The 72089-nt window shown below is 44.2% G+C and overlaps 1 protein-coding gene across 3 annotated transcripts; it reads right to left on the bottom strand.

Annotated features, from left to right (window-relative positions):
* Window positions 1-12971: 12971 nt before the first annotated feature.
* LOC123078464 (myosin-17) lies at window positions 12972-27409 on the bottom strand. 3 transcript variants are annotated; one of them, XM_044500988.1, is made up of 39 exons: window positions 27012-27409; window positions 25429-25557; window positions 25006-25149; window positions 24770-24915; window positions 24513-24669; window positions 24353-24411; window positions 24073-24232; window positions 23812-23961; window positions 23594-23730; window positions 23346-23492; window positions 23150-23251; window positions 23012-23069; window positions 22825-22926; window positions 21028-21062; window positions 20751-20877; window positions 20488-20658; window positions 19126-19257; window positions 18949-19058; window positions 18772-18832; window positions 18089-18266; window positions 17735-17940; window positions 17459-17578; window positions 17275-17373; window positions 16961-17182; window positions 16499-16638; window positions 16232-16346; window positions 16101-16139; window positions 15912-15992; window positions 15573-15743; window positions 15165-15317; window positions 14882-15088; window positions 14653-14793; window positions 14508-14578; window positions 14330-14429; window positions 14207-14263; window positions 14060-14116; window positions 13886-13966; window positions 13640-13722; window positions 12972-13554 (listed from the first exon to the last, which is right to left on the bottom strand). In XM_044500988.1, the coding sequence occupies exons 1-39, from the start codon at window positions 27012-27014 to the stop codon at window positions 13431-13433; spliced, it is 4575 nt and encodes a 1524-aa protein (XP_044356923.1). In that variant the 5' UTR covers window positions 27015-27409; the 3' UTR covers window positions 12972-13430. The 3 variants fall into 3 exon arrangements, with proteins under 3 accessions (XP_044356923.1, XP_044356922.1, XP_044356924.1); XM_044500987.1 differs by having other exon boundaries at window positions 16086-16139; XM_044500989.1 differs by lacking the exons at window positions 12972-13554; window positions 13640-13722; window positions 13886-13966; window positions 14060-14116; window positions 14207-14263 and having other exon boundaries at window positions 14400-14578; window positions 16086-16139.
* Window positions 27410-72089: the final 44680 nt, after the last annotated feature.

The following is a 72089-nucleotide window of genomic DNA, read 5'->3' on the forward strand; positions in this document are numbered from 1 at the left end:
CTCGCGTTCCCACGAGATCTATTTATCCAATCTACTACAATTTTACCTGTTTTTTACCCGTGAGGGATTTACAACCCCTCTCTTACGTCGGGTTGCAAGTATTTGTTCTTTGTGTGTAGGAGTTGTTTACGTGGCGTTGTGTGGTTCTACTGGTTCGACAACCTTGGTCTCATCACTGAGGGAAATACCTACCATAGTTGTGCTGCATCATCCCTTCCTCTTTGGGGAAATACCGACGTAGTTCAAGCCACATCAAAAGGAATTTCTGGCGCCGTTGCCGGGGGGACATCATCAACATCTACCAGGTTCCTAATCACAAATCTCATCTCGTTGCAATTTACATTATTTGCCACTTGCCTCTCGTTTTCCTCTCTCCCACTTCATAAAAATTTGTCGTTTTATTCGCCCTCCTTTCCGTTCGTTGTTTCTCTTGTCAGATCTATCTTTGTTTTCGTAATTTTGTTGCCATGGCCAGCATGACTACTCCTCCTTTCTCACCAGATTTTGAAGTTTTATACTTCAAACAGAGACAAGGGGAAAATTTGAAAGATGCTTGGTATAGGCTGATGGAATCCTATCGGATTTGCAATCTAAAAGGGGATGCAAAACTTTTGCTTCGAAATTTTTATATAGGATTAGCCTTGCATCATAGACAACTTTTGGACTTTGCTGCTAAAGGAAATTTTATTGAGCTTGACGCAAATACCGCCTATGAGATCCTAGAAGGGATTTGGGGAATTCCTCCTACCAAAAAAGGGGATTTCTTTTGCTCAAGAACGTGCTCAAATTTTGGATAAGTTGAGCGATTTGCATAAACATTTGGTTGAGTTACAAAAATACCATGAACCTCTGAAACATATCAGTGGGAACCTGTATCGAATGAATACCCTGATTACTCTTTGCAATAAGCGTTTGGATATTTTGGATCTCAAGATGGTCTATTTTCCTGAAAATCTGGGGAAGCTTAGAGAGCCTCCCGGGTTTGAAAAGGCCCTTACAAAAGTTGCAAAAACTAAAGATGACAATACTTGAATCTTTGCATTATACCTAGCTAGGGGCGTAAAACGATAGCGCTTGTTGGGAGGCAACCCAATGAATAAATTTTATTTTTGTCTTTTCCTTTCTATTCTTGAGTGTTTGCACAATTATGCTACTGTTATGATTGTGTTTTTTGTGTTTTAATTAGTGTTTGTAACAAGTAAATCCTTTAGGATCATGTTGGGTGATAGTTAATTTGATCTTGCTGAAAAACAGAAACTTTTGCGCTCATGAAAATAATTTTCATTTTTAAAAGAAGCTGATAAAATGTTGATTCTTTTTGCAGAAGATTAATATACAAATTGCTCATGTTGTCCTAATTTTTCAGAATTTTTTGAGTTACAGAAGTATTCGAAATATCCAGATTGCTACACATTGTTCTATTTTTGACAGATTCTGTTTTCTTTGTGTTGTGTGCTTGTTTTGATGATTCTGTGGTTTCCTTTGAAGAGTTTTTGCCATAGAAAAGTTGGAAGACAGTAGATATAATGCAAAAATAAAATATGAATGGGTTTACAACAGTACCTATAGTCGTGATTTGTTTTCTTATACTAATGGATCTCACGAAGGTTTTGTTGAGTTTTGTGTGATTGAAGTTTTCAAGTTTTGGGTGATATTACGATGGATGAAGGAATAAGGATTAGAAAAAGGCTAAGCTTGGGAATGCCCGAGACACCCCAAAATAATATTCAAGAAGTATCAAGCAACTAAGCTTGGGGATGCCCCCGAGTGGCATCCCCTCTTTCTTCTAACAACCATCGGTATTTTACTTGGAACTATATTTTTGTTCGCCACATATTATGAGTTTTGCTTGGAGCGTCTTGTATGATATGAGTCTTTGCTTGTTTTCCTTTTTATTTTGTGTCATGAATCCTTGCTGGACACACCTATTTGAGAAAGCCAAAATTATGCTATGACTTGTTAGAATTGCTCTCTATGCTTCACTTAAATCTTTATGAGCTATGGAATTGCTCTAGTGCTTCACTTATATCTTTTTAGCATGGTGTGCTTTAGTATTTTTGAAGAAATGCTCTCATGCTTCACTTAGATTTATTTGAGAGTTAGTAAATTGTTAGAAATTCTCTCTTGCTTCACTTAAATTATTTCGAGAGAAAGAAATATGATGCTCATGTTCTTCACTTATATTTGTGTGAGTTTATCAAAAGCAACATATGAAACTAGTTACAAAGTGATAGATATCCAAGGAGGATATAATAAAAACTTTCATGAAGATCATTGGACAAAATAAACTTGATTCTTTGTAATAGTTTTGAGATATGATGATAGTGATATGTGAGTCATGTTGATGAGTAATTATGCTTCAGTAAGAATATTGGTGTTAAGGTTTGTGATTCCCTATGCAAGCACGAAAGTAAATAGTTATGCAATGAAATTACATACTACTTGTGGTTCATTATTCGGTGTTAGTTATGCTTAATGCTCGCTTATGAGCTTTTTCGTTTCTTGGTTGGATGCTTCTCAATCTTTTGCTAGCCTTCATTTGCACTAAGTATGATCACTACTTGTGCATCCAGAATCCTTTAAACCAGTTTTGCCACATGAGTCCACTATACCTACCTATATGTGGTATTCTTTTGCCGTTCTAAGCAAATTTGTATGTGCCATCTCTAATTTTCAAAATAAATTTCTCTTTTGTGTGCTCGTACCGCTCATGAAACTGTAGGGGGTGGCTGATATATTTCCATGCTAGATATGTTATTCTCAAGATGAGTGTTTATTCACTTGTCATTGCATGAGAGTACGACAAAGGTATTAGGGATGCCCAGTCCTGAAATGAAAAATGAATTTACTTTATGTTGTCAAATATTAAATTCCTTGGAAAGTGCTGGTATGGAAGGCACCCGTGGATACGGTTAGCCATGGAAAGTGAAAGTATGATGGAAAAAGGAATAAACTTTATTTTCTGTTTGGGAACCGCCTATGATATATCTAGCATGGAAAGTATTGGGAACTACTCGATCGTTTTCGTTGACAGGAAAAGCATGCCACCCAAAATGTTTTTATCTCTATCTTTTTCTCTTTGAGCTCTGGCACCTCTACAAATCCTTACTTCCCTCCGCGAAGGGCCTTTCTTTTACTTTATGCAATTTTTATTTTATTTTGATTCTCTGTCTTCTCTTATAAAGCACCAACTAAGGGGCACTATGATCATACTTGAGCATTGGGTGTAGCTAATATGCGAGTGTGTTTCATGAATGGATCAATGAATGAGCATAATGGGCTAGGGATAACTTGCTTTAGCGTTGATATTTTGAAAGACGTGGTTGCTTGTTGATATGCTTGAGTATTAAATTCATGTCAAAACTGGACTATTGCTTTGAACCATATAAAAGTCCAAATGTCCATGCTACAAAGAAAAGAATATGTGATGAACATGTTAGGCAGCATTCCACATCAAAAATTCTATTTTTATCTTTACCTGTACTCGAGGACGAGCAGGAATTAAGCTTGGGGATGCTGATACGTCTCCAATGTATCTATAATTTTTTATTGTTCCATGCCATTATATTATCATTCTTGGATGTTTTACAATCATTTTACAGCAACTTTATATCATTTTTTGGAACTAACCTATTGACATGGTGCCTAGTGTCGGTTGCTGTTTTCTGCTTGTTTTTTACATCGCAGGAAATCAATATCAAATGGAGTCCAAATGCAGCAAAATGTTTTGTGGATTTTTTCTGGACCAGAAGACACCAGATGGGCCAAGAAAGTACCTGAGAGGTGCTCCGAGGGGAGCACAACCCACCAGGGCGCGCCTGGGGGCCCAGGCGCGCCCAGGTGGGTTGTGCCCACCTCGGTGGCCTCCCGGACCGCCTCTTGATACGTCTCCAACGTATCTATAATTTATGAAGTATTCATGCTATTATATTATCTATTTTGGATGTTTATGGGCTTTACTAAACACTTTTATATTATTTTTGGGACTAACCTATTAACCGGAGGCCCAACCCAAATTGTTGTTTTCTTGCCTATTTCAGTGTTTCGAAGAAAAGGAATATCAAACGGAGTCCAAACGGAATGAAACCTTCGGGAGAGCTATTTTTTGGAACGGAAGCAATCCAGGAGACTTGCTGTAGACGTCAGGGAAGCTTCGAGGAAGGCACGAGGCAGGGAGGCACGCCCTACCCCCTGGGCGCGCCCCCCACCCTCGTGGGCCCCTCGTGGCTCCCCTAACCGACTTCTTTCGCCTATATATATATATATATCCATATACCCTAAAAACATCAGAGAACAGAATAGATCGGGAGTTTCGCCGCCGCAAGCCTCTGTAGCCACCAAAAACCAATCGGGACCCTGTTCCGGCACCCTGCCGGGGGGGAACCCTCACCGGTGGCCATCTTCATCATCCCGGCGCTCTCCATGACGAGGAGGGAGTAGTTCACCCTTGGGGCTGAGGGTATGTACCAGTAGCTATGTGTTTGATCTCACTCTCCCGTGTTCTTGAGATGGTACGATCTTGATGTATAGCGAGCTTTGCTATTATAGTTGGATCTTATGATGTTTCTCCCCCTCTACTCTCTTGTAATGGATTGAGTTTTCCCTTTGAAGTTATCTTATCGGATTGAGTCTTTAAGGATTTGAGAACACTTGATGTATGTCTTGCATGTGCTAATCTGTGGTGACAATGGGATATTCACGTGATCCACTTGATGTATGTTTTGGTGATCAACTTGCGGGTTCCGCTCGTGAACTTATGCATAGGGGTTGGCACACTTTTTCGTCTTGACTCTCCGGTAGAAACTTTGGGGCACTCTTTGAAGTACTTTGTGTTGGTTTGAATAGATGAATCTGAGATTGTGTGATGCATATCGTATAATCATACCCACAGATACTTGAGGTGACATTAGGGTTTTGGTTGATTTGTGTCTTAAGGTGTTATTCTAGTATGAACTCTATGATAGATCGAACGGAGAGAATAGCTTCGTGTTATTTTACTATGGACTCTTGAATAGATCGATCAGAAAGGATAACTTTGAGGTGGTTTCGTACCCTACCATAATCTGTTCGTTTGTTCTCCGCTATTAGTGACTTTGGAGTGACTCTTTGTTGCATGTTGAGGGATAGTTATATGATCCAATTATGTTATTATTGATGAGAGAACTTGCACTAGTGAAAGTATGAACCCTAGGCCTTGTTTCCTAGCATTGCAATACCGTTTACGCTCACTTTTACCATTAGTTACCTTGCTGTTTTTATATTTTCAGATTACAAAAAACTATATCTACCATCCATGTTGCACTTGTATCACCATCTCTTCGCCGAACTAGTGCACCTATACAATTTACCATTGTATTGGGTGTGTTGGGGACACAAGAGACTCTTTGTTATTTGGTTGCAGGGTTGTTTGAGAGAGATCATCTTCATCCTACGCCTCCCACGGATTGATAAACCTTAGGTCATCCACTTGAGGGAAACTTGCTACTGTCCTACAAACCTCTGCACTTGGAGGCCCAACAACGTCTACAAGAAGAAGGTTGCGTAGTAGACATCACCTCTTTGTGTTGGGAATCGTAGCATAATTTTAAAATTTTCCTACGTTCACCAAGATGCATCTATGGAGTATACTAGCAACGAGGGGAAGGGAGTGCATCTACATACCCTTGTAGATCGCGAGCGGAAGCGTTCCAATGAACGTGGATGACGGAGTCGTACTCGCCGTGATCCAAATCACCGATGACCGAGTGCCGAACGGACGGCACCTCCGCGTTCAACACACGTACGGTGCAGCGACGTCTCCTCCTTCTTGATCCAACAAGGGGGAAGGAGAGGTTGATGGAGATCCAACAACACGACGGCGTGGTGGTGGATGTAGCGGTTCTCCGGCAGGGCTTCGCCGAGCTTCTCCGCGAGAGAGAGAGAGGTGTTGCAGGGGAGGAGGGAGGCGCCCAAGGCTGTAGTAGTTCTGCCCTCCCTCCCCCCCTTTATATAGGCCCCCTGGGGGGGTGCCGGCCCCAAGAGATGGGATCTCAAGGGGGGCGGCGGCCACAAGGGGGGAAGGGGTTGCCTTGCCCCCCAAGGCAAGGGGGAACTCCCCCCCCCCTAGGGTTCCCAACCCTAGGCGCATGGGGGGAGGCCCAAGGGGGGCGCCCCAGCCCACTAAGGGCTGGTTCCCTTCCACTTTCAGCCCACGGGGCCCTCCGGGATAGGTGGCCCCACCCGGTGGACCCCCGGGACCCTTCCGGTGGTCCCGGTACAATACCGGTAACCCCCGAAACTTTCCCGGTGGCCGAAACTGGACTTCCTATATATAATTCTTCACCTCCGGACCATTCCGGAACCTCTCGTGACGTCCGGGATCTCATCCGGGACTCCAAACAACTTTCGGGTTTCCGCATACATATATCTCTACAACCCTAGCGTCACCGAACCTTAAGTGTGTAGACCCTACGGGTTCGGGAGACATGCAGACATGACCGAGACGCCTCTCCGGTCAATAACCAACAGCGGGATCTGGATACCCATGTTGGCTCCCACATGTTCCGCGATGATCTCATCGGATGAACCACGGTGTCGAGGATTCAATCAATCCCGTATACAATTCCCTTTGTCAATCGGTATGTTACTTGCCCGAGATTCGATCGTCGGTATCCCAATACCTTGTTCAATCTCGTTACCGGCAAGTCTCTTTACTCGTACCGCAATGCATGATCCCGTGACTAACGCCTTAGTCACATTGAGCTCATTATGATGATGCATTACCGAGTGGGCCCAGAGATACCTCTCCGTCACACGGAGTGACAAATCCCAGTCTCGATCCGTGCCAACCCAACAGACACTTTCGGAGATACCCGTAGTGCACCTTTATAGTCACCCAGTTACGTTGTGAAGTTTGGCACACCCAAAGCACTCCTACGGTATCCGGGAGTTGCACGATCTCATGGTCTGAGGAAAAGATACTTGACATTGGAAAAGCTCTAGCAAACGAAACTACACGATCTTTTATGCTATGCTTAGGATTGGGTCTTGTCCATCACATCATTCTCCTAATGATGTGATCCCGTTATCAATGACATCCAATGTCCATAGTTAGGAAACCATGACTATCTGTCGATCAACGAGCTAGTGAACTAGAGGCTTACTAGGGACACTTTGTGGTCTATGTATTCACACATGTATTACGATTTCCGGATAATACAATTATAGCATGAATAATAGACAATTACCATGAACAAAGAAATATAATAATAACCATTTATTATTGCCTCTAGGGCATATTTCCAACACTTTGCTCTATAAATACACCAATATTCCAGAAACCCTAGGGGAGTCGACGAAAATTAATTCCAGCCGCCGCAAGTTCCAGAACCACCAGATCCAATCTAGACACCATCATGGAGGGGTTCATCATCCTCATTGGTGCCTCTCCGATGACGCGTGAGTAGTTCATTGTAGACCTACGGGTCCGTAGTTCGTAGCTAGATGGATTCCTCTCTCTCTTTTGATTCTCAATACAATGGTCTCTTGGAGATCTATTTGATGTAACGCTTTTTGCGGTGTGTTTGTTGGGATCTGATGAACTTTGAGTTTATGATCAGATCTATGTTTTTATCCATGAAAGTTATTTGCGTCTTCTTTGATCTATTATATGCATGATTACTTATAGCCTCGTATTTCTTCTTCGAATCTTTGGTTTAGTTAGGCCAACTAGATCGATTTTTCTTGCCATGGGAAGAGGTGCTTTGTGATGGGTTCGATCTTAACGTGCTTGATCCCAGTGACAGAAGGGGAGCCGACACGTATGTATCATTGCTATTAAAGGTAACAAGACGGGGTCATCGTTCTTATTGCATTACTTCGTTTCTCCATGAACTTAATACACTAGATGCATGCTGGATAGCGGTCGATGTGTGGAGTAATAGTAGTAGATGCAGGCAGGAGTCGGTCTACTAATCTTGGACGTGATGCCTATATAATGATCATTGCCTGGATATCGTCATGATTATTTGAAGTTCTATCAATTGCCCAATAGTAATTTGTTTACCCACCGCATGCTATTTTTCTCGAGAGAAGCCACTAGTGAAATCTACGGCCCCGGGTCTCTTCTTTATTATATTTGCCTTCGCGATCTATTTTTATTCGCTTATATTTTCAGATCTATTAATCCAAAAATACAAAAATACCTTGCTGCAATTTATTATCATTTATTTGATTTCGCGTTCCCGCGAGATCTATTTATCCAATCTAGTACAATTTTACCTATCCTTTTACCCGTGAGGGATTGACAACCCCTCTCTTACGCCGGGTTGCAAGTATTTGTTCTTTGTGTGCAGGAGTTGTTGACGTGGTGTTGCGTGGTTCTCCTACTGGTTCGATAACCTTGGTCTCATCACTGAGGGAAATACCTACCGTAGTTGTGCTGCATCATCCCTTCCTCTTTGGGGAAAAACCGACGTAGTTCAAGCCGCATCATGCAACTCCTACGAAGGAGTCCATGAGGTACAAGCGATCCAGTACTTCACTGAAGGGTGCCGAGACAGCACCATGCTCAAGCACAAGCTCATGCGCTCGAAGCCGACGACCATGGCAGATCTCATGGCCACAACGGACAAGTACGCTACGTCCAACTCCGCGATGCGAGCGCAGATCTGGCTCGACGCAGTCAGCAAGGCGATCTAGGACCAGCCGGCTAACCCCTGGCCAGTTGGAGACGTCGGCTCTGGTTCCTCGAGGCGGCAGCAGAACGACAACAACAAGCGGAAGGGCGAGCAGCCGGACAACTGCTGCAGCAGTTGGCAAGTCCCAGCCGTCTAGGAGGAGCAGCCGGCTGATCAGGGCAGCAGCCGGCACCAGCGAACCGGCGGGAGGCAATGGCAGCCCAAGTCACCTTCGATCAGATGCTCGACGCGCCGAACCAAACACATCCTGGTACTGGCCTGGTAAGCCACACTTGTAACAATTGTCTTCTTCCCCCGTGTTGGTTGCCTCCGAGGTGACTTGTAAGGAGGTGGCAACAGTTATTCCAAAGAGCAATATTTGGGTGGTTAGGGTTGGTGTTCCAACCCCCTTCCTCCCATCGCAGGGACGAGGCCACAACGAGGAGTGACACCAAGGTGACCACCGCAGAGCGAAGGGCAGTGGGCGCGGCCATCCCACTAGGAGTTGCTTCTTCTGCCGTGGGGATCACGGTCGCCCTTGTCCTACTCATGCTCAAGCTGCCGGCACAACTCATCTTCACGACAACGCTGACCAGGGGAATATTGGGGATCACCGGAGGAGTATAGAGGGATGAGCGAGTGGCAGGGGTCAGGGGACTGGCGGGAAGGGTCGGTCTTGAGATTTTGGGGGCCTGGTGCGAAACTAAAATTTGGGCCCCTTAATATAAAGATCAAGATAATACTCAATATACATATATTTTTTATTCACTCTGGTCGTTGAAATCGTCTACCGGGAAGGAAACTTCTGAATGCCTTTAAGATAATCTTTTGCAACATCATTATAATACCATAAGATTGATCATCAAGTTAAACTGACGATTCATAAAGAAATTCGCGCAACTTAGTGGTTAATCCTGTTTTCAGGAGACATCATCTTGTAATCAAGGAACACAAGTATGTGTAAACTATCTCTCTTTCTTCAGATTTGGTAGGTGTTATATCCTAACACATTTCTTCATTTACCAATTTTTTAAAAATTTCTGAATTACAAAGAGTACATATGGTCTATTACTCAGAATCAAACATGTGTATTGGGCCTATTTTGTGCTACTAAGAGCGTCTACAGCCGGGCATCCCAAACCGCTCCCAAATGCCCGGGCAGATGGTGCGTCACTGACCGGTCGTGAAAACCCGACCCAGACGGGGGCTTTAAACCATCCTCAAACGCCTGGGTTGTTCGGCGCCCCTCATATCCAGCCCAAATATGGGGCGGATATGGGGCGACCCGGGCGCGTGCGCCACGTCGCCTTGGCCCAGCCTGGCCCACGCGTGGCCCACAAAATCTCCATCCAAAAAATCCTAGATTGTAGTCAATCCGAACTCCATTTCAGCCCCCTCTCCGTCCACTCCACTTTCGATCCCCTCCGAACCCATTCGATGGAAAGGGCAACGGCAGGGGAGGCGATGTCCGCGCGCGCGCAGGTCAATCCTGAGGCCGCGCTCCTCGTGTCGGTCCTCTGCCACTCTCTCACGGCAGCGGAGACAGATGCACGGCGCCTCCGCCGCAAGAATGCCAAGACGCTCCGGCTCGCCATAGAGTTGTCGAAGCGCGAGGCAAATAAGGAGACGAAGGCGGCCCACCATGAGATACGCTGTCGGGCAAAAGGTGCAGCTCCGGCTCCTCCAACCTGACGGACGGCTCCAGCTCTGATGACGACACACCTCCGCACGCCGACGCCTACATGGAGGAGGGGCATAGCCGTGCCGATGGCTGGAAGGGGAAGGGGCCGACAAGGAAATGGTGATTTCCTCCGCCCTTCCCCGTTTTACGAATTTGCACCGTCCGCCGATGAACCTTCGATGAACCATGTGGTTTTGTCCGGTGATGCAATTGATCGTGTTTTATACTTTATACGTGGCGTTCAATGGTTTTGAGGTTTCGAATATGAGGGACGCGGGCGTGGAAGCCAACATATGAGACGTGTCCGGTCACTGCCCGCGGATGCGCCCGGGCGCACCCGCGGGCGTTTGAGGGGCCGGATTTGCAAGTCCGGCTGTGGATGCTCTAACATTTGCTACACTAGATCATAAGTGTCAATCATAGCTGACTTACAACAATTAATTGTTTCATGCGTAGACACATCATATATTGACTAGGGTGACTACAATTCTTTTAGTACAGGCAAGAGTCACCATAATCAGGATTCTTCACTTTTTTTTAGAATCACCGGGGAGCTCCCCCACCTGAATATATTACTCAAAGAACTGCCGTGGCAGTAAGTACAGAATTACATAGGCACGGTGCAACGTGCAGAAAGGTAGGAACATCACGAGAAAATGTCCTCCTTGTCTTGTGTTTGCACAAGACGATGAGACCAGAGGTCCAAAGCAGAAATAAGGTTCCTAAGGGTTATTACAGAGCTTTGATCGACCGTCCTAAATACCATGTCATTACGTGCTGCCCATATCATCCACAATAAAGCCAAGAGGGCCGAAGGCCATGCCGTGGTAGAGAGGTGAGGAGGAGTAGTGACATCCCATAGGTCTGTGATGTCGTTGGTTTGTGGCAGGAGCTCAAGTCGTTGCCAAATCCTATTAGCAAAAGGGCACGTGATGAAGAGGTGGCTGGAGTCTTCGGGTAGCCTAGCACATCGGGGGCATATATCTGAATCGATTATATGCTTATGTGCAAGGTTGACCCTGGTGTTGAGGCGGTCTTTGAAGAGTAGCCAGGCGAAGACTTTGAGTTTCCGAGAAACCTTGGCACTCCATATGAGAGGAGCAATGAGATCGTTATCTGGCCGAGCCATGAGGGCGCCGTATGCATGCTTGGTGGAGAAGGCAATGCCATCTCGTCGGAACCGTTGATCTTCCCCCACTGAGGGCATGAAATCCTGCAAAATAGCCACAAGCGACACAAGCTCTTGTTCTGCCGTGAGGGAGAGACGATTACAGAGGTTAGCTTGGATACCGAAACGCAAAATGTTTCTTCACTTATATAGCAATTAAAAAAAATTAGGTTCCATAGCACGCATGTGTCGATGCAATTGATCTCATGGGCAGTACGTTTCTTCAAAAATTTCGAGATTGATCCCAGGCGGGAGCGAGATCGCGAGGAGTAGAAATGATTTATACAAGATCGCATGGCGTGACGGAGCCATATCGATGGAGCCATGGGAGTTGGGGCACACGGGGCGAACCACTTCCATCCGCCATCCAGGCCGGCGATCGACTCCGCCACTGGGGCACGCTACCCTCGCCACATCCACGTGACCCCGCGATGACGGACAGCAACCCAAGCATCAGACCTATCTGTACTGTTACGACTTGATTCTCAGCCCACTGGGCACGTGCATCACGCAGTGCTGCTGCTACTACCTATCTTTGGGTGGTTGCGCGGAGCACAGTAATTACCAAAAGCTGCGCGTACTATGACATGAAGGCTAAGCTGAAGATGGTAGTATGATGATGGAGCAGGTGTCGCTATTCTTCATCTGCATCACTGTTACATCGCTGTCACAGGTCATGCTCTAGTCTCCTCTGATTAACCCAATGAGTGCTTGCTGGTTTCCTGTTATCATGATCACTTATCTTTTTTCCTTTTCTTTTTTGGGGGATCGTGATCACTTATCTATGCGCTGGCCGGTTCTACATCGATCACATTGTCAGGGTTACGAAGCAATGGTCGTCTCACAGGCGTCAGCCTCAAGTGACGGGTGCTCAACGGTGAGGTGTAACAGCACACGTGGCAATGTATACATATGCAGCAGGGTATGCGTGGCTTGCAAGCATCAACCTCCTCACCGTTCATCAAAACCCCAAATTTCTTTCCTCGTTTCCTGGATGTATAGTTACATACAGCTCACTTTGTACAAGTCGGCGCACGCAAACCCAACCAATCACTCCAAACCCAAACACGAGGGGAAAGAAAACCAATTTTGATGTGCCCCAATATCTCGAGTCAAAACTTTCGGGTCCAATGTGACGGCCACATTCGGTGTGTTGTCTGGCGAGTTACTTTTTATGTTTTTCAGTATTGGTTCTTTTGGTTTGCTTTTTTCATATATGCAATCTACAGTAGGAATAACCTATGTCGCTCGTCGTCCTACAGCGACATCTTTCAAATAAATATTTTTGTTCCACTATCTTATCTAGGAAGACTCTTGTTATGTGAAACTTGGCATCACACAACAGGCCTTTAGGCGTTCTCCCAGTGACAGATGTATGATTCTGATGTACTCCCTCCGTTCCATATTACTCGTCGCTGATTTAGTTTGTACTAAATCAGCGACGAGTAATATGGAACGGAGGGAGTACAAACAGACGATAAACATCTAGATTCAGGGTACACCAAAAATATCAGTCATCAGTGTGCAATTCCTTGTAACTATGATCTTCGTTGCAATTTACAACATGTCGAAGATTGAAATGAACGACACAAATGACTGACTAGTAGCCGTGGAAAACCTTTCCAGACGCTAAAAGGACGACGAGCTTTTCCAATAGCAGCTCGGAATCCTGACCAAGGGCATCCGACCCCTGGCATTGCAATATAAACTTGACCTCCCAACAAAAAAGGGGAGCCAAACTGAAGAAATAACCAATCGATCAAACCGAGGACCTAACAATAAATATCAAACAGATCTACCAAATAACCTGACCAGACTAGATTTGATTTGGTAGAAAGAAAAGCCACTGAGTATATACATGATTTGTGCACAGATCGAGTGGGGAAAGGAATGTGGAGGTCGCTAGCGGAAGGACCACATCCGCTTAGTCCTTTCTTTGGTGTAGGAAAGTAAATCCAGAATTCTCCCGGATCAAAGGTGGCATATCAACGTCCGTTACCTCGATTTCTGTCATTGACTTTGAGATGTCATCCACCGAGAATGGAATGCTGTGGTTTGAAGTATCATGAGCAATGTTAGACCAGGGAACAATTTCTGCGTAAACTAATTATTGAACTTGGAACACGAAATAACCTTGAATCGTCATCCAACAAGAAAGAACTGCTCACTGCATTGTTCGAGTCTTCTGTCATCATTATTCTCATACTTGAGATGACCTACAACCAATTTGGTTCACTGTCAGAAACGAGAACTAGTAATGGGACATAGATAGCACCACTTGCTGACACAGTAACATATGAAACTTGAATAAACCAGTAATTACCCCCTTCTTCCCATAATATAAGAGCGTTTTTGACACATCAAGTATAACAAGCTTACCTCTGACGAAACAGTGTGGGTGCCATATTTGTCATCCCAATACATTGTACTGATTCGATATAGCTGTTGTATGCTAAGGACCTGAAAGTTTTTGAAGTATGTGTTAAGTCACAAGTCACAACTAATATATGCTTTAATGATTGCCGAAACTTAAGTGAATTCAAAGTCACTTACAGGGCACAAATCGTTGGTGATTTCTTTCAATGTTTTCTTTGGCTTTTGATGAATTACCTGATAATACAAGTACACGTCTCATTAGGTTACATACCTTTTTTACTCACAAGGTTGCAAATAGACATCTAATCAGTATAGAACACATACAAGGAATCCAACGGCCTGCCTAATATGCTTCAACTCTTCCCAGGAAGAACCTGCATACTGTACACCACATAAAATTAGCACACAAATTAAATATCACCAAGGGAAAAAATCACCAGTACCTACCTCTTCAGTGGCATAAATGCACCACTGCTCTAACTCAGCCAATCCAGCTTTGACATATTCTCCGTTGCTAAATGAACAGCACTCACGTCGGAGGAGAAGACTGCAAGATACAGGATATCTTAAAATCCTACATGAAGAAGTAAAAAGTACCGCCAATAGAGCAAGAGCCATCTCTTACCTATTGAACAGCTGGACATTAATAAACGAAAATATCTGAGTGAACACCTTGCTGATTAAGAATGAAGGGACCTGGCGTATCAATAAAATACATGTTAATGCATACTCAAAAATAGTGTGTCCATTTAGGGTTTTAGCTTACATACATAATTGGCTTTCAAAACATTCAGGTAGTTTGTTAATATTTTCACAATACTCTGCCAATGTGCGATCAGAGTTTGTTGGGCCAAGGCATTTGCTTGAGAACGAGATCCTTTTATCAAACTTGCACGAGATGTTCTTGGTGCCTGCACAATAAGTAAAAGTAAAAAATAAACCCTGAAGTTCACTGTTTTTCTGCGAAATAAGAGAAATTATAGTGCCAATAAATCATACCTGGATGCAAAGACCAAGCAATGGAGATATCTCTTTCTTCAGATTGTCTCTAATCATTCCATATATCTTCTCGAGGAAAGCTGTAAGTTGTTGCTTGAAAAGCAGAGCAGGATACTTGGCTTCAACTTGACGAAGATCACCTAGTCCTCCAATCAAGCGGCTACCAAGAAAAGGTCGCGCAGCACTTTGTGGTGAAGCTCGAATTCCCTTGTGTATTCAGAAACAACAAAATTAAGATTTGTTCAGACTATAAAACAGCGAGGGCAGGATAAAGATGTTTTACCGAAAAAACCCTCCCAAACGATGCAGCAGTTGACCTTCGCCTCTGAGGAGTGAGTCCAGCTGCTCCAGTCGTTTTCAGTGTCCGTTGTAGAAGTAGGAGTAATGTGGATGAATTGGAGAGCCAATACGCTAACTTGTCGTTATTGTCCTGGACCTTTGGAAAGGAACAATTCGAACATGACTATATAGCAGTACACATAGAGAATAAACGAAAAGGAATATATAAACCTATGTTGTTGCAGCATTTTAGATTTTAATTTTTATTATTGCCCCTTCTATTTATATGTGTTATTCAAGGTCTATCATGAAGGCCTAAGATATCAGTTCATTAAATCAAACTAAACAAAATGTGAGTATTTCTCCCAGAAAGAAGGGTTCTTAAAGAAACACAGAGATAGGTATGACCTACCTCTATAGCAGAGCCTATTGTTTGAATAATACGGTCAAAAACACCAGTTCTTTCAACTTCAAATGATCTCCAGTGCAGAAGACACCTGTATATAACGCAAGCTGCAATAGCCCTACCACTGGAGAATCCCAAATCTTGTGATACACACTTGATTAGCAGGTCTTGGTTTTCCTGGAGCATAAAATTCAAATATATATGATGTTAACCAAAAAAATATTCATGATGAAAAAGAAATCTCATTAGAAACATAAATGATACAATTTCAGGATCAAAGAAGAAAAAAAGGTACATAACTCGGGAAGATTAAACAAAGAAAGAAGTGGTCAACAAGTAGCACACCTGTTGCTTCTCGTTAAGTGATTTTTGAGGCTTCTCCTCAGCCTCAAGCTCTTTGAGATTCAGTGAGATGGGGGTTACATCCTGCACAAAGATATTAACATAGGAAAGTTATTTATTATAGCAGTTACTTTTTGAAGTACAAGTCATCTATATGATTATGTTCTTTCCACTTACTGGTGAAGATTTTACCTCCCCATTCGGAGCATTCACAATCTCCGGAGTTCTCAGCTGACAAAGTCAGTTAATTTGGAATATTATGTCATTTTGATGAAAATAAGAGTATATTTGTACAGAATGCAAGTGCCAGGGATATGACATACTTGGAAAGGAGACTTGGGATAGGCAGCTAATGCTTTCGCAGTAGGAGAAATTGCAACAGCCTGTTGACGAAGCACCTTGTTCTCCGACTCCATGTTAGTTGCTTTCTCTTCCAGCCTGATTACGTTTTCAAGACAATGCTATTAAATAGTTATGCAGAATAAAACAAACACTACTGAACCACTAAACAGAGATCATCCTTAACAAGCAAAACATTAAAATACAGCCAAATGAATCAACAGTAACTGGTAGTTCTATTTCGATTGTACCTCTGGGCAGTGTCCTGAAGTTGCTCAATCTTTTTCTCTGCGCCTTCGAATTTCTTCATTAGTTCTTCATTTCTCCGTTCAGCTTCAGCATGTTCTTTCTTTGCAGTCTCTGTGGCTTGCCTTTCAGTTTGCAGCAAAGCCTGTAAAATCAAGATACAGCTTAACTTTGACTTTGTCATACAATAACATGATTTCCGATTCCAAGCCTGCATCGCCCTTTAGTGCAGAGGCCACGGGGTAATAAAAGTTTCCATTAACTTAAAAATGAACTCACATGTCAATGTTGTCAATGAAAAATGTCGTAACATATGATGACCATGTTTCCAAAACATTAGGGTAAAAATACACGGTAGGTTTTACATGGACTGATTCTCCATAATTGTTCAAGACCAACAGACCAAGTACCCGATAAAATAAAACAACCGCATGAGAAGTGTAGAAATAATTCAGCTGACACCATACCTTCAGTTGATCAACTTCAGCTGTTAGCGAGTTAACTTTTTCAGTGTCTTCGACCAATACAGGAGTCTCTTTGATTACTGGAGGTGCTTCTTCAATTGCCTTTCTCGCTGCTTCTCTTTCCTTAGTGGCCATGGTCTTTGCTTCTTCAACTTGAAGCTGTAGGTCATGCAATGTTTCTTGCAGCTTAGCAATTTCCTGAGCTTTTGCTTCCTCAAGGTCAGTCTGCACAAAGGAACATTAAACATAAATCACATGTTATCAATGCTCAAATAGGGTCACTGGTACTATGACCGAAATGAACAAATCACAGGTACCCTTAATCGCTTCTCCAGTCCTAAGCGCCATGTTAACTCTTCAACGCGCTTCTCAAGCTTATCTTTGGCCTCTTTGAGGGCTCCAGTTTCTCTTGCGGCCTGCAGATGATTCATGGATAACACAAAAATGACATATGGGCCATGGTAAAAGCATTGAAAGAACGCAAAGCGTAAGGGGTATTACCATCTTGAGATTTCTGAGCTCTCTTCTTGCAAGCCTTTGTCTCCACGCACACTGGTAAGTAAGAACTGCTCGCTGCATATTCTTGTAATGTGAATAGTCTCTGTGGCAGCGCCATCGAGCCTGTGTTCAAAATGGAATGTTATAAGCTGCTTTTATATTAACGAGGCAGGGTAAAGAATTGTGAAGTTTTGGAAACTTGATGAACCACAAGCTATGAAATGCTTCGTAAAAAATGAAGAATATAACTAATAGCAATTTGATCAAAACAGAACGTACTTGGATATGGACAGCTGCTTTGGTTTCCTTTCTGAATCTGAATTCTTTGCGAGCAGACATTGCCCTTAAGCCAGTTTGCAGCGTGACTGTAGCTGCTTGCAGTAGTAAATAAGATTCGCGTGCTTTGTGACGACGCACATTTTTTTGTATTTTGACTGCTGCTGCTTCTCGCCTCATGCATTCGTACAAATTACGAACCAAGGTCCCTGAGTTACAACAGGGAAAATGAAGAGCACATGAGATCTGTAGAATGCTACAGCAACTCCATTACAGGATATGGCACCAGCATCACTCTGCTCTACATAACCACTGGCGCCCGCACACACACACATATAAGAGAGAGAAGGGTGGTACCTCTAACAAAAGATTGTAGATGTGTTGTTGATCTTCTAACCAAAACAAACTGTTTCCGTGCAATATATGTACGCATTAGTCTCTGTATAATTCTTGCTGCTTTCCCTAACACTTCTGCCCTCCGTGCATCCAAATCAGCCATTTGTCCAGCTCTCAGGAATACCTTTGTTTTTCCTATCTGAAAGTCAACCAAATGGATTGTGTAAGAATTAAGAACGGCTTGAGTCTACGTACAACTTATTTTACTTGACAAAATTTCTGAAATTGAAGTAGATAATACAATCAAATCTATAGCAACAGTGTTTAGCTAAACGATGAAAAGACTAGTAATGTTGAGAAAAGTGAATTCATTCAACATGCCAACACCCATGTGCTGCAATCCACATCTGGAAGATGGATCCTTTTTCATGATGTCAAGATGTTGCCACAGAGAGGACAGTAAATAAGGATCACACATAAGAAACGTCTCAGATATTGTTCTTGGAGTTCAATTTCAAAATTTTATGTAAATGAAAGAACATTGAGTCATATAAAGGGAAATTATATTTCAGTTCACCAACACCATCGTGTCGTGCTAAAATGTCCCCTGATTGAAATCCTAAGATAAATGGTAGTACTAAATATCACAAAGTCAGATGAAATGGGTGATGGATCCTAGTAGTAGTTCGGGTTCCATGTCCTACCTGGTAGTTCTCCAACTTCATTTTTTCCAGAATCTTTTGGCATGCAATCTTATCGTCGTTACTGGACATAAGAATGTACAAGCAAAAAACATATACTAATCAATAACTTGAAAATAGAATTAAATGACAAATAAATGAGTAGAAGGCTCTATTGTGATTTCTGTGTGAATTGCTTACCTTCCTTCTAGAAGTTCAGGGCCAAGAACACCAAAGCGATTAACAAATTCATAGAATGTTTTTCTTGTGGGGTATCCAGCACAGCTTATCCTGATAGCTTCAAGAACACCCTGCAAAGTAGGTATTAGTTCAACATATGGTAACAATAAGAATAATAAAAGAGTATACGACTCTTACTCCACATCGTAGTTGTTGTATAACATTTGTGTTCTCAAAAATGGCTGGCTTGAGGAGATTGTTTGGCTTCACACATCTAATATAATGGGGTTCAGTAGAGCTCAAGGTCTCCATGAGAGACTGAAGTTGCAGCTGAGAATCAAACAGAAAGAATGTCAACGGAAAGGAAGTCAAGAGCACTATAAGGACTAAGGAGAATCAAGATATTTACAATCTCTATTTAAAGGACTGGATCATGAGAAATTATTACTATTTTCGAAGAGTTAACAGTTAATAAAGACTTAGGCACTCGTTATAGTCGCATAGACACTTTGAACTTTCTAATTGGCGCTACTAAATACATGCAAACCAACATTTCTGTCACTAACTCATGAAGGGAGGAACTATGTAGGGGCGTCATCATACGCTGCAATCAAGGCAACCAAAGGATCAAGTACAACAAATGTATGAAGGGCATCTGAGCAACAATGGACATACAAGATCGTATACAATACACCAAACCTTCCGATAAACAGCACCAATGTAGTGGTACAGATATACACATTTTAAACACGCCCACATGCATTAAGTTCTAAGTGTTGTGCAGGTATAGTACTTGATTTATTAAATTACAATATTTTGATGCGCATTCCAGATTCAATGTTCACAAGCTTACAAATTTTCATGCACTTAATATTTCAATATAGACCAAATTCATGACATGTACCCATAGGAGTACAGCACATACAGTTAACAGTTTCATAGTCATATGTGCTCAGCTGCTCACAGTAGACCTGAGAAAAAGTGAACCAGCCCTTCAGGCTTGGCCCAGCCCCAGCCCAGCCCAGGCCCAGGTTTAGACCGAGCATGGGCAAAAAAATGTTGGGGACAACATCTCTATTAGCCCATCTTGGTACAGTTTATTCATTTTTGGGTACAAGCCTGCGGGTTACCTATCCAACTACCTTAACAGGATAGCCTCGCAGCTCAAGTGCCCCAAATCAAATCAGGCCTAAACCCAGCCAGATCAAAATTTTGTCCAGCTCTAGTTCAAAGTAACATATCAAATCGCAAAAAAGTCCATCTTGCATGAAAAGGCTGTCAAATCTGCCCAAAACAACTTCATACTGCCAAGTATAACAGCTGCAAGAAATTCAGCAGGGACATGTCCAAGGTTAATACAGATGAGAGTGCAACGTGGATATCATCTTTAACAGTGACAAAGTGACAGTGGCATCCATAGGTTCTTCAGAGTCTAAGATAATCTACCGGCAACTGGTGCTTAATGAATTATACCCTAAATAGCTTCTAAAGAAACGAGGATTTCATTTAACGCAACAAAGTGATATACACCAATAAAAATTAAATCAAGTAGAACTTCACCTTAAAACGTGACCCAATAGATGAAAATTTTGAAGACTTTGATGATTCTTCAGGGAGTGTAGGGAATAAACTAGCTACGAAAGGACATGAAGAAGCATTCAGCAAATCCTGATGTTCCGCCACTACATAATCTTTGTTCTTGTCTAAGAAATGATCAGCCTGGTATGTCACCTGCGGATGATAAAAAAAAGTGCCTAATTAGTATGGTATTATATTCTATATGAGCAATTGAGCATGCTTATCGTTTGATGAAGAAAGCTCACATCGCCAGCATAATGGACAACTGTAAAGTCTGTACGTGAAAGCTTTGGTTTGACGAATCGCTTGTTATTCTTAAATGTTGTATACAGCTTCTGTGCAAATGTCTCATGTGTTGATCTGGGAAACATACTGCACATGATATTGGAAAACATTGTTAAGACACAAGATGTCACACATCAGTCACGACAACACACAATCATACTAGACATCATGGCAATTGAAGCAATCCATGTTGCTTGCAAGTGGGCTGGAATGGTAACTGGAAATTCCAAAACATACCATGCTTCATCCAGAAGCGCAATCAATCCACCTTTCTGAAAATAGCAGAAAACATGTTACTGTTATTGTATATAACGAAATATACAGAATACTTGCAATACCAATATGTCCATTCTAGTGTTCATGATCAATACTAATGGTTGTTTAGCCACCCCTTAGCTCATCATAGAATTACAAGCGTCACAACTTGTTAGTTTGTAAAGGCCAATATGACTACTTTATTTATTTATTTATATCAACGTAAGCTCCTTCACTCCACTACGTTAGAACGTTATGAGCATCACAGAACAGGTTAATTTAGCACTAAGCCTCTTCAAAATTTTAAGCACAAACTCTCACCAATCCATTATATAACCCTTAGCTCTTTTCACAGCAAGTTTCACTCCTTGACTCTAAAACCAGGCAAAACACTCTAAACTCCTAGTAACTTTACCCATTTTGTCCATTTTAGCAGATGTGACATCTATGATGGCATCCATGTCAGAATATGTTACAACATCATATAAGGCAAATCGCTTCCTTGATGCTTCATTCCCCCGGCCTCCCACCCAAATTTCACTCTCTCTACCTCCCCCTTCCAACATAGCCAGCCACTGCTGTCCACTCCTACCCGCACTCCTCCTGCCTCACCCTCCTCCAACCCTCTTTCCCTCCCTCTACATGCCCAAGTACCTATGCCTACAGTTGCCCCCTCCTGTGCCCCTACATCGAAGGCTATTGCACTGGCAGCTAAACCATCTATGGAACCAGCCAATGGGTGGGTAAACGGTATTAAGGGGTAAGAGTGTTGTTCGAAATCCAAGGCGCATATCGATCTACTGAGAATCAAACAATCACACAAGCACAACGACACCAACATTTGTTAACGCGGTATGCCTAACATCGGCTACATCCCCGGGGCATGACTACCGGCGCTCCTTCCAATTGATACCGCACATCGGTCACCCAGACACCAGCACATGCCGCCGACTCCCCCGCATACTTGTGTTATTATGTTGGCATAGGTTACATTACATTATATAGAAGCCTAGGATATAAGTGTCCTACTCGAACATGACTCCGTACCCCTATCCACACACCATATGACTCAAAGTCCAGCTGTAACATAACTCACACTAAATTCGACACATATTTAACAGGTGTACTTTGTCCAGTTTGAGTGTAGAACAAACTAGCGAACTCCCAGATGGAGGAGCCCAAAGGGGTTCCAAATGACAGAACAAAAGTTCCTCTTTTAGCCTAAATTAAGCTATTTCAAGTCATGTTTGTGAAAAGACACATAGAGCAGAAGCAAAACGTCAAGTGCTATCTGTTTATCGTTTACCGGAGCACAATAAATTAGGTCATTCTCCTAAGGACTTCTCATTATTTACAGTGATGAACCGATGATGACAGGATCAGAAACAATATAACCCCAAGGGTAGGGATGTAAACTGGGTCCTGTTTAAGCCCACTTATTGGTCTAACAGTTCAATAAAGTATTTTTCGGTGAAAATGAACTATCAGGCTAACTAGAAGCTAACTAAACGGGCCTTGTGGCGCCGTTATTGCGCCATTTAAATCCCTACCCAGGGGAACAAACCATCACCTCCCCAACCACCAATTACAGAATGAGAAGGGCTTCTGAAGAATTTCATCCTTTCTTTAATTGACACTCGATCCACCAACTTCAGAGGAAAACATAAATAACCTAGACAGTTCAATTTTCAGTCTCTATTTGGCTTTCGAAGTGACATCATAACTACCTTGCATTTTATGTGACCTGTCATAGTACGAAAAATATGAAGAAATAAGCACCTTCTCAATCAAGTCTAGCACATCTTGATTATCAACAAACTCTATGTAACTCCAGTTTATCTCCTCCCTAGTATATTCCTCTTGCTCCATTTTGAACACATGCTGCAAGACAGCATCACATGTTAAATCATGGACAGGAAATATCTATAGAGTAACAACTATGGTCGAAACCAAATTCATGAAGTACCTGATTAAAATGTTGCTGCAGCTTTTCATTTGTATAATTGATGCATAACTGTTCAAAACTGTTCAGATGACCATTTGTTTTAGCACATTCTGTGAATTGGGTCGTTCATAAAGTTCAAAAAGTTGGAAAAACACTAACCTGTTAATTTTGAAACTCTCAAATCCATAGATATCAAGAACACCAATCAGTTGTTTAGAGTTTGGGTCCTGTCCAATGGAGACATTAATTTTTTCCACGATCCTGTGCATACAGGATCACAGTTAAAATGTAAAATGTCAAGATTGAGAAGTAAAAAGGTAAATCTAATTAGAGTTTTCTGCCAGAGGATCATTACCAATCAAACAATCGGGAGTATATTGTTTTGGCTAATGCATCTCTGCTGGCAAGTGCCGACTCAGGATCAAGTGTTCTAGTAATTATTTCTTCAGGAGTAACTATTTCTCGTGTTATCAGTGCCTTCTCCAAATTATTGCAATCGCACCTGCAAGAAACTTAGCAGTCAGCATTTTGGTTTATGGTCACAATGAACATATAGAAAATAGAAGGTACAAAACATTATTTGAAGGGAGATAATTTACTCACTCCAATAGCTCTGACGCAGTGTTAAGGTGAAACCTCGAGTTATCATCCTGAATCACAGATGAATCAACTTCTTTTCCCTTGGCGAAATTTATATTTCCAATATGAAGTACAGCTGCTACAACCCGGAATATAGCTTCCTGTAAAATAAATTAACAATGATGTCGGTCCTTATTCCTAAAACTAGTATTTTAATAGCTTTAGGATAACACGAAACAAACCTGTTCTTCCTCATTGATTCCAACTATGTCCATGGCCCTCCGTGTTGCTAAATACTCTTCCGCGTCATTAATTCCTTCGACCTCAATACAGCTTGACTGATTGAGGTAGTGAAAAGATCTAGCATCAGCCAACTTATACCTTTGGGTATCCTGCAAATTACAGAAAGCCGTATTAAGAAGTGGACCTTTTGTACTACATTAAATTCCATATCCAAAAGGCAAATAATCAGATAGTAACATTGAGTCAATGTGAAAACCTACCTCATGTGGTGCCGCACAAAGAAAGTAGAAGCAATGATAATTTCTTTCCGGAGTATTTATTTGGCATACGCGGGATCTTTCCAGCAAGTAAGTTCTTATAGCAGCTCCCGAGATTCGTCCAGTCTTGTCAAATTGGATCTCCACAAACTTGCCAAAGCGACTTCACCATGAATTACAAACAAATGAGAATGCCAAACAATCACCTTGTGATATTCAAATAAAGGGAAGAAACAAATCTACCGAAGGAAAATAAAAGAAAAAGAATCATGCAAACCATTACCTTGAGTTATTGTTCCTCACAGTTTTTGCGTTACCAAAAGCTTCAAGGACTGGATTTGACTGAAATATTATTGGATATAAGACAATCAACCAATGCATATGTTTTCCATTTGAAAGCTACAATTTGTAAGCAAATAAGGAGAAGAGTTGAACGCCCTTGCCTCTAGAACTTGTTGCTCTACAGTTCGCCCTTCTACTCCAGATCGTCCACCTAAGTGTGCTAGATATCTCATAAGCATCTTTGTTGTTTCAGTCTTGCCAGCACCACTTTCACCACTGACTAAAATAGAGTTGTTTTTCCCTTCATTTATCATTTCCCTGGTTTCCCACATTAATAAATCACATAAGGGCAATGCTTGGGTATTGATTCTGGATCATGCATGGTTATCTATATGAATACTATACAGCAGAAATTCACCTATAAGCAACGTCAGCAATTGCAAAGACGTGTGGACTCAGCTCCCCAAAATCTGCACCCTTGTATTGTTCCATCATGTGGGTATCATAAAGATGCGGTAATCTTTGAAACGGATTTACCGCAATCAAAATGCTCCCAGTGTAAGTCTGTGAATGCAAAAGAATGGTTATTATTTGCATTGCAAGTTATGCAATTGATTAAACGCATGACATTTACCCAAGAGATAATGAACTCACATATATTTCATTCAGTTCATAACGCGTAGCAAGATTCTGTAGAACCCCAGGCTCGTGTAAGTATGATAATCTTGTCATATCATCCACTCCTCCTGGTGGAGCTTCCATATCCTTGGGGAAAACTTTTGATCTGTCTGTAGTAACCTGTGCAAAAGCATTGTAATGTAATTCACAATCCATTTCCTGTCAAAAAGATAAAACTGAAAGCCCTAGCCACAACATGTGTAAAATAGTGAACAGTCAACAGCGCCGTGAAGTTCTTTTTGCAGCCTAATACCCCTTTTCTAGATTAAAACAGAGCAGGATAATACCATTCAGGGAGGTTAAGAAGAATATACTAAGAAAACTATGTCTTCATAATATGAATTCACATTCATAACAAGATAAAGATCTACAGAATGCATAAGAAATTGAAAAGACTACCTTTTTCCCATTTGATGTCTGCACATGAACTTCATTGTTTTTTATGCTGAGAACCTCGCCATCTATCCATGCTAGAGTTGGATCCTCCACCCAAACATGAGAACCAACAATGATGTTAGCTGGAGTTCCCTGCAAAACGAAATGATGCAGTAATCAGAGAGATGTCAAGGCATAGCAGAATTATGAGTATCCTGAGATTTAATGGGTAATCTACTCCGCCTTCCGCACTCGTGCCAGTGAATTGTGACATATCTTGTTGAATTGACATACATGTTTGGTGAGAGATGGATAAGAAAATAATATGTTGTACTCCTCGCTATTTCTCTCACGGGGGTGGGTAGCTAAAAGTTACCCACCTATTTTGAACATGCAGGGTGGGGAGTATTAGATTCATGCACCAACCAGTACACTCACTCTTAAGCTGTTAAGGGAAGGTGAGCAATATATTCATACTTAAACACTCTCTATAGTGTCTAGGCTCCTCCAAATTTATGTAGTCATCCAAGCTGAGGATACAATTATATTTCCCCAGAATTCATGGTTCTAACGTGGACTCAAACAGGGACACTGCTATTTTCTCATAAAATTGTGCCAGCGGGACCTCAAACTCAGGACCTCGATATTGAGTTTCATGCACCGAACATTTTACCTACAAGCTTAGCTGCTATGGGAAGGTGGCAATATTCATACTCCAACAGGTTATTTCGTTGGGGACAGATTCTAACTATGTAGATTAATTATATTTTGATATCAAGGGTATTACGTGTAAAACAAATACAAACACACATTAATTGGTTGAGACACTTCAAATGTAGGAATTCCTAAACAAGTTTAGTTTGAGCTTCATTAACGGATATCAGTTCAAAGCTCGGTCGTCCATTTTACGGAGACAATAGAGCCTAAAAGCACATAACCCCCAAAATGCGCATTGACATATGAAAAGTATGGCTCCATTTCCAGCACCAACATCAATTGCACACATAGAGAAGTGCCATATATAAGGTAAAACATTAGAACTTGTTTCGCACTAACGTATCAACAGAGGGGTGGCGGTACTTTATTCCGCATCCATCACATTACTGCTGAAGAAACTTTGCTGCAAATGAGAGCTAGGGTAATAACTGATGGCATCTGTGTCGTTCGTGGGAGATGGCCTTTTGGCTATGAAGTGAACTAAGAATAGCAAGGCCCTGACTAATTGCAGCAAATAATTCACCACCCAAAAATACTAGCTAGCTACACAGATTTTAGGGGAAACAAGCTCCTTCGGAAGTGGCTCACTAAGCAAGTTAGCAAAGACTAAAAATAGGGCCAAGGTCAGCTCAATACTTGTAAGTCTAATGTGGGCAATGGCATATCATGTTACCCAAAAAAAAAAAGGAAAAAGCACTAGGCTAGTAAACCTATCAATTTGGATGCCCGAATCCTCCAGAACTCATCCAAGGCTTTGGGACCAATCCAAAACTTGAACCCTAGTAAAATATGATTCGATTCGCAGGCACTTGAAGCAAGGCACACGGCACCTAAGCTAGTAATTAGGAAAGCAAAATTAGTCCAAACAAGTATACGATCCGGAACAGTACCATGGGCAGATCAGGCTAGGATCGGAGGGGACCACGAATTCCTCAGCTCCGGTAGAGGGATCCGCCGCCCGAGTGGTCGGCGGCCGTCAGGTCTGCCAATTGGACTGGCTCCGCCCGGCCGCCTCCCCGCTTCGTACCTACCCCTTTGCTAGCTGGTTGCTGTAACTTGTCGGCTTCCTCCGCCCCTATCCCTTCTCTTGTATGCGATTCACGCAGTTTGCTTCGTGATTGCCAGGACCGCGAGTGGCTTCGCCCTCGGCGATGACGACGCGGCGGCTTCGTGCGTCGCCGTCGCGACGGCGAGTTGGGGAGGGAGAGGGAGGGCAGAAATGGTAATTACGCGCTGTTCTAGTTTTCTTCCGTTTGAAACAACCGAGGAATTCTGCTCTTGGTCCTGAAATGCGCTGTTTCCGGACGGCTAGGCAGTTAAATGTTTGCATTTCATTGCTTCAAGGGCCTGTAGTTTAGTCAATTTTCTTCAAGGCCCTTGTAGCATTTACATTTTCGTCCTCTAGAAAAATGAACCTTCAAGTGTTACCATATATTGTTTCTAACCTCTAAATCTCGTATATTGTTTACGTGTAACACCCTATAACTCTCTTTTCCAATCGCAATGAAAGTAGTCTTCACTGCCTTGGTCAAAAACTTGTTGAAACCATATGGACATAATCATTTGATCAGAGGGGTCTAAGTGGGGATTCATGCAACTTGCATGCCCCACCTACTGTTTGCTAACGATTCCTCAGTATTCACATTAGCATCGGAGAGGGGGCAAAGAGACTGCAGGAGATACTGGAGATTTATATAAGGGGTTCCTATCTGCTAGTAAAGAAGGAGAAGTGAGTGTATTTTATAGTGTCAATTACACATCCGATATGAAGGGAAAAAAATACTTGGGTCTGCAAACCTCTTTGAGAAGATATATTGATGATCAATTTGAACTCATCGTGGCAAAGATAAAAGAAGAAAGATTGGGGTTGCTCGAGATTACTTACTAGTGCGGGCCGAGAGGTGATGATTAAGTCGGTCTTTCAAGCAATTCCAACGTATTCGATGAGTTGTTTTATGTTGCCTAAAGGAATGAGTAAGAAAATAACAGTCACAAATGGTAAGGTTTCGGTGGGGAGGCGATGAAACTAAACAAAAAATGCTAAACCCAAGGGGGGTATGAGTTTCAAAGATTTCTAATTATTCACTCAAGCCATGTTAGCCAAACAGGGATGGGGTTGATGAAAGAACCCGATTCAGTATGTGCAAGAGTGTTACGGGGCAAATATTTCCATCAAGGAGACTTCATATCAACTAGAAGCGGGAGGAACACCTCTGTACCTGGAGGTTTATACTTCATGGTAGGGAAGCCCTTCGGGGCGGCTTAATCAATAGGGTGAGAGATGGCTCAACAATTCATAACTGGGAAGACCCATGGATCCTTGACAATTATAGTAGAAGCCCATTCTCAATCTCGCGGATGCTAGCATCACGATGATGGAAGAATTCTTAGATGAAGCATTGAATTGGATCGAGAGAAGATTCTTGTAAACTTCATGAGGCTCGATGTGGATGCCATATATGTGAGATTCCAATAGAGATGTTCACAATGATTTTGGTCATGGGAGCTAGAAAAGGAGGGTGGTTTTATGTTCGTTTTGTGTACATATTGTTGCTTACAGCTAAACAGCAAGGGATCAAGCCACCACGCCTACAACTGAACACAACCACTAAAAGCTCTTATTGTGTGTGGGAGAGCCAAAAACATAGTTTTTGTTGGAGAGTTATGCATGATGTAATTCCATATCGAGAGATTATACGTGATTGCCGCCATATTGAGAGAAAATTCCCTTATGTGAAATATGTGGTGGTAAAGAGAGGATGTTGCTTGCACGGTTTGAATGTACTTGGGAGAAAGTGTCCTGGCATGAGTTAAAGAACGTAAACATCCCGGGTTTACATCTTGAGACTTGACCAATTGATTTAATTGAGGGGAAGCAAGCAATGGAGGATGTGAGTATGATTTTATGTGGATGTTGGGCAGTGTGGACTGAAAGAAACGTCAGAAGGCGTGTAGAGATAGGGTGGTCAGTGTCAATAACAGTTAAATAGACTATTGACACAGTCGTTGATCTGGTGAAATCGACAACTGAAAGCATAAGGATTAACTGTAAGTGCATCTAGTGCCACCCCTAGTTGGTTTTGGAGTATTGACGACAAGCCTGGTTGAGGGACTAATGTGTTGGTGAGAATTGCAGGATAACACAGGTAGTAGTCCCTCATTGATTCGGTTTACCTACCGGAGATGACCCCTAAAAATGTATGAAGACATTGAAGACAATGGTGGTATGTGAAGATATTCACATTGAAGACTATGACTAGAGAAGACATCGTGTGAAGACTATGGAGCGCGAAGACTTCGTTGTTTCGTTGTTTCCTTTTCTTCTTTGTTGAGTCATAGGAACCACCGTACTGTTAAGTGGGGTCCTGATACGTCTCCAACGTATCTATAATTTTTGATTGTTCCATGCTATATTATATTCTGTTTTCGACATTAATGGGCTTTATTATACACTTTTATATTATTTTTGGGACTAACCTATTAACCGGAGGCCCATGCCAGAATTGCTATTTTTTGCCTATTTCAGAGTTTCGCAGAAAAAGAATATCAAACGGAATGAAACCTTCGGGAACGTGATTTTCGGAACGAACGTGATCCATAGGACTTGGACCCTACGTCAAGCCATCAACCAGGAGGGCACGAGGTAGGGGGGCGCGGCGCGCCCTCCACCCTCGTGGGCCACACGTTGCTCCACCGACGTACTTATTCCTCCTATATATACCTACGTACCCCCAAACTACCAGATACGGAGCCAAAAACCTAATTCCACCGCCGCAACCTTCTGTACCCGTGAGATCCCATCTTGGGGCCTTTTCCGGAGCTCCGCCGGAGGGGGCATCGATCACGAAGGGCTTCTACATCAACACCATAGCCTCTCTGATGATGTGTGAGTAGTTTACCTCAGACCTTCGGGTCCATAGTTAGTAGCTAGATGGCTTCTTCTCTCTTTTTGGATCTCAATACAATGTTCTCCCCCTCTCTTATGGAGATCTATTCGATGTAATCTTCTTTTGCGGTGTGTTTGTTGAGACCGATGAATTGTGGGTTTATGATCAAGTTTATCTATGAACAATATTTGAATCTTCTCTGAATTCTTTTATGTATGATTGGTTATCTTTGCAAGTCTCTTCGAATTATCAGTTTGGTTTGGCCTACTAGATTGATCTTTCTTGCAATGGGAGAAGTGCTTAGCTTTGGGTTAAATCTTGTGGTGTCCTTTCCTAGTGACAGTAGGGGCAGCAAGGCACGTATTGTATTGTTGCCATCGAGGATAACAAGATGGGGTTTATATCATATTGCATGAGTTTATCCCTCTACATCATGTCATCTTACTTAAAGCATTACTCTGTTCTTATGAACTTAATACTCTAGATGCATGCTGGATAGCGGTCGACGTGTGGAGTAATAGTAGTAGATGCAGGTAGGAGTCGGTCTACTTGTCTCGGACGTGATGCCTATATACATGATCATACCTAGATATTCTCATAACTATGCTCAATTCTGTCAATTGCTCAACAGTAATTTGTTCACCCACCATAATATTTATGCTCTTGAGAGAAGCCACTAGTGAAACCTATGGCCCCGGGGTCTATTTTCCATCATATTAATCTTCCAACACTTAGCTATTTTCATTGCCTTTTATTTTACTTTGCATCTTTATCATAAAAATACCAAAAATATTATCTTATCATATCTATCAGATCTCACTCTCGTAAGTGACCGTGAAGGGATTGACAACCCCTTTATTGCGTTGGTTGCGAGGATTTATTTGTTTGTGTAGGTGCGAGGGACTCGTGCGTGGTCTCCTGCTGGATTGATACCTTGGTTCTCAAAAACTGAGGGAAATACTTATGCTACTTTGCTGCATCACCCTTTCCTCTTCAAGGGAAAACCAGCGCAGTGCTCAAGAGGTAGCAAGAAGGATTTCTGGCGCCGTTGACGGGGAGTCTACGCAAAAGTCAACACACCAAGTACCCATCACAAACCCTTATCTCCCGCATTACATTATTTGCCATTTGCCTCTCATTTTCCTCTCCCCCACTTCACCCTTGCCGTTTTATTCGCCCTCTCTCTTTTCATTTTGCCTCCCTCTTCCTTTTTTCTCCTCGCACTTTCTGCCGTTATGTTTGAAATTGGGGAAACTATTGTCGATATGGACAATAGTAATAACATGGAAAATTATGATGCTCCTGCTGAAGAACCCCCTACCTTTCATACAAAAAAATTCCGAATTGGTAGTGGTAATATTATTGGAAAAGGAGTTATCCAAGATTTCTTTACTTGTGCCGGTGCTTTGCCTTCTATGGGTAGTTCTATTCTTCATAGAACTATTAGTCTTGCGGACGCTATCGCCATGCTTGTAGTTGAACATGAAAGACAATTTATGCACATGCATCCTTGCATACAAAGGATTTTCCTAGAATTTTCTAATATTGAGCATTCTTCTGTTAAGCGTGCCGCTACTATCTTTTTGGCTCATGAGTTCAGATTTATAATAAAAGAGGTCAAAGAAATCTTTGCGCATTATAGGGTGGACGCTGGCCCGCCCTCCCATAGAAACTGTTTTATTTGATCAAGAGGAAATAATGCGTTTCCAATCTCTAGACTATGTTGCTTTTAATGAAAACCTTAGAAAAAAGGTTCCTACCAATATTCTAGTTGATAGAATCTCTGAACTTAATAATGATTTTGCTATTCGAAATAATGAGCTAGGATATTCTCTCGAATATAGGCTCACAAAGTTCTGTCAAAAGAATCCTTATAATGATGAATTGGTTGTGCAATACGAAGGGCCAAAGGAGGAACCTATACCTCCTAAAGTTGATCTTGGGGATTTTTGTCCCATTAAATTTAGCCCTTTTGATTACTTTTGCTTGCCTCAAAGAAAACTTGCTGCTGAACGTAGAGAATATGAAATGAGTTTTAATGATCTATCTTATTATTATGGCGATACCTAGATCTATCCTTGCTATTATGCCCAGCTATGGGCGTTAAACGATAGCGCTTGTTGGGAGGCAACCCAATTTTATTTTTAGTTTTTTTTGCTTTTTGCTTCTGTTTAGGAATAAATATTTGATCTAGCCTCTGGTTAGATGTGTTTTTATGTTTTAATTAGTGTTTGTTCCAAGTTTAACCTATAGGATCTTTTTGGATGATAGTTATTTGATCTTGCTGAAAATTCCAGAAACTTTCTGTTCACGAAAATAATTGTTAAAAATCACCAGAACGTGATAAAATATTGATTCCAATTGCTTCTGATCAATAAACAAATTGTCTAGGTCGTCCTATTTTGGCTGAATTTTTGTAGTTCCAAAAGTTTGCATTAGTTACAGATTACTACAGACTGTTCTGTTTTTGACAGATTCTGTTTTTTGTGTGTTGTTTGCTTATTTTGATGAATCTATGGCTAGTAAAATAGTTTATAAACCATAGAGAAGTTGGAATACAGTAGGTTTAACACAAATTTAAATAAATAATGAGTTCATTACAGTACCTTGAAGTGGTGTTTTGTTTTCTTTCGCTAACGGAGCTCACGAGATTTTCTGCTGAGTTTTGTGTTGTGAAGTTTTCAAGTTTTGGGTGAAAGATTTGATGGATTATGGAACAAGGAGTGACAAGAGCCTAAGCTTGGGGATGCCATGGCACCCCAAGATAATCTAAGGACACCAAAAAGCCAAAGCTTGGGGATGCCCCGGAAGGCATCCCCTCTTTCGTCAATTCCATCGGTAACTTTACTTGGAGCTATATTTTTATTCACCACATGATATGTGTTTTGCTTGGAGCGTCTTGTATGATTTGATTCTTTGCCTTTTAGTTTACCACAATCATCTTTGCTGTACACACCTTTTGATAGAAACACACATGATTCGGAATTTATTAGATTACTCCATGTGCTTCACTTAAATCTTTTGAGCTATATAGTTTTTGCTCTAGTGCTTCACTTATATCTTTTAGAGCACGGCGGTGGTTTTGTTTTATAGAAACTATTATTCTCTCATGCTTCACTTATATTATTTTGGGAGTCTTAAACAACATGGTAATTTGCTTAAATTGAGAAATTAATCCTAATATGTTAGGTATTCAAGACTAGTAAAAAACTATCTTATGAGTGTGCTGGATGCTAAGAGAAGTTTGATGCTTGATGATTGTTTTGAGATATGGAGGTAGTGATATTAAAGTTGTGCTAGTTGAGTAGTTGTGAATTTGAGAAATACTTGTGTTGAAGGTTGCAAGTCCCGTAGCATGCACGTATGGTAAACGTTATGTAACAAATTTGAAACATGAGGTGTTCTTTGATTGTCCTCCTTATGAGTGGCGGTCGGGGACGAGCGATGGTCTTTTCCTACCAATTTATCCCCCTAGGAGCATGCGCGTAGTGCTTGGTTTTTTATGACTTGTAGATTTTTGCAATAAGTATGTGAGTTCTTTATGACTAATGTTGAGTCCATGGATTATACGCACTCTTACCCTTCCATCATTGCTAGCCTCTTCGGTACCGTGCATTGCCCTTTCTCACATTGAGAGTTGGTGCAAACTTCGCCGGTGCATCCAAACCCCGTGATATGATACGCTCTTTCACACATAAACCTCCTTATATCTTCCTCAAAACAGCCACCATACCTACCTATTATGGCATTTCCATAGCCATTCCGAGATATATTGCCATGCAACTTTCCACCGTTCCGTTTATTATGACACGCTCATCATTGTCATATTGCTTTGCATGATCATGTAGTTGACATCGTATTTGTGGCAAAGCCACCGTTCATAATTTTCCATACATGTCACTCTTGATTCATTGCTATCCCGGTATACCGCCGAAGGCATTCATATAGAGTCATACTTTGTTCTAGTATTGAGTTGTAATCATTGAGTTGTAAATAAATAGAAGTGTGATGATCATCATTCATAGAGCATTGTCCCAATAAAAAAAGAAAAAAAGAAAAAAAGAGAAAGGCCAAATAAAAAAGAGAAGGCCCAAAAATAATATAAATAAAAAGGGACAATGCTACTATCTTTTTTTTCCACACTTGTGCTTCAAAGTAGCACCATGTTCTTCATGATAGAGAGTCTCTTGTTTTGTCACTTTCATATACTAGTGGGAATTTTTCATTATAGAACTTGGCTTGTATATTCCTTATTCCAACAATGGGCTTCCTCAAATGCCCTAGGTCTTCGTGAGCAAGCAAGTTAGATGCACACCCACTTAGTTTCTTTTGTTGAGCTTTCATAGATTTATAGCTCTAGTGCATCCGTTGCATGGCAATCCCTACTCCTTGCATTAACATCAATCGATGGGCATCTCCATAGCTCATTGGTTAGCCGCGTTGATGTGAGACTTTCTCCTTTTTTGTCTTCTCCACATAACCCCCATCATTATATTCTATTCCACCCATAGTGCTATATCCATGGATCACGCTCATGTATTGCGTGAAGGTTGAAAAAGTTTGAGATTACTAAAGTATGAAACAATTGCTTGGCTTCTCATCGGGGTTGTGCATGATGAGAGCATTCTTGTGTGACGAAAATGGAGCATGACTAAACTATATGATTTTGTAGGGATAAACTTTCTTTGGCCATGTTATTTTGAGAGGCCATAATTGCTTAGTTAGTATGCTTGAAGTATTATTACTTTTATGTCAATATTAAACCTTTATCTTGAATCTTTCGGATCTGAATATTCATACCATAATTAGGAGAATTACATTGAAATTATGCCAAGTAGCATTCCACATCAAAAATTCTGTTTTTATCATTTACCTACTCGAGGACGAGCAGGAATTAAGCTTGGGGATGCTTGATATGTCTCCAACATATCTATAATTTTTTATTGTTCCATGCTATATTATATTATGTTTTGGACATTAATGGGCTTTATTATACACTTTTATATTATTTTCGGGACTAACCTATTAACCGGAGGCCCAGCCCAGAATTGTTGTTTTTTGTCTATTTCAGAGTTTCGCAGAAAAAGAATATCAAACGGGGTCCAAACGGAATGAAACCTTCGGGAACGTGATTTTCGGAACGAACGTGATCCAGAGGACTTGGACCCTACGTCAAGCCATCAACAGGAGGGCACAAGGTAGGGGGCGCGCCCTCCACCCTCGTGGGCCCCACGTTGCTCCACGGACGTACTTCTTCCTCCTATATATACCTACGTACCCCCAAACTACCACATATAGAGCCAAAAACCTAATTCCACCGCCGCGACCTTCTGTACCCGTGAGATCCCATCTTGGGGCCTTTTCCGGAGCTCCGCCGGAGGGGGCATCGATCACAGAGGGCTTCTACATCAACACCATAGCCTCTCCGATGATGTGTGAGTAGTTTACCTCAGACCTTCGGGTCCATAGTTAGTAGCTAGATGGCTTCTTCTCTCTTTTTGGATATCAATACAATGTTCTCCCCCTCTCTTATTGAAGGATTCTCCACTGTGGCCAAACCTATGACACAGTTACTCAAGAAGGACAAGAAATTCGTATGGACGGAAGCATGTGAACAGAGCTTCCAAGAACTCAAGAAGAAGCTGACAACCGCACCGGTCTTAACTGTGCCAGACATACACAAGAGCTTTGAAGTGTATTGTGACGCGTCCCGAAAAGGTCTCGGATGTGTGCTAATGCAGGATGGCAAAGTTGTCGCATATGCCTCCAGGCAGCTGCGAAAACATGAGGAAAATTACCCAACACATGACTTGGAGCTAGCAGCAGTTATACATGCACTCAAGGAGTGGAGGCACTTTCTGTTGGGAAATCGCTGTGAAATATATACGGACCATAAGAGCCTCAAATATATTTTCACACAGCCAGAGCTGAATTTACGCCAAAGACGCTGGTTGGAACTAGTCAAGGACTATGACATCGGTATTCACTACCACCCAGGGAAAGCAAATGTAGTGGCCGATGCCCTTAGTCGAAACCCCAGCCCGGACAGTGACGGTCCGCAAAATTTGAGGCCTGAGTTTCAGCGAGAGTTCACTAGGCTCAACATGATGTTAGTCTCTGAGGGCACCGTATCGAACCTGGAGATACAACCCACCCTGGTGGAACAAATTAAGAAGGCTCAACAGGGACATCCCAGCATCGAAGGCATAAAGAAGAAAATGAATCTTAGTAAGACTTCAGAGTTCGTCACAGACAGTGAAGGAACATTATGGTACCGAGACAGACTTTGCGTACCTAACATTGAGGAACTCAAGCAACAGATCTTGACGGAAAGCCACACCGCCCCATACTCAATCCATCCTGGAGGAACCAAAATGTACAAGGACATCCAGGAAAGATTTTGGTGGCACGGTATGAAAAGAGATATAGCCACATTCATTGCTTGTTGCGATTCATGTCAGCGCATCAAGGCCGAGCACCAAAAGCCAGCAGGGCTACTTCAACCTAACAGGATACCGGAGTGGAAATGGGATGAAATAGGAATGGACTTCATTGTCGGATTACCCCGATCACAACGCGGAAATGACGCCATATGGGTCATCACAGACCGACTAACCAAGGTTGCTCATTTCATTCCCGTGAAGACTACCTACTCCACACAAAGACTGGCAAAACTTTATCTCTCCCGTATAGTTTGCTTGCACGGAGTCCCAAAGACTATAATATCAGACCGAGGCACCCAATTCGTCTCCAAATTTTGGGATCACCTACAACAAGCTCTGGGCACGCAACTAGCTTTCAGTACAGCATACCACCCTCAGACTGATGGACAAACAGAACGTGTAAACCAAATCCTAGAGGATATGCTAAGAGCCTGTGTGCTCACCTATGGGTCCAGTTGGGAAGAGAGTTTGCCGTATGCCGAATTTGCTTACAACAACAGTTACCAAGCCAGCTTGCAAATGGCACCCTTTGAAGCATTGTACGGACAAAGGTGTCGTACCCCATTGAATTGGTCAGAGACAGGTGACAGCCGTATCTTCGGCCCAGATATGCTTAAAGAGGCCGAGGAGAAAGTTAAACAAATCAGGGACAGACTCAAGACAGCACAGAGCCGCCAAAAGAGCTACTATGATCAGAAGCATCGGGAGGTCAGCTTTGAACCTGGTGATTCCGTATACCTCCGAGTATCTCCTATGAGGGGTCTGCAACGGTTCAAAATAAAGGGGAAGCTAGCCCCAAGATTTATTGGACCATTTTGTGTAAAGGCACGAAGAGGCACGGTGGCCTACCAACTAGACCTCCCCAAGGAGCTGTCAGACGTCCATGACGTGTTCCACGTCTCACAGTTAAGAAAATGTGTGAGCAACCCAGAAAAACATGTACCTCATGAGGACATTGATATGCAACCAGATCTCACCTACAGAGAAAGGCCAGTAAAGATTTTAGAAGAGTTTGAACGGAGGACCCGTCAGAAAACAACAAGATTTTTCAGGGTTCAGTGGAGCAACCACACTGAGGATGAAGCCACATGGGAAAGGGAAGATATCCTCCGAGCAGAGTATCCATATCTATTTGAGGATCAGCAGAAATCTCGAGGACGAGATTTTTCCTAAGGGGGTAGGTGTTGTGACACCCAAGTTTTTATTTGGATTTTTCAAAAGATTTTATTAGACTTGAGGGGAGTGATTTAAAAATTTTCTTCAAGAGAACTCTCCCTCTCATATATTTTTTTTATGGCAAAAGTGTTGCTTGGATTCACCCAAGATCTGCCTTTGGTCTTGGAAGTTCTTGCTTTTCATTTGGACTCAAGACAAAATGTTTTTCATTTGGGAAAATAACTTTTGAAAATCTTTTTGAAAATTGCACTATGGCTTTTGGAAAGTCCTTTGCCACCTTCAACAATTCCTCCTTGCCATGGCATTAGTGCAAATCCTCTCTCCTAACCACTTACTCACCTTTGGATCATGATTTGCATCAAATCCAGCAAGTTGAACCTCCCCATGTGATTATTCCCATTCAAATTCTATTCAAATAAATTTCTGCCTTCTTTTCTATGCACTTGGAGATTTACAAAGGAACTCCACTTTCTGTCTTGATTTTTGCCACCAAACCTTTTTCCCCTCCTAGTCCTTTGAACCCTCAACCTAGAACCATGAAGATCCACTGGTCTTCAGTTCAAAATTTTCAAACTACACCTGCTGCAAGTTTGGACCAGATTTGTCAAATTTGGTGAAATTCATTCAAAACCTTCTCCAAAAATTCCAGGTAAAATCAGGCAGCCTCTGGGTGCAATGAGTGGTCATCTCACCAAGTTACAGCTCCAGAAAAATTTATCTCATAGCCAAAACCTTCTGTCGAACACCTGCAGTGCACTGTCTTTGTCAATTCAGAAAGTTCAGAGAACACTGCAGTGGCTGCTGTCGTTTTCTTCAGAGAAGGACGTCGATCTCGCCAGTGCCACCGCGTCGCCTTGCTCCTCGTCCCCGCCCTCTTGTTCCTGCACCGCACGAACGCCTGGCGCCTTGCGGGCGTCGGCGACGAGCAGCAGAAGGTGCGCCGCCCCGTGACCGACGCCGGCGGCGGCTTTGCGGACGCCAGCAGGAGACACGGCGCCGACGACGCCACCCAGCGCCGCCCAAACCACCGGAGCCCGCCGCGTGGCCTTCCACTCCCCCGAACGCGCTGCCGCTCTCGTCGTGAACCGCAGGGCGCGGAGCGCGCTCTCTGCCGCCGTTGAGCCCGTGCGGTCACCTCACCGTGGACCGACGCCATTACGCCAAGACCGACCCCGTTTAGCTGCAAAACGAATCCAGTAACCTCCACTGATGCTGCCCGGCCGCTCAAACCCCCTGCCAATCCACTGCTCCGCCGTAATCGCTCGCCGGAGATTCTCCGTTCACGGCCACCCCGTCGATCTGCCTATAAATAGAGGCCCCGAGCTTCAACTCGAGCACCCACCAGCACTGCACTCCCCCTAGAGCACGCCTAGCCACTGGAAGAGCCCCGAGGAGGTCTCCTTCCTCGACTCCGGCCGCCGCGACCCGCCACGGGATCCAGCCCGATTCGCCCCCGTGTGTGCTCCTCCGCCTCCATTCTCTTGCCAGTAGCTTCACCATGCATCCCTCTTTCTGACCCGCACTTCAATTTGAAGCTTGCAGCCCTCCACCGGAGTTCCCCATCCTCACCCGAGCCGCCGTCCGCCGGAGAAAGTGTCGCCGTCGACGTGGTGCTCCCCGTTGGACGAGTCCACCACCCACCGACGCGGAAGAGGACGCTGAAGCTCTTGGTACCCTCCGTTCCTCCTAACTCGCCGTGGTTCGACGCCGGCGTCCACCGCAGTCTTCGGGCGCCGGCGAGCTTTTCAAACCTGACATGTGGACCCCGCGTGTCAGCCTCTGTTCTTTTATTCGCGAACCGTTTTCTGTTGGCGCCTTCGGGCAGAATACGTTTTCTCCTTTGCGCTTGCGCATTCCCAACCGAAGCGTTTTCTGTTTTCTCAGTTAAAACCCTGGAACTTTTCTGTTTCATTACAGATAAGTCCCTGGACAGAAACCTTTATAACTTTTTAATAAAAGGGTATTTTTGAGTGATTCTTTTTCTGACAATCTTCAAATTTTGTCTAGTTTTTTATGGGATTTATTTGAAAAATATTTGGAAAAGTTTATGTGTATGTGTTGGTTTTCACGTTAGTATCCGTTTCGTGATTGCCGTAGGTTCCGGGAGATGTGACGGAGCCGCGAACTTCGCCGAGCTAGACTCCGACTTCTCCGAACCAGGCAAGCATGTTTTGAACATTTGATATGATAGATGTTTTACATGTTCTCGTGAAAGTTTGTGCGTGGCATATGAGTGTCGGTAAATACCCCGTTGCTTGTAAGGCAACTACCCGGTTGTCCCAAAGTCAGGATGATCTCTGATGAGAGATGGCCTAATCATGTGGTGACATGAAGGGCAGCAAGGTGGTACTGTTGTAGCATGCCAGCCTTGCGTCATCCGGCTTTCTCCGACGTTAACATGGTTGGAGCCACGTTATCGTTCTCTTTCCGCATGTTCCAAAGTTGCGATGGTCTCTGATGAGAGATGGCCTAATCATGTGGTGACATGAAGGGCAGCAAGGTGGTACTGTTGTAGCATACCAGCCTTGCGTCATCCGACTTTTCCGACGTTAACATGGTTGGAGCCGTGTTACCGTTCTTTCCCCTTCCGTGCTACCACATGTCTCATTGCCAGGATGCGGTTTAGTAAGTTGGTAACCTCTTTCCGTGTACACACCAAACAGAGAGGCCGGGATGATGGTACCTTGGCCCAGGATTAAAGCCAGTCATCCGGTCAGGGGGCATGGGTGTTTCCGGTTGGGACCGAGAGGGGGGGCACCCCCTTAGAGCGCGCATATATAAATTTGATCCCATGCTATGCGAGGTTGTAGCCTCCCCGTCTCAAGGTTTTTCTTGAACGTTGCCGAGGGTGATCCCTGGCTTCGGATGGTTGAATTGGGTGTGTACTGGTTAGACGTGTTTCTTCCAAAACACCGTAGACGGAACTAGTCCCTGTGACTACTGAAATCCGTTGGCTGTGGTTAAGTACAAACTCTGCAGAGTCAATTCTTTCCAAATCATCGTATCCATGATCAAGTAATGAAAAACATTATTATCCATATCTATCCGCATTGGAAAACCTGTTCCCGGCGAACAAGCTCAAGTGGTAATCCAGATTTATTGTTATTCCTGTGGATGGACTAACTTTATATTTGTTTCATGCTCGTGATAAATTATGTTCCCAAACTGTTGTATTATTGAACTGTGATATAAGCCCTTTATGTGACGTCGCGTAGACGTCCGACTGTGGCGTGTTTTTCATTTCTCACTTTAAATATAAGCCCTTTATGTGATGTCGCTCAGACGTCCGACTGCGGCATGCACTGTCTTTATTTTCTGTTATCAGCCCTTTATGTGGTCTCGCCCCGACGCCCGACTGTGGCATTATCATTCTGCATTTTCCTCTCGAGGAGTCTTTCAGACACTCGTTTGGTACCTGTATTATTATTATTCCGCATTTTCCGCTCGAGGAGTCTTTCAGACACTCGTTTGGCACCGGTATTATTATTCCGCATTTTCCGCTCGAGGAGTCTTTCAGACACTCGTTTGGCACCAGCATTACTATTCTGCAGTTTCCGCTCGAGGCGTCATTCAGACCCTCGCTTGGCACCCAGTATTTATTATCACTATGTCTGATCGCACTGGTTAACTTATTCATGTACTTCATGTCTGCATTTGTTATACCTTATGTCCGATCTGTCTTGCGAGTACTTTCATAGTACTCACCTGGCTTGTTGATTTGGCCAGATGTTGACGAAGGCGATCTCTTGGATGAAGAGTTTGATAGCGCGTCTGACGCCTAGAGGAGTCCCAGTCAGTCCTACGCGATCCCGGATATTGGTCACTTGTATTGTTTACGCTCCCGCCACCCGCAATAAGTCTTCTCGAGCCTCACTCCGACGCTCGATGAGCTGTAGTCTTCTGGAATCATATCACTCATTCGTGATGATATTTCCACCACCGTTATTATCGTGAGTTAGTAGTTTGCCACCCTATTCGCCGTATTGTTTTAGCTGCGTGCATGTAATATTTTGTTAGGCAGTCTTTGCTCAACCTTGTATTATATTTAGTACTCCTGGTATTGTTCTTCTGTGACCAAGATATTGTCTACCAGTGAGAAGGGATTCTTCCTCGCTGGTCCGTAAAAGGGATTGGTCTCTCAATAATTATTTTATTGAAAAACCGGTCGTGACAAAAGCACAACTTCCTCTGAAGATAAATCAATCAAACTTGGCCAAAGAAGATAGACAGATCGAAGAGCATACAAAGCTATTTAATTATGCAGCAACCAAAACAAAATAGATTAAATTGATTTCAGAACAATCTGATCATAAAGTGACAATTCACCATATCCCAATAAACACACCACCGATTACATCGAATTGATCTCCATCAAGAACGAGAACTGAAGGAAATATGCCCTAGAGGCAATAATAAAGTAGTTATTTATATTTCCTTATATCATGATAAATGTTTATTATTCATGCTAGAATTGTATTAACCGGAAACTTAGTATATGTCTGAATACATAGACAAAACAGAGTGTCCCTAGTATGCCTCTAGTTGACTAGCTCGTTAATCAAAGATGGTTAAGTTTCCTGACCATAGACATGTGTTGTCATTTGATGAACGGGATCACATCATTAGAGAATGATGTGATGGACAAGACCCATCCGTTAGCTTAGCATAATGATCGTTTAGTTTTATTGCTATTGCTTTCTTCATGACTTATACATATTCCTCTGACTATGAGATTATGCAACTCCTGAATACCAGAGGAACACCTTGTGTGCTATCAAACGTCACAACGTAACTGGGTGATTATAAAGATGCTCTACAGGTATCTCCGAAGGTAATTGTTGGGTTGGCATAGATCAAGATTAGGATTTGTCACTCCGTGTATTGGAGAGGTATCTCTGGCCCTCTCGGTAATGCACATCGCTATAAGTCTTGCAAGCAATGTGACTAATGAGTTAGTTGCGGGATGATGCATTACGGAACGAGTAAAGAGACTTGTCGGTAACGAGATTGAACTAGGTATGATGATACCGATGATCGAATCTCGGGCAAGTAACATACCGATGACAAAGGGAATGACGTATGTTGTTATGCGGTTTTACCGATAAAGATCTGCGTAGAATATGTAGGAACCAATATGAGCATCCAGGTTCCGCTATTGGTTATTGACCGGAGATGTGTCTTGGTCATGTCTACATAGTTCTCGAACCCGTAGGGTCCGCACACTTAACGTTCGATGACGATTTGTATTATGAGTTGTGTGTTTTGGTGACCGAAGTTTGTCCGGAGTCCCGGATGAGATCACGGACATGATGAGGAGTCTCTGAATGGTCGAGAGGTAAAGATTGATATATTGGAAGGTTGTATACGGACACCGGAATGGTTCCGAAGAGGTTCGGGGATTTTTCGGAGTGCCGGGAGGTTACCGGAACCCCCCGGAAAAGTTAATGGGCCTCATGGTCCATAGTGGAGAGAGGGAAGTAGGCCACAGGAGGTGGCGCGCCTCCCTCCTGCCCAATGCGGCCCCCCTTTCCTTCTCCCTCTCCCCTCTTTCCCCTTTCCCCTCTTCGTTGGAAGGAAGGGGGCGAATCCTACTAGGAGTGGAGTCCTAGTAGGACTCCCCCCATGGCGCGCCACCCCTAGGACCGGCCACCTCCTCCTCCCCTCCTTTATATACGGGGGCGGGGGGCACTGACGGCGTCCTGGACTAGGGGGTACTCACGCTTCGTCTCCCGACCAGCTGGATCGGGACGAGGACCCCCATGATGATTCACTAATGGGCCACTTCGGGCAGCCCATGTCGAATACAAGGAGGATTCCACAAGACTTGGCGCACAAGACAAGGACTCCTCTAAACCCTAGGCCTACTGTGCATATATAAACCGGGGCCAGGCTAGTCAATGGACAATCCCATATACATTACTACAATCTCGTGGTAGATGCATGTATCCTGTACTACACACATATAAATACAATCAAAAGCAGCATGTAGGGTATTATCTCTTTGAGAGAGTCCGAAGCTTGGTAAAATCCCGTGTCCATGTTACCATTGCTCCAAGACGTCTAGCTTAGGACCCCTACTACGAGATACGCCGGATATAGAACCGACATTGGTGCTTTCATTGAGAGCCTGCTAGGTGTTCGTCACGGATCAATGGGATGATCAGGTGATATTTTTTCAGTTAGATCTATTTTGTACATATCAATTTCTTGAAAATTATTCTTTGTCAGTCTGCGTAATTTTCTTCGCAGATGTGTTGTAGATTGAAACCGACAGGAAGAACCGCAGTCAATACATCGGGGTTAGAACATGCAGTTGTCCGATGACGATTCGTCTAGGTCAATTCAATATATGCATGTCTTGGTCAGGGGCGGCAGGAGGCATGCGTGCGGACGCTGGCAGGCCCAACCAAAAGCTCTCATGATCGATGGAGCAGTTCGAAGGAATCCCACGTCTGATGGGATGGCTACCCTTTGTCACCTAAAAATTGATGGTGCATGTGCTAGTACTACGATCCAAATACTAGTTGATACACGTGTTACACTCCACGTAAAATACTAGATGTGCTACTACAGTACAAGCAGTACTTTTTCTCTCAGATCGGCTGTCCTGGACGTCGGTTTGCCCGGACAAAGCCTTGATGCGTCCCTGTCTTGTCTGCTACTAGTTCACATATCATCGGATAAATCATCAGATGCAGTTGTTCTAGTTATTTTTCATGTACGTATATCAATAAAACTCCAAAGAGTGTTTTCTGCTGGTCCATGATGTCTGGTTTTGCAGGTTTTGCAATCCAGTTTATGCTACAGGGCGATCCGATATGTTGTTGTTGTCCCACGCGCGTTGTGTCCGCCACTCGAGCGACCCCGTGAATTTGGATCTTGTTATCTCGTCGCGTCGATGCCCTGTGTTGACATCGGCCTCGCGCCAGGCCACACCTATTTTAATAATTTATTTCGCATAAATAATTTTTTCCAGCTTGATTTATTCCACACAGATCAAATTCTTTGAAAATTATTATTCTCGGTTCGCTATTTTATTTAGCAGGTTCGTCCGAGAATGATTCTGATCTAAGTTTGGTTGCGTCCACATAGCAACACATATTGTTGGTTTTCGGACAAATCAATTTTGTTTGGCAGCGGACGAAGAAGTCAAATCTGGCGCTCCTACTTCAAGGGCGTGGCTGCAACTTCACCTGACAGACTATCCAAAGCCTACTTTTCTCTCCAAAATTGCTATGTGCCACTTTGTTGCTTTCAGCACATTTTCTAATGAAGTCAAGCCCCTTCCAGACCGTGCACATTCTTATTATGAGAAGGGGTCATTCGAGCCTATGGAAATAGGATACTCTGTTTACATAGAAACCCCTACGTCCTTACATTCTATTTAGGATTAGGAATAAGTGTAATCAGACCTGCTTTTGACATATCTATCCTATTCTTATTTGGGTACCATATGCACCTCTTTGGGCTTCTATTGAATCGAGAAATTGGATTGTACATCTTTCATCTTATTGATTTTGATACATTCCAACGCACTAGGAGATCATGAGGGAGATTCAACTTTTCTCTCTCTTTCTTCCTTATTTAATTATAAGCATTGAGGAAATAGACTACTTTAATAAACAGTCTATCTTCGGATACGTACTACATGCATGATGCTAATTGTTTCCTGATTTTCAAGGCCTGATCATTGTGCAAACTCGTTCTGGGAAGTACCGCTCATCATTAAAAAAGCTCCTCCGTGCCGCTCCAACCTGGCTATCTTCTAGACAACCTGTGGTGATCCAGCCGAGGAGTTCGCGCGAGCAAATACTGCACATACGGAAGAGTACAGGCGGCCCAGCATGAATTTTCCTCCTCGGCAACCCATAGGGAGATCAATCCTTCCTTTTCTTTATTAAGATCCTTAGGTGCTATTAATCCTAGCAATTTTTGCTTACGTGAGTTTATTTTCTCTGAGGAATTATTACTCTGGTCTGTTCCATTCTCTACACACAGGTCTGTCAAATGGTGGCCGCATTAACGACGGTCGCTTGGTGGTTCGATCAGTTTTCGTACACAGTTCGGCGAACGCCACATCCGGAACTCGGACCGACCTGTGAATTCAGGCTTTGTCACGCCTTTACCGCATCACGCCGATGTCCCGCATCGACATTGACTTCAGCACCAGGCCACATCTCTTTAAATAAATTATTTTGCGTAAATTAATTATGCGAGGATTTTTTATATTTATATTATTATTTTTGGACCGCACTATTTTACATATGTAGGTAATCGACTTCGACTGCGTACGTGGTCACTTCGGCAAGCCGACGTCGTCATCCCAATCGGCATAAATCGGCTCGCATGATCACCTTGTTGGTCGAATTGTCATACAGACATGCTCGGTTGCCTCGGGGACTTTGGCATCGTTGAGAGAGCTCTACCTCATCGAGTGTTCGGCACACGGGTCATTTTTTTTATTACTCACTTTGCATAAATTATTAATTATGCTATGATTTATTATTATTATTATTATTATTATTATCTCCGGCTTGCACTATTTTTTGTGCATAGGTAAATGATCCGGGTTGGGCAGCGCTGTCACCTCGGTGTACCGACGTACCATGTCACCTCGGCTGACCAGGGGCTTCGTCATCACTTCATTAACCCACGCCGGGGGCTTCGGCGTCATACTACCGGCCTGCTCCGTCGCCTCGGTCGGACTGGGGGTTCCACCTCGCCAGATTGGCCGTGCTATGTCACCACTTCGAAGTGCCGACCTCTTCGCTCTGCTACCTCAGGACCGGCTTGGTGGCCGGGACCTTGTCCTCCACCAAGCTTGGACTGCGTCATCAATGCCGAACACATTAACCAGCTAAGTCCCTTTCATGCTCACTTTGTTTTAATGATTAATTTTTGTTCGGTTTGACCATGCATTATATTTATGTTAAACAAAAACTTTGGTTGTTAAAAACACTTCCTTTCCATGTTAACCGGGGGCTCTTAAATTTATGTGAGTCGTTTTATAATAAGTCTTCTTCTTCTTAGTCATTGCAAAGTCTTTTATTATCACTCCTTTCTTCGACGCGAGTGTGTGGTCAATAGCCGGGTGATACGTCTCCAACGTATCTATAATTTTTTATTGCTTCATGCTATATTATATTCTGTTTTGGATGATTAATGGGCTTTGTTATACACTTCTATATTATTTTTGGGACTAACCTATTAACCGGAGGCCCAGCCCAAATTGCTGGTTTTTTGCCTATTTCAGAGTTTCGCAAAAAAGAATATCAAACGGAGTCCAAACGGAATGAAACCTTCGGGAACGTGATTTTCGGAAGAAACGTGATCCAGAGGACTTGGAGTCCATGTCAAGACATCAACCAGGAGAGCACGAGGCAGGGGGCGCGCCTACCCCCTGGGCGCGCCCTCCACCCTCGTGGGGCCCATGTTGCTCCACCGACATACTTCTTCCTCCTATATATACCTACGTACCCCCAAACCAACAGAGGCATCCACGAAAACCTAATTCCACCGCCGCAACCTTCTATACCCGTGAGATCCCATCTTGGGGCCTTTTCCGGCGTCCTACCGGAGGGGGCATTGATCACGAAGGGCTTCTACATCAACACCATAGCCTCTCCGATGATGTGTGAGTAGTTTACCTCAGACCTTCGGGTCCATAGTTATTAGCTAGATGGCTTCTTCTCTCTTTTTGGATCTCAATACAAAGTTCTCCACGATTCTCGTGGAGATCTATTCGATGTAATCTTCTTTTGCGGTGTGTTTGTTGAGACCGATGAATTGTGGGTTTATGATCAAGTTTATCTATGAACAATATTTGAATCTCCTCTGAATTCTTTTATGTATGATTGGTTATCTTTGCAAGTCTCTTCGAATTATCAGTTTGGTTTGGCCTACTAGATTGACCATTCTTGCAATGGGAGAAGTGCTTAGCTTTGGGTTCAATCTTGCGGTGTCCTTTCCCAGTGACAGCAGGGGCAGCAAGGCACGTATTGTATTGTTGCCATCGAGGATAACAAGATGGGGTTTATATCATATTGCATGAGTTTATCCCTCTACATCATCTCATCTTATTTAAAGCGTTACTCTATTCTTTTGAACTTAATACTCTAGATGCATGCTGCATAGCGGTCGATGTGTGGAGTAATAGTAGTAGATGCAGGCAGGAGTCGGTCTACTTGTCACGGACGTGATGCCTATATACATGATAATACCTAGATATTCTCATAACTATGCTCAATTCTATCAATTGCTCAACAGTAATTTGTTCACCCACCGTAATACTTATGCTCTTGAGAGAAGCCACTAGTGAAACCTATGGCCCCCGGGTCTATTTTCCATCATATTAATCTTCCAACATTTAGTTATTTTTATTGCCTTTGATTTTACTTTGCATCTTTATTATAAAAATACCAAAAATATTATCTTATCATATCTATCAGATCTCACTTTCGTAAGTGACCGTGAAGGGATTGACAACCCCTTTATTGCGTTGGTTGCGAGGTTTATATTTGTTTGTGTAGGTGCGAGGGACTTGGGCGTGGCCTCCTACTGGATTGATACCTTGGTTCTCAAAAACTGAGGGAAATACTTACGCTACTTTACTGCATCACCCTTTCCTCTTCATGGGAAAACCAACGCAGTGCTCAAGAGGTAGCACCGGGGAGCCTAATTTCTCTCTCAAAACCGCTAGAGTTTAGTTTGCTAAACTGGCCTAACGAGAAGTACTGCGCCTTCGGGATAGGAGGATGAAGCCGTAGGCCGACCCGCTTGAAGTCTTGAGATATGATGTGTCATGTTAAAGCACGACAGAAGCACAATTTTTTTCTAAGACCAATTCTCGTATTGGCACCGAACACTTGATCTAGTTCAGACGTCAAGTTTTCACTGAAGTTTTTTGGTTTTCCAAGCCTATGGCACTTTTAAACTATTGATGTGTTTCCAGCATAAGTCTCGCAGTGCAAACGCCAGACACCTTTAGAGATTCGGCAAAAACATTCTCAGATATTGCTATATATGCATCAGTTTCGAATTGTGTCTTCGGTCAATAGTTGGGTTGCCCGGCTCCTGTGCTTGCTTCCTACATTCCGCTTTGTTCGGCTAGGTGTGCAAAGGGAGAACCACTGCGATTGTGCTTCCAGCTCGCATGGTTAAAGCACCTCAATGGAGAAAGCCAAAAACTGACTGTCACAATAAGCGCAAACTGTTCAGCGATCCGATGACTGTGTTAAACTATAAGATCGATAGAGGTCACCCCGTGTTAAATGACGGCCCGTTCATAACATTGGCCGAAGTGTTTACGGCTTGACCTTGGCTGTCGCCGAACACTAACCGGGGGCTAGTAACTGGCCTCCCAACTCTAAGCTCCTATGACTTAGTGAAAGTTATAAAGCCCGCATATTTGATTGCCTCATTTCCGCTAACACAACCGCCTTCGGGCACCGAGACATCGGCTAAGGGTTGCTTTGTTATTACGGAAACACCCTGCGTAGCATCTACAAGGGGGTGGAAGCCGACGATGGGCCACTTTCAACTGATAAACGGTCGCAACGGAGTCAAAATAAACATATCATCGGCGTTTGTATTTAATATACGAGGACTGCCTTCCGTAAATATCGTTATAAAGCCATAAATATGCATCAATTTGACTTAAGATTTTGGCCAAGCTGGGTTGCCTGGCTCCTGTGCTTACCCCTACGTTCCCGATTGTTCGGCTAGGTGATAAAGGGAGCACCTCTGTGATTGTTACTACCGGGTCATCCGAGTTAGTACCTCAGACTAGGTGAAGCCGAAAGCTAGCGATCTTAAAGGATATAATTGGTCGGCAACGACGGAAGTGAAAATTTAGGTTCGCTAAAGACCACATAGTTCGGGAACTTTCCCCAAACTAAATCGTCAATATTTTTCTCCCGCATTGATCGGAGGTGAGGTTTCATGATCATGGTCGGCATGACAACCCAAATAAAGGAACGGATAGCGAGACTATTTTCTTTGGAAGATATTTTTTACATTACAAAGTAATATAACATTCTCTCTGCATACCTTTGTTTATAAAACCATATGGCCGGATTGCCTTGTTTGTCGTAAATCTTTGCCCTCATAAAGGCTTTATGAAGTAGGACAAACACTCCTCGGCTACTGGCCGAGGAGGTGGAAACCAATGGTCATTCAACAAAGTTTTGTACAATGTGGATCCGAGCATTAATGATGTAAAGTACTTGGATACATAGAATCATTACACATAATCTGTTATTTTACTCTGGATATCGATCCTTAATTCGGCCACCCACACCCGCATTAAGGCTCGGGGGCTACTGGGCTTCGGGCTTATCATTTACTAATATTAAAGGAGCACAACGATCCCCTGATCTAGTGTTGCCATCCGAAAAGTGTCTCGGGGGCTACTGCATTGCATATTCAATGTAGAAAATTCAAAAGTGCTCAATGTTCGGCCTGGCCGAACTATAGGCAAACGCGTCTTCGGACAGCAATAGGTACCATCTGGACCTATCCGGTATAAAGCTCGGTTGCAAGTGGCTGGCTCTATAGAGGGCATCTCTGGCATTAAGTTCGGTGGAACCCTTTTAACTTTTTCAAGACCGAGGTAATCTATGACACCTCGGATGCAGTCCGGCGTTGGAGCTCGGATGTAAAAAGACTCTTCGGATACAGTCTGGTGTTGGAGCTCGGATACATTCCGGTGTTGGAGCTCGGAAGCGGTCCGGCGTTGGTGCTCGGCTGCAAAAGATATCTCGAATGCAGTCCGGCGTTGGAGCTCGGATGCAACAGGACACCGCCACATGGGAACAACTTCAAACCCAGGATGTGGCGTAAAAAATAACAAGGCACTGATAAAGGCCGAGAATTTAAAGGGGCTCCTTGGATACCCAACGTGTAAACTCTTCGGATTCACTTCGGCGATCCTCAAGATCGAAGATGAGAAGATTCGTTGAACCAGTTTTCAAGACCGACGACCGAAGATGGAGAACAGTTCGGAAGAATCGAGGAGCGTCCCCAACTTGAAGACCGGTTCAGGGGGCTACTGATGGTGTCCTGGACTAGGGGATACTCACGCGTCGTCTCCCGACCAGCTGGATCGGGCCGAGGACCCCCATGATGATTCACTAATGGGCCACTTCGGGCAGCCCATGCCGAATACAAGGAGGATTCCACAAGACTTGGCGCACAAGAAAAGAACCCTAGGCCTATGGTGCATATATAAACCGAGGCCAGGCTAGTCAATGAACAATCCCATATTCATTACTACAATCTCGTGGTAGATGCATGTATTCTGTACTACACCCATATGAATACAATCAAAAGCAGCATGTAGGGTATTATCTCTTCGAGAGAGCCCGAAGCTGGGTAAAATCCCGTGTCCATGTTACCATCGCTCCAAGACGCCTAGCTTAGGACCCCTACTACGAGATACGCCGGATATAGAACCGATAGGCACCCCAAAGACACATCAATTGTTCTCTTAGCCGTGTGTGGTGCCCCCTCCACAGTTTACTCATCCGGTCATAGCGTCGTAGTGCTTAGGAGAAGCCTTGCACGGATCACATCACCAACACCGTCACCACGCCGTCGTGCTGACGGAACTCTCCCTCGACCCTCTGCTGGATCAAGAATTCGAGGGACGTCATCGAGCTGGACGTGTGCTGAACACGGAGGTGCCGTACGTTCGGTACTTGGATCGGTTGGATCGTGAAGACATTCAACTACATCAACCGCGTTAACCTAACACTTCCGCTTTCGGTCTACGAGGGTACGTGGACACACTACCCCCCTCTCGTTGCTATGCATCTCCTAGATAGATCTTGCCTGAGCATAGGATTTTTTTTTGAAATTGCATGCTACGTTCCCCAAAAGTGGTATTAGAGCCAGGTCTATGCGTAGATGATATGCACGAGTAGAACACAAAGACTTGTGGGCGATAATAGTCATACTGCTTACCACCAATGTCTTACTTTGATTCGGCGGTATTGTTGGATCAAGCGGCCCGGACCAACATTACATGACCACGTTCATGAGACCGGTTCTACCGACGTGCTTTGCACACAGGCGGTTGGCGGGTGTCTGTTTCTCCAACTTTAGTTGAATCGAGTTTGACTACGGCCGGTCCTTGTTGAATGTTAAAACAACACACTTGACAAAAAATCATTGTGGTTTTGATGCGTAGATAAGAACGGTTCTTGCTAGAAGCCCGTAGCAGCCACATAAAACTTGCAACAACAAAGTAGAGGACGTCTAACTAGTTTTTTGCAGGGCATGTTGTGATGTGATATGGTCAAGACATGATGAAATATAAATTGTGGTATGAGATGATCATGTTTTGTAAAAGTTATCGGCACCTGGCAGGAGCCTTATGGTTGTCGCTTTATTGTATGAAATGCAATCGCCATGTAATTGCTTTACTTTATCACTAAGCGGTAGCGATAGTCGTAGAAGCAATAGTTGGCAAGACGACAACGGCGCTACGATGGAGATCAAGGTGTCAAGCCGGTGACGATGGAGATCATGACGGTGCTTTGGAGATGGAGATTAAAGGCACAAGATAATGATGACCATATCATGTCACATTTTTTGATTGCATGTGATGTTTATCTTTTATGCATCTTATTTTGCTTAGTACGGCGGTAGAATTATAAGATGATCCCTCACTAAATTTCAAGGTACAAGTGTTCTCCCTGAGTATGCACCATTGCTACAGTTCGTCGTGCCGAGACACCATGTGATGATCGGATGTGATAAGCTCTACGTTCACATACAATGGGTGTAAGACAGTTTTGCATGTGCAAAATACTCGGGTTAAACTTGACGAGCCTAGCATATGCAGATATGGCCTCGAAACACTGAGACCGAAAGGTCGAACGTGAATCATATAGTAGATATGATCAACATAGAGATGTTCACCATTGAAAACTACTCCATCTCACGTGATGATTGGACATGGTTTAGTTGATATGGATCACGTGATCATTTAGATGACTAGAGGGATGTCTATCTAAGTGGGAGTTCTTAAGTAATATGATTAATTGAACTTAAATTTATCATGAACTTAGTCCTGATAGTTTTTGCATATCTATGTTGTTGTAGATCAATAGCTTGCAATGTAGCTACCCGTTTATTTTTGATATGTTCCTAGAGAAAAATAAGTTGAAAGATGATAGTAGCAATGATGCGGACTGGGTCCGTGATCTGAGGATTATCCTCATTGCTGCATAGAAGAATTATGTCCTTGATGCACCGCTAGGTGATGGACCTATTGCAGGAGCATATGCAGACGTTATGAACGTTTGGCAAGCTTGGTATGATGACAACTTGATAGTATAGTGTGCCATGCTTTACGGCTTAGAACCGGGACTTCAAAAAAATTTGAACGCCACGGAGCATATGAGATGTTCCAAGAGTTGAAATTGGTATTTCAGACTCATGTCCTTGTCGAGAGGTATGAGACCTCTGACAAGTACTTTGCCTACAAGATGGAGGAGAATGACTCAGCCAGTGAGCATGTACTCAGAATGTCTGGGTAGTACAATTGCTTGAATCAAGTGGGAGTTAATCTTCCAGATAAGATAGTGATTGACAGAGTTCTCTAGTCACTATCACCAAGCTACTAGAACTTCATGATGAACTATAATATGCAAGGGATGACGAAAACGATTCCCGAGCTCTTCGCGATGCTGAAATCAGCGAAGGTAGAAATCAAGAAAGAGCATCAAGTGTTGATGGTTGACAAGACCAAAAGTTTCTAGTAAAAGGGCAAAGGAAAGAAAGGGAACTTCAAGAAGAATGGAAAGCAAATTGCCACTCCCGTGTAGAAGCCCAAAGCTAGACCTAAGCCTGAAAATGAGTGCTTCTATTGCAAAGGGAATGGTCACTAGAAGCGAAACTACCCCAAATATTTGGCGGATAAGAAGGATGGCAAAGTGAACAAAGGCATATTTGATATACATGTTATTGATGTGTACTCTACTAGTATTCAAAGTAACCCCAGGGTATTTGATACCGGTTCAGTTGCTAAGATTAGTAACTCAAAACAGGAGTTGCAAAATGAACAGAGACTGGTTAAGGGCGAGGTGACGATGTGTGTTGGAAGTGATTCCAAGGTTGATAAGATCACCATCGCACACTCCCTCTACCTTCCGGATTAGTGTTGGACCTAAATAAATTTTATTTGGTGTTTGCGTTGAGCATGAATATGATTGGATCATGTTTATTGCGATACGGGTATTCATTTAAGTCAGAGAATAATTGTTGTTCTATTTACATGAATAAAACCTTCTATGGTCATACACCCAATGTAAATGGTTTACTGAATCTCGGTCATAGTGATACACATATTCATAATATTGATGCCAAAAGATGCAAAGTTGATAAGGATAGTGCAACATATTTGTGGCACTGCCGTTTAGGTCATATTGGTATAAAACGCATGAAGAAACTCCATGCGGATGGACTTTTGGAATCACTTGATTATGAATCATTTTATGCTTGCGAACCATGCCTCATGGGCAAGATGACTAAAACTCCGTTCCCCGGAACAATGGAGCGAGCCACTGACTTATTGGAAATAATACATACCGATGTATGCGGTCCGATGAGTGTTGAGGCTCGCGCAGGTATCTTTTTTTCCTGACCTTCACAGCCGATTTGAGAAGATATGGGTATATCTACTTGATGAAACACAAGTCTGAAAAGTTCAAAGAATTTCAGAGTGAATTGGAGATCATTGTAACAAGAAAATAAAGTTTCTATGATCTGATCGCGGAGGCGAATATTTGAGTTACGAGTTTGGCCTTCATTTAAAACAATGTGGAATAGTTTCACAACTCACGCCACTTGGAACACCACACATAATGGTGTGTCCGAACGTCTCTTACCGATTTACCACTATCGTTTTGGGGTTATGCATTAGAGATAGTTGCATTCACGTTAAATAAGGCACCGTCTAAATCCATTGAGACGACACCGTATGAACTATGGTTTGGCAACAAACCTAAGATGTCGTTTCTTAAAATTTGGGGCTGCGATGCTTATGTGAAAAAACTTCAACCTGATAAGCTCGAACCCAAATCAGAGAAGTGCATCTTCATAGGATACCCAAAAGAAACTGTTGGGTACACCTTCTATCACAGATCCGAATGCAAGACATTTGTTGCTAAGAATGGATCCTTTCTAGAGAAGGAGTTTCTCTTGAAAGAAGTGAGTGGGAGGAAAGTAGAACTTGATGAGGTAGTTGTACCTTCTGTCGAATTGGAAAATGGTTCATCACATAAATCAGTTCCGGTGATGCCTACACAAATTAGTGAGGTAGTTAATGATGATGATCATGAAACTTCAGATCAAGTTACTACCGAACCTCATAGGTCAACCAGAGTATACTCCGTACCAGAGTGGTACGATAATCCTGTTCTGGAAGTCATGTTACTAGACCATGACGAACCTACGAACTATCACTACAAAAAAAAGACACATCCGTGACATTTTGGGCCGAACGAAATTTTTTCTGTCATGCTTATGACACTTCTATGACGATAATTGTGACAAAACCCGGTATCATCATAGATGTGGTTGGCTCCTACTTCTATGACAAAAAATCATGACAGAAAATGGGCTTTTCATCCTGGGCGGGCCGGAGACGTAGCTGCATGACATTCTTTGGGCCGTCCATGACGGAAAAAAATCGTGGTAGAAGCAAGGGCGAGGAAAATATCGGGGGAGTTCCCAGTTACGGTGGGTGGTCGGGGGCCGAGCGATGCGCGTTTCTCTCGTACATACGCGCGTGTGTGCGAGGCGTTGCGCTCTAACTAAACCCAAGCGAGGCGTTGGGCTTTAAATGAACCCGAGTGATTCACTGCAGGCTACGCGTTACTGAACCCGAGCGATCGATCAATCCCTTGCTGTTAACTGAACCCGAGTGATTCCTTTGCTACTGCTGCTAACTGAAGCCGATCGATGCTGCCTCTGGATGAACAGTGAGCGTTGTTGGGGGGGTTTGGATGAACAGTTCCCGGTGGGGGGTTGGATGAACAGGACCCCGTGGTAGTAGAGGTCGTTGCCGCTGGATGAACAGGACCCCGATCGATTGAGCCGGTGGAGGGGTGGATGAACATGACCCCGTGGAGGGCTGGATGAACAGGACGACCCCGTGGAGGGCTGGTTGAACAGTATCCGGTGGAGGGTTGGATGAACAGTAGCCCATGGAGGGGTGGTTGAACAGGACCCCGTGGAGAGGGCTGGTTGAACAGTAGCTGGTGGAGGAGCGTGCGGTGGAGGCTGGATGAACAGGAGCCCGTGGATGAACAGTCGCAGGTGGAGGCTGGAGGAGGTTGACGGTGGATGAACAGTAGCCCGTGGAGGAGGTCAACGGTGGAGATGAACAGTGTCCCGTGGAGTCCTGTTTTGCGGTACGCCACACCCCTCCCGATGAACAGGACCCCCGTTTCGACCGTAGCGCTCCAACACAAGTTTGTTTCCTCCGTTTTGCGATATGCCACACCCCTCCTGATCAACAGGACCCCGTTTTGACCGTAGGAGGTCCAAGAGAAGTCCGTTTCCTCCGTTTTGCGGTACGCCAGACCCCTCCTGATGAACAGGATACCATTTCGACCGTGGCCGGTCAAACACAAGGTCGTTTCCTCCGTTCTGCGGTACACCATGCCTCGTTTCCATCGGTTGTTCCGTCCAAGCTAGTTGGCTCCCGATGAACACGATGACGCATTCCGTTCCGACCCAGCCGGTTGGCTCCCCATGAACACGACGACGACGTAGTTTCTCCGTTCCGACCTAGCCATGTACACGAGCCCTGGCCGTACGTATGCGTGAGTAGGCGTTCGAGACCCTGCCCGTATGTACGTACGTGGCCGTATTTTTTGGCGTGTGGCTGTATGTACGTGTACACAGTTTAGACGGGACAGCCTAAACTGCTACGTGGGGGGCTCTACTATGACATGTGCCGCTACTTACTCGACCACGGTTCATCGTTGCAAAGCGACCGATCGACCTGTATGTACGTACACGTTCGCAACCAGAATGACAACGCTACGTACGCTTCGACCAGATGGGTCCCGACTGTCAGGCACTTCCTTGCGTGCGAAGATGTAGCTGGTGGGTCCCAGTAGTCAGGGGGCGAATCATTTTTTTGCCCGTAATATGGACGCACTTCCTTGCGTGCGAAGATGTAGCTGGTGGGTCCCAGCAGTTAGGGGGAAACGTTTTTTCACGAAATACGATGGCCCGTCCGGTGGGTCCCTGCTGTCAGGTGGAGGAATAATTATTTTGCGCGTAATAAGGATGCACTTCCTTGCTGCTGCCATGGACCCAGCTGTCAGACTCTCCATGTACAGTACTCTTCCGATGGAAGTCGTTCGTTGACCACATTAACCACGCCGCGCCGAGAGCACCAGGGCGGTGGACGATGGCGAGGCCTAGGAAGGGGATGACGCGGAGCCGGGGAAGACGCGGCAGTGGATGCCCACGCGGAGGGGACTACGTGGGTTGACTGCTTCGGCTGCGGTGTGAGGCTTCCGTCGCTGGAGAATAACAGGAGGTGTGGGTGAGTATAGAGGGATGGCATGGCCAGCGGTGGCAGCACAATCGACACGGGAGGCAGGAGCAGGCGGCACGGCCGACGCTTGTTTGGGCGGCTGGAGCAAGAAGACCAGAGGTTGAAGAAGCACTACGGTCGTTGGATGGACATCGTACGGTCAATGGAGCTAGAATCGTTCATATTGACTAAGTTGACAAAGCCCTCCGTCCCCGTCATCTTAGTAGGCCCACAAGTCAGCCTCCCACTATGGTGGGTCCCAGCTAGCAGGGGGAGTATTCATTTTTTTTGTGTAATAAGGAGGCACTTCCTTGCGTGCGAAGATATAGCTGGTGGGTCTGACCTGTCAGCGGGGGAACATTTTTTTCGCAAAATACAGAGGCCCTTCCAGTGGGTCCCAGCTGTCAGGTGGAGGAATTATTATTCTGCGCGTAATAAGGAGGCATTTCCTCGCGTGTGGTCGTGGACCCAGCTGTCAGCCTCTCCACGTACAGTCCACTTTCGATGCATGTCATTCGTTGACCACGTTGACCACGTCGCGCCGAGAGCACCAGGGCGGTGGACGACGGCGAGGCCTAGGAAGGGAACGACACGGAGCCAGGGAAGACTCGGCAGTTGTTTCCCACGCGGAGGGGAGTATGAGGGTTTACTGGTTCGTCTGTCGTCGCCGGAGAATAACGGCAGGTGTGGGTGAGTAGAGGGATGGAGAAGGATGGGGCGGTGAGGCGGTGAGGCCTGCGCGGCAGCATAGCCGTCCGCGGGAGGAGGGAGCAGGCAGTCCCGCCGGCGCTTGTTTGAGCGGCTGGAGCAGGAAGAGCAGAGATTGAAGAAGCACGATGGCCGTTGGATGGACATCCAACAGTCACTGCTCTCGTGTGTTGACTAAGTTGACACGGCGTTGCGTGTGCGTCAACCTTTTTTTAGGAAAGTATACGCGTCAACCTGTAGTAGGCGCACAAGTCAGCCTCAAATCTGTGGAAAACAGCATACAACCCATCTGCCATTATTTCTAATAATTTACAGCCCATTTGCCAATTCTTAATAAATTTTTTGGAGTCCATCTTCTTTTTGTTAGCATTACACCCCATATTGTGGCCACGGTTAAAAATTATACGAAATTTTGCATATTTTGGTGCGGTCAACTGTTTTTAATCCCGAAATATCGAGTCACATTCAAACTATTTTGAAAAATAATTTATATAAATATAAAATCCAAATAATTGTCCAGGCATAAAAATTAATGGAATTTAAAATCTTGTAATGAAAAAATGAAACTAATTCCCGGTTTGATGTGTTTAAAAAATGTACAGCCCATTTCTGGGCAAACCGAATGAAACTCTCCTTGTCTTGAAAGATTTGCAGCCCAGCAGGGCTGATAAAGCAAGTAGGCATCGTTTGGGTATTTCTTAAAAAAATAGAACTGGGCTAGCCATTTTCAGCAAGAAAAAAACACAACTGGGCTCATGATGAGGTAAAGATAAATAAAACCCTGGCTAGACGGGCCACAGCCCCCGCATAGCCCCGTTGTTACCCTGATCCATCGCTAAAACTAGTATAAATAACAACTGCTTGTTCCTAAAAAAAGTAAATAACAACTGTGCGACCTGCTGGGTCCCTCGTCTCAGCCGCTCGTTGTGTAATTCTCTCGTTTATTGACTACGCTGACAATGGCGTGAGCCCCAGATGTCCAACCATTAGGAGGAACCATTTTTTTGGGCTTGTAATAACGAGGCACTTGCTTGCGTACTGCCATGACGCTGGTGGGTCCCTACTATCATCCTCTCCACGTACAGTCATCTCCTTGTTCCTCTCGGTTGTTGACGACATTGACAATGCACAGGCTACTTACAGCCGCATCATTCGCCTCTTCGCGTGGCCGCAACTCAAGCAAACTGTCAAGAACTTCGTGGCGCTCTGTGCTGTATGCAAGCAAGCTAAACCGGAACATGTAAAGTACCCTGGGCTGCTGCAGCCGCTGGAGGTACCTACGCAAGCCTGGCAAGTGGTCACTCTTGACTTCGTGGAAGGGTTACCGACCTCCCGTGGCTTCAACTCTATCCTGGTGGTGGTGGACAAGCTCAGCCGGTATGCTCACTTCATTCCCCTTCGCCACCCTTTCACCGCTCTCCAAGTGGCGAAAGCGTATATGGATTTTGTCTTCAAACTACACGGACCTCCAGACGCCATGGTTTCCGATCGCGATAGAGTCTTCACCAGTCGGGTCTGGAAAGAATTGTGCAAGCTGACACACACGACCCTCAACATCTCATCTGCGCGGCACCCGCAGATTGACGGCACAACGGAGCGTGTCAACCAGTGCATGGAAATCTATCTCCGCTGTTTTGTCCATAACTGTCCCAGCAAATGGATGGATTGGCTCTCCCTCACGGAATTCTGGTACAACACTTCCTACCACTCCACTCTCAAGTCTACCCCTTTCGAAGTGCTCTATGGACACAAGCCTCGCTTCTTCGGCATCTCTAATGTGGCTGATGCCGCGGTCACTGATCTGGCTCAGTGGACTGAAGAACGTGCCACCATGGTGGCTTTGCTGCGTCAGCACCTTAACAGAGCTCGGCAGGATATGTAAGTGAAGGCAGACCGCAAACGGTCAGACCGAGTGTTCGCTGTGGGAGATTGGGTGTTCCTCAAGCTGCAACCATACGCACAATCGTCGGTGGCAGCACGCGCTAACCACAAGCTTGCCTTTCGATTCTTTGGACCGTTTCAGGTGCTGCAACGTGTGGGTGAAGTGGCGTACAAGCTTGCACTCCCAGAGCACTCCAGGATCCATCCCGTCATCCATGTCTCACAGCTGCGGGCCGGCCTTCCCCCGGCCACGAGTGCGATGCCAGAACTTCCAGTACTCGACGAGGATCTTCTTCCACTACAAGTACCCGAAGCTATCCTCAAGAAACGTCGCGTCCAACGCGGAGCTCGGCAAGTGAAGCAAGTTCTAGTGCAATGGTCGGGCTTCCCTGCATCCTTGGCAACCTGGGAGGACAAGATTCCGCTGCGGTCTCGTTTTCCCCGAGCGCTGGCTTGGGGTCAAGCCAAGCGTAAAGGAAGGGGAAATGTCACGGGAACTACACCAAGCAACCAGAGTGAGCCGGCCCAAGTGAAGCCCACCAGGCCGCAGCGCAGCAAGCAGCCCAACCAGCGCTACGCCGGGCCAGACTGGAGCCAGTGACGCAGCGAACGTGCCTGCCCTTACTTAGCGCGTGGTTGGTGTGTGTGTGAGGGGCACGAAAGAAGTGAACCCCGACCCGGCCGCCTGTGGCGTGTTTCTCCTCCCACCTCCGGCTCTTCCTTCCCAGATCCCCCTTCTTGCTGCTACCCAAAGACTTGTATCCTGAATTCGAGAGATTAATCCGCAGTCTAGCTAGTTCGAGAGGCAAGATCCGTGTCACTTTGTCACAACTTTGGGCAGTTCCCAGAACCATAGTGAGCATATTCTGCCATGGAGGTAAGCATATGCAGTACAGGAATAGTTACTTAAACAAATATCTCCGCACTCTCTGCTACGTGTGGCTTCCATTTGAAAAGGACTTCTTGGAAATACGTAGAGTACTTCATCTATTGAATGAAAATAAATGTCTTGTTTAGTGGAAACACTAGAGAAACAACGTGGAGCTGCTCCTCTCATACAATACGACTGGGTGTCATAGTATGGCACTACACAAATGCTTTCAGTGACATAGTATAAACCAGGGCCGCATCTACTATCCGGAGAGCCACAGTCCCCTAGTTTAGCAGCATCTACAGATGTGCCTCACTGAGCAGCAAAAAAGAGTCTCCATCTTCGCCAATGCACATCCAGTTGGGAAAGGCGTCTGAATAACTTCCATGGGAGTGGTTTTCATACGTGTTAGAAATATGCCGGACTATAAACCCTCTACTTTGCTTTGCATTTATATCCAGAATAGAACGCTTCGAATCAAAACCATTAGAAGCACTGGAAATAAGGGAGACGTTCCTGTCTGTGATCCTATTATATCCCAGCCATCCTCCAGGAAGCAGTCTACCTACTGGGTTGTCAAAGCTCTGCCAGACCACCAAAGAAATATTCAGTTTGTCTCTAATTACGAGATTTCCGTTGTCAAGTAGTACTGCGAGTGTAGAAGTACATATTCCCCGTATCAAGTGAGGACCAAATCAGGAAGCTACCATCATTTGTTAAATATAGGTAGCCAGCTCCTGAGAGTCCAAATGATGAGGAGACGGGTAAAATAGGAGAGACTGCATCAGGCTCCCAAACTAGAAGAGGGCTACAAGTTGATGAGTTGACATACCATATGCCAAATCTAGAATCCAAATAACATGGAGGATCTGGGCAATTGAAACCCAGCTCAAAGGCACCAGATTTTGAGAGTAAGGTCTGGTTACCACGCAGAGATTGGCCAGGAAGAAGAGTATCTGTTGCGTGCACGGACTTACATCCTGAAGGCATGACCTTGATCAAGTGCAGAAGTATTACTGCGAAGAAAGATGGCGAAGGCATGCAGATGCAGTTGCTTGGCTTCTCCATTTCGTAAGAGTTCTCTACTAACAATGTGGATGCTCTAGCCACCCTGATGGCCTAATTCCAAACCAAATAGGAGAAGGAACCATGGCTAAGAGCATGAGGACTGGCGTTCCAAGTTAAAGATGCTGACTTGTTTTCTAAGGCCACAAATTGTGCAACTTAAATAGTCCAGGAAGTCTTAATCATTGTGGAAAATGTATGGAATTCCCGGTGTAGGGCAAGGGAAAATTCCTCTACTTGTGGCTGCAGACGTTGGCATTAGCCTAGCCTACTCCTTGCCACAAACTGGTCGTTTTTAAATCAGTCATTTGGTTGGAAAAAAGCTAAATGACAACGAAGGTGTTGGTGGCAACTCTGTTCGGAAGAAGATAATCTTCAAAACTTATTCCAAGATTTCAACTCATACTGTCATACATTAGCAAAGGGGTGCAGGTGCTTCAATGCCCAAACACTACTAGGAAAAGGCCAGTTAGTGGCGCACCTATTTTGACCATTAATGGCGCACTATAGGTGCGCCACTATCATCACGCCACACTAGTAGAAAAAGGGTCATCTGTCCCGGTTGGTAAGGGCCTTTTGTCCCGGTTGTTGAACCGGGACTAAAGGGTCGTTACTAATGCCCTAGCCCTTTAGTCCCGGTTCTTACACGAACCGGGACAGATGGGCCTCCACGTGGCCGGTGCGGCGAGCCCAGGCAGGAGGGCCTTTGGTCCCGGTTGGTGGCACTAACCGGGACCAATAGGCATCCACGCGTCAGCATTTCATGGGCTGGGGTTTTTGTTTTTTTTGAAGGGGGGGGGGTTGGGTGTTTTGGGGGGCTAATTTAGGTGTTTCATATGTTGTGTTAGCTAGCTAATTAATAGAGAGAAGTGTCCTCTCTTATCTCCGTGCTTGGTCGACGCTACGTACTATATACGTATAGAGAGGACTAGACACACTAGCTAGTAAGCAAATGAAGGAAATAGAAGATCGTCATGAACATATATATGCATACAGAGAGAAGTGATATCGACCACCTCTCCTTCTCCGAGAGATTGGTCGAACAATAAGTTCTCGTATATCTATCCGATGCTACCGGCTACATATATACAATAATTATCTCTTACAATATAATCTCCTAATTATATATGTACACAGGGTCCACATAGTATTCTTCGTTTTCAGCGATCACGTGGTCAAGGAAGAATGCCGCCAATTCCTCTTGAATTGCTCGCATACGATCTGGTGGTAGGAGTTCATCCCGCATCCGAAAGATCTAATTTGAAGAAGGGGTCAATATATATATATATATATATATATATATATATATATATATATATATATATATATATATATATATATTCTCACGGGTCGTGTAGCGGATGGACTCGCAAACGTAGTATCCACAGAAATCATTCCCTTGTTCCTGCCACAACCACTTTACAAGAAGTAGAGGTCAATCAAACTGATAAGCAAGCATGCCAAATGGTATTGATGAAACTAGCGCTTGAATCATTAGGAGATGCGCGGAACATGCTACTACAATACTTACTTTCGGGTGTCTAAATTACAGCTTCTTCGGCAGTCCCGGAGCTTTTTTGGTGAATTTTCTCCAAACCCTGCCAGACAAGTAAAACAATTACTTGATATCAGGAAATGAACAAAGTTGCTGATATGGTGGATAATGATCGATTTAACTTACTTCTCGAGCATTTGAGTCATGTCCGCATAGTCCCGGGGATCTTTTCGTCTCGAGTCTAAGACGGTTACTAGTCCCTGCTCAAGCTTAATCTCTAGGAGAATATAGTGGAAGCTGCGCACGCGTGCATAAGTCATCAATTACATTACTATAACCTGGACTAATAAGGGAAACCGAATATGCACAAGACAGTAACACTCACTTGAAGTTGTAAGGAAAGAGTATTATATCTTTGTTTTCATTTATTACCAACGATCGTAGCAAGTTGGCCTCGGTATTTTCGGCATGATATTTAACCTCAGTTGCATCTATGAGATTTGTGTTAATGAATCCAATATCACCGATTTGTCTTTTCTTCAATTCGGCGATCTTCAATCTGCATAATATAGTGAGGATAATTATAAATACATGCAATGAAAGAGCTGACCTATATAGAGAGACTTAATGACAAAAGTAGTACTACTTACAGACAGTAGCAAGTGATCGTTGATTTATCGAGGGCCTTTTGATTGAAAAACTGGAAGAACTCCTCAAATGGAACATTCAACATTTCAATTCCAATGAGGTCATGCTCCTCCTTAACTCTCAGCGTCAAAGTATTCCTCCCGCCAGACTCTCTACAGGTTTTCATGTACCAATCATGTAATATTCGCATCATCATTGTTAGAGATCTTTCATATTTGACGAGAGGCTTCCCGTAATGGTATTTGTGTTCGTCCACCTCCAAGAAATCATAATGTACATCGTCGGGCAGGTAATCTCCAAGATTGCTATAACCGGGCACCATCCTCGGATCATTAGCGACGATGTCGCTAGACACCTTGAGCGGGGGGCACGATTGGTTCGCTTGTTCGCCGAGCTGGGCAATTTTTTTCCCAGCTCATCGTTCTTTTAACCTTTGATCACTGACAGTACTTCCCGACCGCTCCGCTTCGACAAATGTCTTTGCAATAATGCGCTCATAGTTGCCTTTCGGCGGAGACTTTGGTGGTTTTGTCAGGGCAGCCAGAGTGCACTTCGCTTTCACCGGATCTACCTTCTCCTCCGGAGGTGGATGTTTCTTTGCTTTCACCCCTTCAAAGAAGTTCGTCACTTCGGCTCGCACGATCTTCGTGGTTTCCTCCTCGGTCCTCTCGTATGGTAACTTCTCTGGAGTCTTCAGAGAAGGACCGAATCTGTATTGCCTCCCGCCTCTGGCTGTACTGCTAGACGCCGGCAGAGCAGACGGACCGGCTGCGGCTGTCTTCTTTCCTTGCTTACGAGGCGGAGTAGAAGGACTACGACGCGCCGGAGCAGCCGGAGCAGCGGCGGTTCTCTTCCGCCCTTGCTGACGAGGCGGAGAAGGAGGAGGCTGGCTGCTCGGGCGCGCCGGCTCAGGCGGAGAAGGAGGCGGAGTGCCGCCATGCGCTGGAGAAGGAGGCCGAGTGCCCTGATCACTCGCCGGAGGAGGAGGCGGAGGAGGGGAGGAGGCGGAGTGCCGCCACGCGCCGGAGAAGGAGGCTGAGTGCCCTGATCACTCGCCGGAGGAGGAGGCGGAGTGCCCTTACTCGCCGGAGGAGGAGGAGGAGGCGGAGGCGTCCAGTTCGGAAGGTTGATGAGCTCCTTCCGCCATAGGCATGGAGTCTTTAGAGCAGAACCCAGCCGAGTCTCCCCTTCACCGGTAGGGTGGTCAAGCTGGAGGTCCTCAAATCCCTCTGTTATTTCGTCCACCGTCACCCTAGCATATCCAAAGATCATCTTTCTGCATATCATTGACATAAGACACCTCAGGGTCTTCCTTCTTAGGCTTATACCATTGGTGGATGCTGATCGGGATCTTGTCCCTAACAAGAACCCCGCACTGAGCAGCAAATGCTTCCTTTGTCCGGATGGGTTCAATCGGTTGGCCGTCGCACGCGATTGCTCTGATCTCAAACCTTTCATCCGAGCGCAACTTTCTCTTCGGGCCTCGTCTCTTTACCGAAGTTGTGCTCGATCCGGAGGGCTAGAAAAAGAAGAAAGACGAGTGTTAATTAATATGTGTACATACCAAAACAATGAATGCATCAATTAGCTAGTCAGCACAGGCTTAACTAATATATTTACCTGGCCGGACTCTGTTCGGTCACCGGAGCCGTCACCACGGGCTCCTTCTTGCACCAGCATTGGGTCACCGGAGCCATCATAATCATGTCTTTCCTCCTCCACTCTTCGATCACCGTAGCCTGCTTCTTCACCCTGTTCTTCCAGACCATCATTGTCGTTAAGATACGACAAGACATCACCTCTGGCTAAGATTATGTCCCCCAACACCTCTTCTGCTTCCTCGTCTCGTCCGTGCTCCATTGTTTCTGCAAATATTACAACATGGCAATTATTACACAAACATGACAGCAGGTGGATATATTAGTGCAAACGTAGACCTAGCTTATTCCGGGTTTGGGGTGGCCTCGGCAACGCTTCAAGGGTAGGGGCGCGGCGGGAGGGGGTAGGAGACCGACATCGTTTTTTTCTAGGGTTTGGGTGTCCTCGAGAGTTATGGTCGAGCGAGAGGGCCGGGGGTGCTCCCGTGGTATAAGTTATCACGTTCGAAGTTATCCGGGAGGGGGTTATATCGACAACAACGACATACATACATCGGAAAATAATGTTATCGGGGAGGGGGTAGGTCGAACCCCCCTCGTGTTGAAGTTATCGGGACACGGGGTATATCGACAACGACATATCCGATAAAAAATAAGAAGACGAAGAAGAAATAAAAAGAGGAGAAGATTGAAGAAGAAAAAGAAAGAAAAAAAAGAGGAGAAGAAGAAAGGAATAGAGGAGAAGAAGAGAAAATAGAACATTTATTCTATTTTCTCTTCTTCTCCTCTATTTATTCTATTTTCTTTTCTTCTTTTTTCTTCTTTTTATTTATTTCTCATCTTCTTCCTCTCCTCTTCTTCTCCTTTCTTCTTCTTCTTATTTTCCTTTTTCCTCTCATTCTTTTTCTTCTTCTTCCTTTCCTAGCTAGATATATAAAACTTTTCTAAAAATGTAACTTTTGCATATATAAAACTTTTTCTTCTTCCTTCTTCTTCCTTCTATTCCTTCTTCCTAAATATATAAAACTTTTCTAAAAATGAAACTAACCTAAAATGTACTAAATCAGAGAACATATATAGATAAAACTTTTCTAAAAATCTAACTTTTGCATATATGTATTTTTAAAACATCATTACAATTGAAAAAATACATACATACATACAAAAAAACATGTAAAAAATACATACATACATATATGAACATACATAAAAAAATACATATATCTAAAAAATACATACATATATGAAAATCTAAAAACATGTAAAAAAAATAGCACGGCGGCGGGGCCGGCAGAGTGCTCGCAGAGGGAGGAGCGCGCGGCGGGCGGCGTCGGGGCAAGCAGGGGCGCGGTGAGTGGCGCGGAGACGGCGTCGGGGCAGGAACGGCGCGCGGCGGGGCAGGGATGGCGCGCGTCGGGGCAGGGACGGCGCGCGGCGACGACGTCGGGCGAGGGCGCGGGCGACGGCGACGACGGCGCGGGCGACGGTGACGGCGGGACAGGTCGGGGGCGCGGCAGAGGCACGGCGAGGGCGCGCGGCGTGGTCGGGGGGCAGGGGCGACGGCGGCGTGGTCGGGGGCGCGGCAGAGGCACGGCGAGCTCGGGCAGCCTGGCGGCGTCGTCGGAGGGATCGAAGAATTGATGAAATTTTCACAAGTGCTGGCTTATATAGCAAACCCATTGGTACCAGTTGATGGCACAAACCGGTACCAATTCAAAGATTACGTGTAAATCATTGACCATAGCAAGCACGTGATCAACGGTACGCATGGCGGGCTTCTTCCGGTGATCTGCCTCGCCTTTGAAATGCTTGCCTTTCTTTCGACATTGATGGTTGGTCGGAAGAAATCGACGATGGCCCAGGTACACATTCTTCCTTCATTTTTCCAGGTATATACTTTCAGTGTCATCTATACAGTGCGTGCATCCGTGGTACCCTTGTTTGTCTGTCCTGAAAGGTTACTGAGAGCGGGCCAATCGTTGATGGTTACAAACAGCAACGCGTGCAGGTTAAATTCCTCCTGTTTGTGCTCATCCCACGTACGTACACCGTTTCCATTCCACAGCTGTAAAAGTTCTTCAACTAATGGCCTTAGGTACACATGAATGTCGTTGCCGGGTTGCTTAGGGCCTTGGATGAGAACTGGCATCATAATGAACTTCCGCTTCATGCACATCCAAGGAGGAAGGTTATACATACATAGAGTCACGGGCCAGGTGCTGTGATTGCTGCTCTGCTCCCCGAAAGGATTAATGCCATCCGCGCTTAAACCAAACCATACGTTCCTTGGGTCACCTGCAAACTCAGCCCAGTACTTTCTCTCGATTTTTCTCCACTGCGACCCGTCAGCGGGTGCTCTCAACTTCCTGTCTTTCTTACGGTCCTCACTGTGCCATCGCATCAACTTGGCATGCTCTTCATTTCTGAACAGACATTTCAACCGTGATATTATAGGAGCATACCACATCACCTTCGCAGGAACTCTCTTCCTGGAGGGCTCGCCGTCAACATCACCAGGGTCATCTCCTCTGATCTTATACCGCAATGCACCGCATACCGGGCATGCGTTCAGATCCTTGTACGCATCGCGGTAGAGGATGCAGTCATTAGGGCATGCATGTATCTTCTGCACCTCCAATCCTAGAGGGCATACGACCTTCTTTGCTGCGTATGTACTGCCGGGCAATTCGTTATCCTTTGGAAGCTTCTTCTTCAATATTTTCAATAGCTTCTCAAATCCTTTGTCAGGCACAGCATTCTTTGCCTTCCACTGCAGCAATTCCAGTACGGTACCGAGCTTTGTGTTGCCACCTTCGCAATTGGGGTACAACCCTTTTTGTGATCCTTTAACATGCGATCGAACTTCAGGTTCTCCTTTTGACTTTCGCATTGCGTCCTTGCATCGACAATGACCCGGCAGAGATCATCATCATCGGGCACTGGTTCCTCTTGATCTTCAGCAGCTTCCCCCGTTGCAGCATCATCGGGCATCTCGTCTGGTTCATCTTGATCTTCAGCAGCTTCCCCCGTTGCAGCATCACCGTATTTAGGGGGCACATAGTTGTTATCGTCCTCTTCTTCTTCGCCGTCTTCCATCATAACCCCTATTTCTCCGTGCCTCGTCCAAACATTATAGTGTGGCATGAAACCCTTGTAAAGCAGGTGGGTGTGAAGGATTTTCTGGTCAGAGTAAGACTTCGTATTCCCACATTTAGGGCATGGACAACACATAAAACCATTCTGCTTGTTTGCCTCAGCCACTTCGAGAAAATCATGCACGCCCTTAATGTACTTGGAGGTATGTCTGTCACCGTACATCCATTGTCGGTTCATCTGCGTGCATTATATATAATTAAGTGTGTCAAAAACCATTACAGAACATCATGAATAGATAATTAAGTGACCAAATTAATAGAAGTTCATCATCACATTAAAATCAAAGTACATACATAGTTCTCATCTAACAACATATAGCTCTCCAGAGCATCTAATTAATTAAACCATACATTGAAACTATGTAAAATATTTCAATGCGAAAACAAATGCGATCATAATCGCAACCAAGGTAACAATTGATCCAACGGCATAATGATACCAAGCCTCGGTATGAATGGCATATTTTCTAATCTTTCTAATCTTCAAGCGCATTGCATCCATCTTGATCTTGTGATCATCGACGACATCCGCAACATGCAACTCCAATATCATCTTCTCCTCCTCAATTGTTTTATTTTTTCCTTCAAGAAATTGTTTTCTTCTTAAACTAAATTTAACCTCTCGACAATAGGGTCGGTTGGAATTTCCGGTTCACATACCTCCTAGATAAATAAAATCTATGTCACGTTGGTCGGCATAATTTTCATAAACAATAAATGAACCAATAGTTATAAAGATAATATATACCACATCCGAATCATAGACAGGACGAGGGCCGACGGGGGCGGATACCAAAACCATCGCACTATATAATAACAAGCAATAAAATAGTAAGAAAATTAGACAAGTATCTATCTAAAGTAAGAATTTTTTTCTTTCAGAAAGAAGATAAGAACAAGAGGCTTACCACGGTGGTGCCGGCGACGAGATCGGCGCGGGCGATCGACGGCGGTGAAGACGGGAATGGGATGTGACGGGCCGCTAAACCTAGACAAATCTAGAGGAAAATGGAGTTTTGAGGTCGAGCTTCGAGACGAGAAAGCTTAACTAGTGGCTCGCGCATTCATCGAACACCTCATGTGCATAGGAGGTGAGGTAGAGCACCACAAAGCCCTCCCCTCGCCGGCCAGAGAAAAACAGAGCACTGAAGTGCTCTGCTCGCAGGCGAGGGGTATATATAGGCACCTCATTGGTCCCGGTTCGTGGTATGAACCGGGACTAAAGGGCAGCCTGTGGTCCCGGTTCAAGCCACCAACCGGGACAAATGGTGGTGGGCCAGGAGCGAGGCCCATTGGTGCCGGTTCGTCCCACCAACCGGGACCAAAGGGGCCAGACGAACCGGGACCAATGCCCCCACGAGGCCCGGCAGGCCCCTGGCCTCACGAACCGGGACCAGTGCCCCCATGGGTCCCGGTTCTGGACTGAACCGGGACTAATGGGCTGACCCGGCCTGAACCAAAGCCCTCTTTTCTACTAGTGCCACTAGTAACAAGTACTAATGGCGCACCCCTGGTGCGGGTGCGCCATTAGTATACCAGATAATAGTGGCGCACCACATAGTGCGCCATTACTATGTCCAACGGTGCACCATTACTATCTGACTTAGTAATGATGCACCACATATCTCGTGCGCCATTACTAACAATTTTTTTTCAAATTTTTTTCAGAAAATATTTTTTCAATTTTTTTTCTTAATCTCGGATCACTATGCTTAATCTCAAGTCAAATTGCACTCCGTGGTCAAACATTCCGGAAGGTCACCCATCCTCACACTACTCCAGCCGGAGCACGCTTAACTTTGCAATTCTATCCAACCCCAGCACCAGCTCACTTAACAGGCACTTAGTTGATATATTTATCATATCAATCCTATTAAACCTTGTTGATGTCTATGACTTTGTTCATGTTCATGAGTGTGATGATATTTTGAAAAAATATTTCAAACTTCCCGGTCATATTACGTATCATATTTTGAACATTTTTTCTGAAAAAAAAATTCGAAACCAATTTTTTTCTATTACTAGTGGCGCACCTAGCAAATGGTGCGCCATTACTAAGTTTGATTTTTTTTCATTTTCCCCCCTCTAGATCTTAAAAGCCCCGTATCTTTCGTTCTGTTAGGTTTTTGGGGATTCTGAAAATCTTCAACGGGGTTCCCCCGGTTGAATTCGGATGTAACTTTTCGAGTAGATGATTTTTCATATAAAAACTTTTTAATCCGAGTTCGTATGCAGAAGTTATGCCTATTTTACTAAATTCCAGAGAAATTTTGCAAATAAAGTCGAAATTCATATTTGTAAATTTTCCCAACTACTAGACCACATATCACATGGGAAACTTATTATTTTTTATTTTTTAGCATTTCCATCATTTCCTTTTATTTTTTCTAAACTGAAAAGGCGGTCCACGCGGTGGGGGGGGGGGTTGCAAAGAAAGTTAATAATGGCGCACCTTCACAAAGTGCGCCATTACTATGTGTATGACTTGGCCAAACCTTGGTCAAAGTTAGTAATGGCACACTTTGTGTAGGTGCGCCATTACTAAGTTTGACATAGTAATAGCGCACCTATGCAAAGTGCGCCATTACTAAGTTTGACCAAGGTTTGACCCAGTCATACACATAGTAATGACGCACTTTGTACAGGTGCGCCATTACTATGTCAACTAGTAATGGCGCACTATCCTCTGGTGCGCCACTGCTAACAATTTTTTTATTTTTATTTTCAAAACTAGTAATGGCGCACCACACACCAGGTGCGCCATTAGTAATATGTCAATAATGGCATACCTGTATCTGGTGCGCCACTGATATATAGCAGTGGCGCACTACATACATGGTGCACCATTAATGTTCATATTAGCTATAGCCCTTTTTGTAATAGTGAAAGCTGTGTTCAGAAATAATCTAACAGGATTCATGTGTAAGAACTACGAAATACAGCAAGGATCAGTCACCAGGATGTTGTCTTTGATGTTGCGGGCTAACTGAGACTTCCCCAATTCGTGTGCTACATATTTATGCTTCTTTAGATGCAAATAAAATAGAATCATAACTGAGTAGATGATTGAAATAACAGTGATAACTGAACATATGTGGGGAGTAAAGCACACAGAGGAGCCGCAACCTTAGGAGTTTCGGGTCTGCATCTGCATCGTCTATCCCCATACCCAATCCCCTCCTGGCTAGGGCTGCAAGAAAAGCTCGAGGCTCGTGAGCCGCTCGAGATCAACTCGTATTTTAGCTTGACTCGAGATCGACTCAAAAAGAAATGATCTGAGTATGAACACTTTATGTAGCTCGATCAAGAAACGAGCCAATCTTGATCCAGCATTGGCTCGCTCGATTTTAGCTCGATAGCTCGATATCATATAAGTATATTAAATAACCTTCATACCAATCTCCAAGAATTAGGATCATTCATTTCCATATATGTTCTATACGATTTTTTTCTTCACTTTACCTACTAGCAAACATGGAAATT

The sequence above is a fragment of the Triticum aestivum genome, chromosome 3D (genome assembly GCF_018294505.1).
Source record: "Triticum aestivum cultivar Chinese Spring chromosome 3D, IWGSC CS RefSeq v2.1, whole genome shotgun sequence".
NCBI classification, from domain to species: Eukaryota; Viridiplantae; Streptophyta; class Magnoliopsida; order Poales; family Poaceae; genus Triticum; species Triticum aestivum.

What these genes read in the sequence shown, in the direction of transcription:
- LOC123078464 (XM_044500987.1), bottom strand. An exon ending in GTGAGGAACAATAACTCAAG is followed by an intron (nt 24,233 to 24,352) that starts GTAATGGTTTGC and finishes TTCATGGTGAAG; the next exon opens with TCGCTTTGGCAAGTTTGTGG. An exon ending in TGCTAGACTTGATTGAGAAG is followed by an intron (nt 21,063 to 22,824) that starts GTGCTTATTTCT and finishes TGCTATTTTCAG; the next exon opens with AAAGGTGGATTGATTGCGCT.